We start from the raw sequence: 72,089 nt of genomic DNA on the forward strand, positions 1-72,089 counted from the left end.
TTTATTTATTTTTGCAATGAGGTCTCACACCATCACCCAGGCTGGAGTGCAGTGGCGTGACCATGGCTTACTGCAGCCTAGAACTCCCAGCTCAAGTGACTCTCCCATCTCAGCTTCCCAAGTAGCTGGGACTACCATGGTATGCGCCACTACACCCATCTAATATTTGTTTTAAGAGATGGGGTCTTGCTATGTTGTGCAGGGTGATCTCGAACTAATTCCTCCCTGGATCTGACGCAATGTTGTCTGGGTAGTTGGTCTCTGGGTATCTGGTAGTTGGTCTCTGGGTATCTGAGCCAACCTACAGTGTGGTTGGCTCTGCTGCTGCCTCTGACTTGAAGGCCTCTGAATTCTTCCCCTACTGCTAGGACCTGACCCAAGCATTTCCCATGCATCAGACCACTCAGTGTTTCTCAATGAATGAATGAATGAATGAATGAATGAATGAATCTCAGGGTTAAACCTTCCCTCTGCTCCACCATCTCTTCCCACTCCTTCCAAACCCATCTTTTCCAAGTTGTTCCTGTTCCATCATTAATTAGCTAAACAGAACAGAAGAGGAGGTTAGTGATGCAGAGTGTGAGGGTGAGCATGTCACCATCATGGTGAGAGGCCACCATAATTCTAATGAAGTAATATAACCTGGTAGAATATTAAGTGTCACTTTGTTATTTATTCCCTCTATTAGAGAAAGAATGTATCATAAACAAGTTAGAATAGAAAAAATAAAAGACAATAATTCCACTATCCTAACCCAATTTCTATTAACATATTGGTATACCTTTCTTCTGTTGTTTTTCACATTCATAATAATTTAAGTTGTAAAACACACTTTTTAAAAAGGTTTACTGTTTCTTCTATTGGAGAATAATACTTGAAAGCAAATGCACTCAATTACTCACTCAACTAATATTTCCTGAGTTCCAAATATATGTAAATCACATGCTAGGCACCATGGAGATATGAAAGATAAACCAGATACACTTCTTATCCTCCAGAAACTTTCGACCTAGAGAAGAAAAAGACTTTTACATAAATATGTAAAAGGTAGCAAGTGATAAAGGCCATAACAGAGATAGAGAAAAACGCCTCTAGGGAATCACACATTTGTAGGGTCACCTTAAAACAACTGGGAATCACATGCCAGCATTTAAAATCATTAATAATGTAAGTACTAAATGCCAAGTCATTAATAGCAATATTTTTTATTTTTCCCATTCAACATCAATTTTCTAAGTATTACAAGTTTTATTTCTTTATTATACCAAGTCATTTGAAACCTTCAAAATGTGAAAAATTTCCTAATTCACACTATAATGCTCTATTGCTTTTAGATGCCATTTTCTAAGCTTATAATATATTCAGACACTTCTACTCAGATGACTTAAAGTAGTACGGTTGATGTAAAAAATATTAAGAAATCCTGTGTTGTGGCATTTAGTAAAACTACAAGAATAGTTCTGTGTATCTCATATAAACCCAAATCATCTTCTGTCAGAAACTACTCTGTCAGAATAAAATATTTCTATTCTTCCCATACTTTAAAAAGACATTCAGTGGCTCTAAAATCTTTTTCAAAGCATGACCTTTTCATTCTTTCATGGGAGTGTGTGAGGGTACCTATAGTTTTCGAACTAAATAGCATTTGTAATCACTTCATGTGGTTCTAAATTATACCAAATATGTTTGATCTTGGGACTAAAGAAATGTTTCATCATGTTTACCAATTTTTTATGCAAAATGATAAAACTGTTGGATGTGGCTCATAAATATTTTATTAGGTTTTATATATGCATTAAATTAGAGAGGTGTCTTATTTTCATGAATTTATTACAACAATTTAAGTAGTAGTAATAATAAAAATTTGCATTTAAATAATTCTTTTCTCCTGGGAACTGAGTGCTTTTGCACATCAATTAACGCCGGATGGCAGCGTCATTATTGCCAACTTTATTATTCCATCTTTATAATGCGCTGCTTTGGGTTTTTGTTTCTAGCCTCTGTCAAATTACTTGGCTGGCTATTATCAGGCCTCACATTTGCCTCCAAAACCAGCCTTTTTGGAGGATTAATTGTATAACAGAATAATATACAACTCTGTGTCACACAGTAGAAACTCTATGATAATTGAAAGTTCTGCTTTCACCAGATATAGATTAAAAGTCCTTACATGGCTTCACTCTCTCTTTTTTTGAAACGAAGTCTTGCTTTGTCACCTGGGCTGGAGTGCAGTAGTATGATCTCAGCTCACTGCAACCTCCACCTCCTGGGTTAAAGCAATTCTTCTGCCTCAGCCTCCTGAGTAACTGGGATTACAGGCAGCTGCCATCGCACCCAGCTAATTTTTGTATTCTTAGTAGAGACTAGGTTTCACCATTTTGGCCAGGCTGCCATCGAACTTCTGACGTCAGATAACTCGCCCGCCTTGGCCTCCCAAAAGTGCTGGGATTACAGCTGTGAGCCACTACGCCCAGCCTGTAGCTTCACTTTCAATCAAAATCTATACCACTAAATTACATACTATTAAAAATTACCAAAAGTTATTTTTCTACCATTAACAAGTTTTCCTTTCTAACCACTAAATACCTCATATAAAGAAGTTGCTTACACACTAAATAAAATAGTATCTTCACAAGTGTTGTCCTCAGAGACTAAACGGTTGTTGGCATTTCTCTTCTCTGAAAGTGGACATGTTTAACTTGACATTTATAGATGGGCTTCAGTCTGCAAATTCCTAGAAGTTCCCAACAGGGAAAGAACAAAAGACAAGAGGGTTTGTCACTATAGCTGGCGCCAGACATTTGAATCTGCTGTTCTTGGGGTATCTGCCTAGGTCCCTGATCCAGTTTTGTTTTGAGGATTCAACCTGGCCCAGAGAGTGAATATTTCTGGTTACAGACTGAAGCTTCTTTGGGAATTGAGTGGAATTTGGAGTCACTTCTCTGATCTTCTTCTCATACTTTTTTAAAAAATTTAAAACACAATTCTGTTATGCCTGGTTATTTACAATAATTTCCTTCTCTTTGAAACAATGTCCAAAAGTATTAGGAAATCCTATGAAATGTTTCACCTGTGGGCTTTGTTTCTTATTATTAATATTTAAAACAAATATTCACAAATGTAATTCTTCTGTTTTAGAAGAAAAGCTATGTGAGAAAGAATAGACAGAGGGAAGAACAGGCCTCTGGTTTTTGACAATATAGTTACTGTATGCACATTTCTGCCAAACCCAAGATGGTGAATTACTGTAACTTAGCTCTGCCAACTGCCCAGTTTCTAGAATCTAGACTGTTGCATATTTCATGAGTTTGCCTTTGAAGTCAATATCTTATCTCTGGCTATTCCAGAGAAATCCCAAACTACTGGAAATTTTAGCATGCATCAAAGGCTTACAATTTATAAGCAAGTTTCATTTAAAATACCTTGTGTATGCTATATTTCATCTATTTAAAACAGGCAAATACAGAGAAAACGAAACTACATTTTAGCTATTTCATGTGTTTATAGGATAGTTCAACTATTTCCTCAGACTAGGGAATTTTGATGATTCAAATTCATTTGCATTAAACAATGAAACTAGAATTCAAATAATTTTTATTAATTGTGTACCATGTACAGGGCACTATGAGGGAGATTAAAGAGCTACGCAATCATGCTACCAAGAACCGGATGCCAGGCATTTTAAAAAACATAGTCTCTAAAAGTCAAAATCATCCTGGTAATATGTGTATTATCCCAATTTTACAGACAAGTAAATTGAGGCTCAGAAAAGTTTGATAATTATTTGAATTCACACACAGCTTATTAAATGTAAAACCATTGTTCAAATCCAGCTGCTGATTCCAAAGCTACCACTCTTTGAACTGCCTTCATAATTCACTATCTTATTAAAGTTTGGGGTCGCTTTTTAAAATTTTAGTTGTGTGTGTGTGTGGTTTTTTAAATTTTGTTTTGTTTGCTTGTTTTTTTGAGACGTGGTCTTGTTCTGTCGCCCTTGCTGGAGTGCAGTGATGTGATCATGACTCACAACAGCCTCAACCTCCCAGGCTCAAGGGATCCTCCCACCTCAGCTTCCGGAGCAGCTGAGACTACAGGTACAAGTCACCATGCTGGCCTATTTGTAGAGATGGGGTTTTGCTATGTTACTCAAGCTGGTCTCAAACTCTTGGGCTCAAGCAATCGGCCTGCTTCAGCCTCCTAAAGTGCTGGGATCACAGGCATGAGCTGCCATGCCCAGGCTGTGTGTCATTCCTCTTAGGAACTGTGAAGTCTTTCGGTGAAAGTTTATTGTCCAATGATTAAATTGTAACCTAACATCTTTAGGGAGCTTCTCCCTGAAAGTAACATTAACAATATTTGGACACTGCTTTAAGCATTTTTTAGACGGTGGGACTTGCAAAACAATAATATGAAAGTTTAAGCCCCTCTGCTTTGACATGTTGTTTGCAGTTTTCTATCCAACCAAAATATAGAACACCTGTTGAACGCATAACCTGTTTGGTTATTTTGAACAAGTTAATTGAATCAATTTAAAAAGCAAAAAACACACCATTAGGATGGCTAGAACTCCCCACCCCACCCCACAAAAAATGATAGTATTAAATGTTAGTATAAACGTGAAGCAACAGGAACTGTCATTCATTGCCAGTGAGACTGCAAAATGGTGCAGCCACTTTGGAAGACAATTTGGAAGTTTTCTTACAAATTGAAACCTAGTCTTACCATATGATCCTCGATATTTACCCACATGAGTCAAAAATATGTGTACACAAAAAACTCCACACCAATGTTTATATATGTTTAGACATAATTTGCCAAAACTGGAAGAAATCAAGATGTACTTAAAATGGTAAATGCATAAATATACTTTGGTACATCCAGTGATAATGCACTATTAAGACTCAAAAAGACATGAAGGTTACAACTGATACCACAGAAATAGAAAGATCATAAGACTCTACTACGAATAATTATGCATCCACAAATTGGGTAACCTAGAAAAAATAAATAAGCAACTAGAAACAGGCAACCTACCAAAACAAAATCATGAAGAAACAAAATCTGAAGAGACCAACAATGGTGAAAAGAATGGACAGTAATAAAAAGAATGAGAAAAGTACTGGACCAGATGGCTTCACTGGTGAGTTCTACCAAATATTTAAAGAAGAACTTCAATCTTTCACTTCTAATTTAATGTCAGTCTTTTTCAAACTCTTCCAGAAAGTTGAAGAGGAGAGAGCACTTTCAAACATTTTATGAGCCCAGCATTATCCTCATACCAAAGCCAGATAAGGATACCACAAGAAGAGAAAATTACAGACCAATATCCCCAATGAATATAGATGCAAAAATCCTCAACAAAATACTAGCAAACTGAATTCAACAGCACATTAAAGATATCATACACCATTATCAAGGGGGATTTATCCCTTGGATGGAAGGATAGTTCAACACATACAACTAAATAAATATGATACACCACACTGACAGAATGAAAGACAAACACCATATGGTCATCTCAGTAACTGCAGAAAAACATTTAACAAAATTCAACATCCTTTCATGATAAAAACTCTCAATAAATCAGATACAGAAGGAATGTTCCTCAACACAATAAAGGCCAAGTATCACAAGCCTACAGCTAGCATCATACTCAACGATGAAGGCCGAAAGCTGGCTGAATATGCTGGCTCACACCTGTAATTCCAACACTTTGAGAGGCCGATGTGGGAAGATCACTTGAGGCCAGGAGTTTGAGAGCAGCCTGGCCAACACAGTGTGACCTGTCTCAAAAAAAAAAATGTAATTAGCTATGTGTAGTGGCACACAGCTATAGTCCCAGTTACTCAGGAGGCTGAGAGAAGAGGATCACTTGATCCCAGAGTTCAAGGCTATGGTGAGTTATGATCATGCCACTGCACACTAGACTGGGCAACAGAGCAAGACCTTGTCTCAAAAAAAAAAAAAAAAAAAAGAGGAAAAGCTGAAGTCAGGAACAAGACAAGAGTGCCCGCTTCTATTTAAGACAATACTGAAAGTCCTAGCTGGGGCAGAAAAAGAAATAAAAAGCATTCACATCAGATAGGAAGAAGTAAAATTGTATGTTTGCAGATGACATGATCTTATATATAAAAACCCTGTACACCACGCCACCAAAAAATTTAGAATAAGCACATTCAGTAAAATTAAAGACTATAATATCAACATGCAAAAATCAGCTGCATATTCATATATGAATAACAAGCTATCTGAAATGAAGTCAACCCCATTGACAGCAGCATCAAAACAATAAAACACTTAACAATTAATTTAGCCAAGAACGTGAAAGACCTATACACTAAAACTATAAAACATTGATGAAAGAAATTGAAGAAGACAGAAATAAATAAAAATGCATCCTATGTTCATGGTTTGGAAGAATTAATATTGTTAAAATGTCTGTACTACCCGGAGTAATCTATAAACTCAATACATTTTCTATCAAATTCCACTGGCATTTTTCACAGAAATAGAAAAAAATCCTAAAATTTGCATGGAAATACAAAAGGCCCCCAGATAGGCCAGGCACCATGGCTCATGCCTATAATCTCAGCACTTGGGGAGGCCGAGGTGGATGGATCACCTGAGGTCAGGAGTTCGACCAGCCAGGCCAACATGGTGAAACCCCCCCATCTCTACTAAAAATACAAACCTTAACTAGGCATGGTGGTGGGCATCTATAATCCCAGCTACTTGGGAGGCTAAGGCAGGATAATTGCTTGAACCTAGGAGGCAGAGGATGCAGTAAGCCAAGATTGCACCATTGCACTCCAGCCTGGCAGACAGAGTGAGACTCCATCTCAAAAAAAAAAAAAAAAAAGGTCAGGCGCAGTAGCTCATGCCTGTAATACCAGCATTTTGGGAGGCCAAGGCTGGCGAATCACCTGAGGTCAGGAGTTCGAGACCAGCCTGACTGACATGGAGAAACCCCATCTCTATTAAAAATACAAAATTAGCTGGGCATGGTAGTGCATACCTGTAGTTCGAGCTACTTGGGAGGCTGAGTCAGGAGAATCGCTTGAACCTGGAAAGCAGAGGTTGTGGTGAGCTGAGATCATGCCATTGCACTCCAGCCTGGGCAACAAAAGTGAAACTCCATCTCAAAAAAAAAAGAACCAAAAAACAAAGGACCCAAAGAGCCTAAGCAATCTTTTTTTTTTTTTTTTTTTTTTTTGAGATGGGAGTCTCTCTTTGTCACCAGGCTAGAGTGCAGGGGCACAATCTCAGCTCCCGGGTCCAAGCAATTCTCCTGCTTCAGCCTCCCAAGTAGCTGGGACTACAGGCGTGCACCACCATGTCCAGCTAATTTTTGTATTTTTAGTGGAGACAGGGTTTCACCATGTTGGCCAGGAAGGTCTCAATCCCTTGACCTCGTGATCTGCCAGCCTTGGCCTCCCAAAGTGCTGAAGTTACAGGTATAAGCCACTGCACCTGGCCTAAAGCAATTTTGAGAAAAAAGAACAAAGCTGGGAGTATCACATATTCTGATTTCAAGCTATATTACAAAGCTGCAGTAATCAGAATGGTATGGTACCAGCGTAAAATCACACATATAGACCAATGTAAGAGAATAGGCCAGAAATGAGTCCATGTGTATATGACCAAGTAATTTTTGATGAGAGCACCAAAAATATTCAATGGGGAAAAGATAGTATCTTTAATAAATTGTTTTGGGAAGACTGATTATTGGACCCTTATCTTATACCGCTCACAAAAATTAACTCCAAATGGATTAAACGCTTTTACCTGAAACTATAAAACTACTAGAAGAAAATGTAAAAAAAGTATTCTTGACATTGTTCTTCCTAAAGTCAGGAATAAGACAAGAGTGCTACTTCTATTTAAGACAGTACTGAAAGTCCTAGCTGGCGCAGAAAAATAAATATTTTTGGAAATGGCACTAAAGCCATTTTTAGGAAATGGCATCAAAAGCAAAACCAAACAAGTGGGATTCCATCAAATGTAAAAGCTTCTGCAAAGCAAGGGAAACAATCAACAAAATGAAAAGGCAATTTATGGAATGGGAGAAAATATTTGCAAACCATGTCTCTGATAAGGGGTTAATATCCAAAATATGTAAGAAATTCATATAACTCAACAGCAATAAATAAATAAATAATAGGCAAAGGACCTCAGTAAATAAATAAACAGCAATAAATAAACAAATAATAGGTAAAGGACCTCAATAGACATTTTCCCAAAGAAGACGTACAAATGGCTAATAGGTACATGAAAAGGTGTTCACTGCTATCATCAGGGAAATGCAAATCAAAACCACAATGAGATAATCACCTCACACCTGTTAGAATGGCTATTACCAAAAAGACAAGTGATAACAAGTATTGGCCAGAATATGAAGAAAAGGGAACCCCTGTGCACTGTTAGTGAGTATGTAAATTGGTACAGCCATATGGAAAACAGTAGAGAGGTTCCTCCAAAAATTAAAAATATAATTACCATATGATCCAGCAATCCTACTTCTAGGTATATATTGAAGGAAATAAAATCAGAATCTCAAAGAGATGTCTGCAATCCCATGTTCATTGCAGCAGTATTAATAATGGCTAAGACTTAGAAACAATGTAAGTGTCCACTGACAAAGGAATGGATAAAGAAAACGTGGCATATGTACACAATGAAATATTATCCATCCATAAAAGAAGGAAATTCTGCCATTTGTAACAACATGGATAAAAATGGAAGGCTTACACTAAGTGAAATAAGTTAGAAAGAGACAGGCAAATGTTGTCTCATCTCACTTATGCATGGAATCTAAAAAAGTTGAACTCATATAAACAGAGAATAGTTATTGGGGGCTGAAGGGTGAGGAAATTGGGGAGAAGGTGGTCAAAGGGTACAAGCTTTCAGTTATAAGATGACTAAGCTCTGGGGATCTAATGTACAGAGTGGTGATTCTAGTTAACAATACTGTATTTTATAACTGAATTTGCTAAGACAGTAGATCTTACATGTTCTCAATACACACATAAAAATGGTAACTATCTGAGGTGACAGATATGTCAACTCATTTGATTGTGATAATCATTTCACAATATATAGATATATCACATTTAAAAAAGAAAAGGCATGGAGGAAACTTGAATGCATACTGCTTAGTGAAAGAAGCCAATTTGAAAAGGCGACGTATCATATAATGCCAACAACAGGATACTTTGAAAAGGCAAAACTATGAAGACAGCAAAAAGAGTAGTGGTTGCTAGGAGTGTGAGAGGAGGATAGACAGAGGGATGAAGAACCGGAGCACAGGAGATTGAAACTGCTCTGTATGATACTGTAATGGTGGATATATGACATTATACCTTCGGCAAAACCTGCAGAGTCTACAACAGGAAGTGAACCCTAAACTACAGACCTTTGTTAATAATGATGGATTCATTTGAGTTCTCCATTTGTGACACACATACCACACTAATGCAAGGTGTTAATAATGGGGGAACTATCTGCTCAGTTATCTGTAAACTTAAACTGCTCTTTAAAAAAGCCCATTAATTTTTTAAAAATCAAAAGAAATGTAAAAACAGTCAGTGAGGTTGGTTGTCAAACTGGTCAGTGAAAAAGTTAACGTAACATTTAATGAGAGCAATGTGGGTTCTCAAAAACAATCTAATCCCGTCGTAACTAGAACTGTCTGCCATGAGACCATATCAGAAGCAGTATAGTGTCCATGCACTTAGTAATAACAGTTGAAATAAAGTCTACACCAATGTATATTGTGGGCAGATTTATAGATAAGGAAGATAATGCTACTTATTGTTATGTGAGTACTTGTTTTTTTTGTTTTTTGTTTGAGACAGTCTGTTTGAGACAGCCTTACTCTGTTGCCCATGCTGGAGTACAGTGGTGTGATCTCAGCTCATCACAACCTCTGCCTCCTGGGTTCAAGTGATTCCTGTCTCTCGGCCTCTGGAGTAGCTGGGATTACCGGCATGCGCCACCACACCGGGCTAATTTTTGTACTTTTAGTAGAAATGGGGTTTCACCATGTTGGCCAGGCTGGTCTTGAACTCCTGACCTCAGGTGATCCATCCTCTTAGGCCTCCCAATATATGAATACTTTAAAACCAATGATCTTGTTTTATTTTCACAAAACTTATTCTTCCTGAACTTTAAGTCTCATTAAGAGTTTATCCAACTGGTAAAAGTAGACTAGAATACCTATTTTAAAAAATGAAGATAAAAATAATTATGTCACTCCAACAGTAGCCAGAGTTTTTACAGAGGAGACAGACTGCCCTGCATTTTGTTATTTATGCTTCTTACCCTTTTCATTGTACACATCTGTGCAGGTCAGCTCCTTGCTTCATATTATTCAAATAGTGCTCAGAAGCTTTTGATCTGACCTTTCCGAGGCCAGCAGGAGGAGACCAGGGAGCTAAAGGAATTCCCAAATCCTAGGTTCTGTGTCTAGAATTCTTGCTTTGAATTTTATAAAACTAGTATTCATACATCTGTGATAAGAAATTAAAATACAGCAAGATACTCACTATAAATAATGGTTTTAATCCTAGATAAGTTACAGTGAGGGGATCAGGTTTTTTCAATCTTCACTTTCTATAGAACACAGACTGAAAGAAAACATAGACACTGTCAAAGGCTTAAGTTTTATGATATCTAATTCAGTGTTCTTTTCATAAAAACGTGCAATCTTTATATGATCTAAATGCCTTACAGGTATCCTATCCTGAAGGTAAGGAGTGGGTGTGTCCTGTTATGGGTGACAATATATCCAAATCACTTATAACAGTACCTGACACGAAGTATACTCTAAGTGAGGGGTCAGTAAACGTCTGTAGAGCCAGACAGTAAACATTTTAGGCTTTGTGGGCCGTAAGGTTTCTATTGTAACTAATCAAAGCTGCCTTGGCAGCATGAAAACAGTCATAAAAACGGGCATGACTGGGTTTCAAAATTTTACGGACACTGAATCTGAACTTTATATAATGTTCACATATCATGAAATAGTCTTCTGATTTTTTTCAACCATAAAAAAATGTAAAAATGGGAGTACAAAAACAGGCTGAGGGCTGGGCCTTTGGGGCATAGTTTTGCTTTATGTAACTAGTAGATATTATTGTGATGTCTATAATATCTTTCTAGAAATTATTTTTAATGGCTGCTTCGAACAAGATTGTTTGGATGTTCTATAATTTACTTAGTCCCCCATGGTTAGAATTTAGGCTATTCCCCATATTCATTATTATGAGTCACCCTCCAGTGAACATCCGTGTAGTTAAGTCTTTATGTGCACTTAGTATTATAGCCACACCTTAAAATGCATTTAGAGGTAGCTATCAAAACGGCTGGCAGGGGCGTGGTGGCGCGTGCCTGTAATCTGAGCTACTCAGGAGGCTGAGGCAGGAGAATCGCTTGAACACAGGAGGAGGAGGTTGCAGTGAGCTGAGATTGCGCCATTGCACTCCAGCCTGTACAACAAGAGTGAAACTCCGTCTCAAAAATCAAAACAACAACAACAACAAAAAAGGCTGACAGAGCATCTAGAAAGAAACAGACTCTAAAGTAACCTTGAAAAGTAATTTTTTATGTTTATAGGAAAGTTCAGAGATATTAGAGGAGCTTCATAAATACCATATATATATATATAGGCACACATACACACAAATATAAAACTTAGTCCCAAACACCATTTTAATATCTTTATATATAATTAACACAATGTAGTCCTCAAAACAATACTATGAGGTGCAGGTACCACCATCATCATCATCCCCATGTTCCAAAGAGGAAACTGAGGCACAGAAAGCCTAAGTAACTTCTCCAAGGTCGCACCGTAAACTGGTAGGAGAGGAAGGATTCAAACCCAGCTTGTGTGACATCAAGACCCATGCTCTTTCATGGCAGGCTGCACCCCCTCTTCACCAGAGACTTGCCCAGTGTGCACCTCCAGGTACTCTTTATAACGTACCTTCACACAATTGTTGGTGGTCTTTATTTTTTTGAGACGGCGTTTCGCTCTTGTTACCCAGGCTGGAGTGCAATGGCGCGATCTTGGCTCACCACAACCTCCGCCTCCTGGGTTCAGGCAATTCTTCTGCCTCAGCCTCCTGAGTAGCTGGGATTAGAAGCACGCGCCACCATGCCCAGCTAATTTTTTGTATTTTTAGTAGAGACGGGGTTTCACCATGTTGACCAGGACGGTCTCGATCTCTTGACCTCGTGATCCACCCGCCTCGGCCTCCCAAAGTGCTGGGATTACAGGCTTGAGCCACCGCGCCCGGCCTGTTGGTGGTCTTTTTAATACTGGGATCACATTTCACATCCATGAATGACCTCATACTCTAATAATTGTAATAATAATACTCTAAATACTCTAATAATGGACCTCATACTCCAATTTTATCCCATAATGAGACATTTTTTGTTGGAAACTGGATACCTATCTAATCTTCCTCTTTTGTCCTACAAGACACATCCCCCCACCACCAACGCCAATTCTTCATTAACCTTCCCCGTTTTCTTACTCAAAATAGTTGTCCAGTAATCAGTAAAAGTTGATTGGAACATACTCTCATATCTTGTATCCAAACGTATGGTTCCCACATCTACATTCAAGTGATGCTTTGCCTACAGTGGAGGGCCCTGCACCACCTGGGATTGCTAGTTTCGGGTTTAAGTACCCTTCTTTGGAAACAAAAACAGTGACACGTGTCAGAAGCCCCTCCCGCGCGGTCTCTTCTCCCTCCTCCTCCTCCGCAGCAGGAGGCCTGGCCCCAGCGACCTGCACCCGGGCGAACCAAACGTTCCACTTCGCCCGCCAGACTCGGCCGTGAACTCGCGCGCTCTCGGGGCCATTCCCCGCTAGTGCCGAGTTATGGGCGAACCTCCCAAAAAGGAGAAATGCGAGTGGGTCGTCCAACTCTGAGGAGAAACGAGAATTCCCGTTCTCATTTCCTCTGATTTCTCCCCCTACCCAGGACCCCACTTCTCGAATACTCCCGTGGGGAGGAACGACGAATGCCGCCGTTCCCACGAAGCCGCCCGCTTCCCACTCATGCCCAAACAAGGATAGTCTCCTGTAGAGAGGGAACAAGAAAATTAAATAAGCGGGCGTTTCAAACCAAGTCCTCGAGTGCGCAGACTGGCCGTGGAGCCGCGGGAGCGGGGCGGGCAGTCCGGGACCAGCGCGGGGCTCCGCCCGCCGGGGGGCGCGGGGCGGCGGGCGCGTGCGCGTGCGCGGTGCAACCCCAGCCCTGGCCGCCGCCGCCCGCCGCCGCCGTCTCGATGCCTATTTTAGTCAAAGCGGCTGCGGGCGTGGGGACCCGGCCCGGGCTGCGGAGCTTCCGGACCCGCGGACCCGCTGAGGAGCGCGCGTCCGACACCCGTCGAACCGCTGAGCCCGTGTCCCCCGCGTCCCGCGCTCCGAAGCTGCCGCTCCGAACTTTGGTCGGTGCAGCCCAGGTTCCTCGCCGAGGACCAGCCAGGTAAGGATGGGACGCGCCGCTGCCGCCTGCTGTCCCCCCGCGCCGGGCTGTGTGCGGCCTCGCGGTCCCGTGGCTAAATCGAGAAGCGAAAGTTGGATCTCGGCCCCTCCGGGAGCAACTTTGCCGTCCCGGGCGGCGACTGCCTGTTCTCCGCGGCCGGGGGCGCCGCCCTCTGCCCCTCCTCGCTGGCCGCGCCCTCGCGGGACTCTAGACCTTTGGGGGCCGCCCTTCTCCCCGGGTCTGAGCGCCGCGGCCATCGAGACCCTCAAGGATAGGCGGCCGCCACTTGGTCAGGCAGCCCCAGCCCCCCCGGGCCCTCGGCCCCACCGAGTGCTGGCTCCCGCGCTCTGCGGCGGCAAGCCCCTTGGTGAGCTCGGCCTCTGCTCTCTCCGCCCGGTCCCGGGGTTCCTCCTCGCCCCCTGTAGGGCCGCTGCGTCCCGCGCGGAGGCTGCGTGCAGCCGGGCGCACGGTGTCGCCCACCCCGTCCCCTGTCCGAGTGTGGGGTGGGTCACGGGGCTCACTCCTCACCCCCGCGGCCCGAGAGCTCCCGGCCTAGGAGGACTGTCGCCGCGGACCCTCCTCGTAAGGAGCGAGGTCAGAGGGTCTCCGGAGACCACACATGGCTGGAGACCCGAGTACGCGCCACCCACTCGCAGCCTCCTTCCCCGACCCTTTGGGAACCGGTTGTTGGCCAGGCAAGTCCCAGAAACTGCCTGCTTTGAAGCATGAATAAGTGCTAAAAGACTAAGCAATGTAATGCCATTTGCCATTCGGAAGATGTGCGAAAATTCAGTTAGAATTAGAGAATGAATTAAGCCGATTAGCAAGACTTTTGCTCATTGCAGTTATCTTTTTCCTTTTTTTAGTTTGGTAAAGGTTTAATGTAAGTTTCAACATTTAGCTATTTAGCCCTGCAATCACCTTTTTGAAAACCAATAAACAGAACTTTATTAGTATAGGTAATTTAAAGACATAAACTTTCATGACCTGATGAGGGATACATAATTTCTCTTGATTTAGTCAAAATTAATCTGAAGGTTGACCAATTTACCAGTCTAACCTTTCCCTTTCCACCTATTCTCTGTATAAGGATGGTTCAGTGTAAGCTGCTAAACGATTAAGTGGAAATCAAAATAAACTGATCTGATCAATATTTTCGACAATAGGTTAACTGGCATTTCACAGTAGACAATTATATAGATATATAGATACATCTGTATGCCTTTACGTCTATCTGTACAGATATATATATCTCTAATAAGGTGTGATGCTTCAAAACATCTTTAGGATGATCCTACCTTCTAAAAATTGCTAATAATATTTCTGGTTCTTGGGTCAGTAATTGTAGTTTTCCTGTCATTTTTCTTGGACCAGAAATTGGTAGTTTTCATGTCATTTTAAGAACTTCTAAAAACCTGATACTGAATTATAGTGGATTAGTAGGCAGTACAGGTGAAATTGGGTGGATTCGAGGGGGAATATGGATTGATTGATTATGTAAATATGTATTAAACCATAGGCTATTAAAACTTTAAAGAGTTTTAAAGACGATCTAGTTTAGCTGCCCCATTCCAAGGAAGAAACAGACCCGAGGAGCAGAAGCGACTTTCCCTGGCTTATGTGGCTCCCTGGTGGCTTGTGGTATAGAACCTGACTCAACCTCAGGAAGGCTAGGCACTCTCCTATCTTTATTACTGAGATGTAGGGGGACTGCACAATCTAAAAGTGTTTGTCATGTTGAGATTCCTTCAGAGTGGCTTTCCTCTCTGCTTCAGTGGCCTTCTCTACAGAGGCTAAGCCTTGGAAGTACACGAATAAACATTGTTCCTCCCTCATAGAGGACAAAGGGTAGTTAGGACAAACAGGACAATGGGAGTGTAGATACATTCTACAGTGCTGTCGAAATGGTAGTTATTATTAACCTATGCAATGCTAGGGTAGGTGATGTTAGGTTATGAGTGATAGAGGACACTTCATATTGTTCTCTCTCCTGCAGAAGTTATGAGATTCATTCTCATTTGGTCCTGAAAAGCAAATTTTGTATAAATGGAGTTATTAAAATAATAATCTTCCCTCCATCCTGATAGGCTTATGTATTTAATGATTTCAGACATTTGGAAAACAGGTGAATTTTTGTTTCTTTTTGTAGGAAATCAATATCTAAGTCAACTATTACTGTTCTATTTATGAGCTATTTCAGAATTGTGTAAAAAGATCTTCAGTTGACTTGATCATTTCATTCACAATTTGTAAATTGGTGTGGTTTTTTTTTTTAAATCATCTTTAAGGTATGAAATTCTTTCAGATTTGTCTGTTAACGTCCTTTCAAAGTACCCATTTTGTACCAATTAATTATTCTACTACCTAAAACCTTTACTTTAGTATATTGAGAATAAGCAGTAGAAAAGTAAGATTAATTGCTTGACCTTATTTTGAAAGAAATACATATTTCTAAATTTAAATGTATTTAGGGTTCCCATTTGGAATTTTCCTGAAACAGAATAATTCATATATCTGGTAAACCTTCATAGTGTTTGGCAAGGACCAAATTTGTGTAAATAATAATAGAGTTCTTTGTAAGGACCAGAGACTGAAGACAGGTAACACGGGAAATGGTTTGATATAAGCATGTGTAAAATGTGTATTCTTTAAATGTACTTGCTATGGATTTTTATATGTATAAGTAAACCAGAAGTTTACTACTTTTTAATTTGTGATATGCTACCAACTAGAATTATTATGGGAAATAAAGTAGAGATTTAAATTAGGCAATAAAAGAAAGTTTCATGTTGTATCTCCCGTGTGTATATAAATGTTTAATGTATATGGCTATATATTATTTGCATATATGATAATGTATTATGTATGTATGATACAGTGATTTAATGGTGATATAAAATAGAGACTTCTAAATATCCTAAGCTTTCAAATAGATGTGAGAGTATTAATATTTTTTAAGTATTCAAATAATTAGTTTTCTAGTTATTTTTCCTGTGTTTGGATTCAGTCACCAGTGGGAATATGATGGAAGACTAGACTAAATAACTTTGTAATTACTGTGGTTTATGAACATTGGTGATTGTTTTAAAGACTAATTAATTCCCTCACTCCTCCCTTCCCTACAAGTCGGTATATGTATATTTGTGCTTATGAGGGAATAGTTGTACCCTATGCTAAGTATTTTATGTATTTTATTTCATTTAATCATAAGGCAAATGAGATATTATTATTATCCTTTAACAGGTAAGGAACTGAATACATTTAATATGTGACAGAGTTGGGATTTGAATCTGGATCTGTTTAATTCATAAGTACTAGAGAAGTCTATTTAATTCACAGAAATAATTTTGGTATAATACCTATGGAAGTAATAAGATATAGTTGCCATTTTTATGATTTTACTTTTGTTTACTTGTTTTTACAGGAATTTTCAAAATGAATTATACAGAGTCCAGCTCATTGACGGAATCAACTGCCATAGGTTTTACACCTGAGTTAGAAAGTATCATACCCGTGCCTTCCAATGAGACCACTTGTGAAAACTGGAGAGAGATACATCATCTGGTTTTTCATGTAGCAAATATTTGTTTTGCAGTTGGGTTGGTTATTCCAACTACTCTTCACCTTCATATGATATTTCTTAGGGGAATGTTAACTCTAGGTAAGACACCTAACTGATATTTTATGTAACTTTTCTGTAACTGACATCAGATGGGCTTTGCACTGAGGGCTTCAGGGTATTCTTTGTCAGGTCCATAGCAAGCTAAAAAACCTGTCTTCGTTACTGAATTGGCAGTATATCAGTTAGCTTAGAGCATACACCTTCATATGCCATATCTCTCCCTTACTTACTTTGTTTATGTGTGCTTTCACATGTTGTTTAGGTTTTCCAGATATCAAAAAATTCATTCATGTGTAAGAGTATGAACTTTAGAGCTAAATTATGTGATTCAAAAACTGGTTCTACTACTTGCTAACTATGTAACTTGGGCAAATGATTTAATCTTTCTATTGCCTCAGTTTCCTTATTTATCAGATAAGGGTAAAAATAATACCACCTCCCAAAGTTGTTGTGAATTAAATGTGTGTCATATATATTTTTAACTTGGAATATTGCCTGCTCATAGTAAGTACTGTGTAGTTTTAACTGCTATTACTTGAAAAGATATTTGCTATGGGCAGTAAAGAAACATTGGGAACAAAAACAATTACCTAGACATAGTAGTTCAAACAAAACTATTTTTTTTTTTTGGTCCCTGTAACCCTGATGAAGCAAATTAAATTGATTCACATCAGAATATTAAAACAATTGAATCTGTTACTTTAGCCAGTGATTCTTGACACATTACTAATATGATTATTTCCTTGATGACTCATTTATTCAGATCATTTTTGAGTACCTGTGATGTGTCAGACAAAGACTGAGGAAGGCTGACTTCATCCTTGAGAAAGACACTCTAATGGGGGCTGGCAGAGAAACAGATGGGCAATCCCAGTATGGTGTATCGGATGCTGGGATGCAGGCGTGCACCCATTATCCAGGGGGACATGGAAAAGGTGATAGGCTCAGTAGGAAGGCAGAGCAAGGTCCCCCTGAGGAGGTGACATGGGACCTGGATTTTGGAAGGTGAGCAAGATTTCTCTGAGTGAGCATGTGCGATATCCAAGCAAAGAGCACAGAAGAGGAGGAAATTGAGCTTATTGGGGTGAACGTAGAATATCACATTGTGCCTAAAAATTTATGATAAATGGGCTGGGCACAGTGGCTCATGCCTGTAATTCCAGCACTGTGGGAGGTTGAGGCAGGCAGATCACCTGAGGTCAGGAGTTCGAGACCAGCCTGGCCAAAATGGTGAAACCCTGTCTCTACTAAAAATACAGAGATTGGCCAGGCGTGGTGGCAGGCATCTGTAATCCCAGCTACTCGGGAGGCTGAGGCAGGAGAATCACTTTAACCCAGGAGGCAGAGGTTTCAGTGAGCCGAGATCGTGCCACTGCACTCCAGCCTGGCAACACAGCGAGACGCCGCCTCAAAAAAAAAAAAAAAGTGATAAATGACAAGGAAGAAGAGGCTAAAAGGTTAGGAGAAGCTTGCGGACCTCTGTGGTGTGTGACCTATGGGTAAGGTGAGGATTGCAATAGGAGGAGCAGGGAATTGAATAGAAAAAAAAGAAAAAAAACACTGTATCCTATAAAAAAAACAAAAATCAATTATGAATTTTAAGACAGAGCTGTGGAGGTAGAGTTAACCAAAGATATTATCAAATCTAACACTTTATTATGTAAATGTAGAAAGAGAAACCTAGGCCAGGCATGGAGGCTAACACTTATAGTCCCAGCACTTTGGGAGGCTGAAGTGGGAGGATCTCTTGAAGCCAGTAGTTCAAAACCAGCCTGGGCAATGTAGTGAGACCCTATGTCTGCAAAAATTTTAAAGATTAGCTGGGCATGGTGGCATGTACCTGTGGTCCCAGCTATTTGGGAGGCTAAGGTGGGAGGACAGCTTGAGCCTGGGATGTGAGTCTGCATTACATCATGATGCTACTGCTGCACTCCAGCCTGTGTAACAGAGCAAGACCCTGTCTCAAAAAGAAAAAAAAAAGAAATCTAGACAAGTAAAATGACCCATCCAAAATTAAGATGGAGAAAAAATGGCCAAACCAGAACTATAATTCAGGTCCTCCGGTTTTTCTCCATCCTCTCATTATGTACCCTGTCTCCTTTAAATTATTTTAAATTGCTTCACTACTTGCTATGAAATATTACTTAAAGAATCTTGAAATTTTTACATTTTGGGCTTTATTGAGGTACCTTAAATCATTCTTATGAAATAAAAAATTGCAAGTGAGTAACTTTTAAAGTGGGAGGTTAGCTTTTGTGTGCATGTGTCAGTGATCTATATCTTAATGATGTTTTATTTTAAATATATGTACTGTATTAACTCTCCTACCATAAAATTGATCAAAAGAAACTGGGGATATTTTATATAAGGTAAGAGAATTGATAAGAAAACACAGGAAGATTCTCAGAGATGAATGGATAATCACCAAGGGAAAATTCAAATGGCTAAAACATTTTGGTAAAATATGCAGCCTCTCTGCTGGTAGTGACTTACTGTATTAGTTAAAAAATAAATAAAATAAAATAAAATAAAATATGCAGGCTCACCAGTAATCATGGAAATGCAAAATAAAATATAATACATAATTTCTCACTATCAAATTAGGATTTTTCACATCTTATGATGCAGCCATGTGTTATATAATGAAAGTGTTCCCGTAAGATTATAGTACCATGTTTACCTTTCCCATATTTAAATATACAAATACTTACTATTGTGTTACAGTTGCCTGCAGTATTCAATATTCAATACAGTAACAAACTGTATTGTATTAGTTTATGCCCTATAGTGTAGTAGACTGTGCCATCTGAATTTATGTAAGTATACTCTATGATGTTCGCACAGCAACAAAATCATTTAACAAAACATTTCTCAGAACATAACCCTGTCATTAAGCAACACGTGCCTATGCTGACAACTTGATACTTGCATTTCTAACTAGTAGGATTGCAAATTTGTACAAAGCTTTTGGGAAACAATTCTTCAATATTGTAAAATTACTATAAAGTTCATTCCCTAGATTCACCTTCGGGGTAATCCAGACTAAGTAAATCACGAGTACAGAAAAATTTGTATGTATAAAATTTTCTGCTTGTCAGAAATTATACCCACAAAATCTTGTCTTTCCAGCAATTGGGGGATGGTTAAATAAATTATAGTTTAATCAGTTGCGGTCATTTAAAATTGTACTTTCAAAGAGTTTAATGAAACGGGAAAATCACTGCAATTAGTTAAAAAGGAGATTTTAAAATATTATATGTGTTAGGTTTGCCATCAGGTAAAACTGCATGAAAACTATAAGGCAGAATTAAATTATTTGGTATTTAATGGCTTTCTTTAAGTAGTAGAATTATGAAATTTTCCCCTTTAAAAATATTTTTTGTACTTTGTATTTCTAGTATATTTTTTATATAGATTTTATGCAACAAAGGGTATATTTGGGTTTTTTTGTTACTGGACAAAAACCAAAATGAAACAATGTGATAATTGGCTTAGGTAGTTCTAAAATGTGTTTGATTTTCAGTAATCCCCACATCCATGGATTCACTTTCTGTGGTCAACTATAGTCTAATAATATTAAATGGAAAATACCAAGAATAAACAATTTATAAGTTTTAAATTGCAAGACACCCTGAATAGTGTGATTAAATCTTGTACTGTCCTGCTGTATCCTGACTGGAATGTGAATCATCCCTTTGTCCAGCTTATCCCCACTATCTGTGTTATCTACCCAGTAATCGCTGAGTAGCTGTCTTGGTATCAGATCAATGAAACACAGTGTTTATAGAGTTGTGTACTATCCATGGTTTCAGGTTTCCACTGGGGGTATTGTAAAGTATCACCTTCAAAAAAGGGATGACTACTGTATAGAGAGAGGATATCAAATTTATTAAGCTCCCTGCTTAAGCTCTTCTGGACATCTAACATGTTAACCGTGTTCTTCAACAGGATGTACGCTTTATATTGTCTGGGCCACTCTCTACCGATGTGCCTTGGATATAATGATCTGGAATTCTGTGTTCTTGGGTGTCAACATTTTGCATCTGTCATATCTTTTATACAAGAAGAGACCGGTAATTACTAAAATTAATTAATAAGGAAGTGATTTTAAAGCTAAAACTTTGAAAGATACTTTGTTCAGATTTAAGAGTAAGAATCTACCATATTTAGCCCCTTTAATATCATTTCTCTGAAGATTAGACTTTCTGTTTACATGTGCTTAAAAGTGAAACATTTTAGTACCATGAAATTTGTTCTACAAATGAGTTTTTAAAACTTTAAAAATTATTAGCATATGAGAGAATGTGAATAATGTTCTCCTTTTTAAGTCATATTGCTTGATTTTTTTAATATTGATATTCAGATGTCACTTGGAAATATTTCCCATTTATAAAATTACTAGCAGGCAACTTGTGTAAACATTCTATGATTTACAAATAGTTCATGTTGTTTTTTAGTGTAATAACTATTATTTTTTCTAATACCCAAAATATTCATTTAAGGAAGTCACCATATTTGGTAGGTTGCTACCAAAACACTCGTCTTTAACTTTTGCTTTTCAACTCTGATTTATCTTGTTGTATTCCTTGATCATATCAAGAACAAAAATAGAGTAGGAAAACAACAGGGCTCCTAGAAATCACTCGGTATGTATTACTGATTTTCCTAAGCACAAGCAAGCATTCAGTAAAGTAAAAGATCCAGCGCTTGCCTTAATCTTATGTTATGATTTGCATGTAGAAAACTATTGGGAAACAAACTATTGGAAAACAATTCATAGAAAATTATAATTTGAATAATAGATGATATATAATAGGCATTCAACTATACTGTAACCTTGTCAAACATAGTGACTCAGTCTGTGTTGTTTTACCGTATTAGTCAGTTTTCTCTAGGTTATGCTATGTAATAAGTCTCAGTGATATGTGACAGCAAATGGGCTTTTTTTCTCACTCACCTTGTATCTTGACTCTGGCAGCTGTGTGTCAGCTGTGATTCTGTTCTATGCATCTCATTCATTGCAGGGTTTATGCTGAAGCAGCAGTTTCTGTTTGGACCATGCATTCTCATAGCAGAGGGAAAAGCACTAGAGAGCAAAAGAGAAACACCCAATGTCTTAAAACTTTTGCTCAAAAGGGACACATTGTTTCTGCTTACATTTCATTGGCTAAAACAAATGACATGGCCAAGTTTGATACTTTGGGGCATGGGGTGGAATAAGGGCATGTACAGTCCTCTTACAGAGGTTGGGAACAGTGAATAATTGGGAACAATAATCTAACACAGTTGCTGCTGTATCTCCTTTTCCTATCAACCTTGATTGGCACACAGCAGGTGCTCAGAAAAACCTTTGATGAGTAGATGCTTTCAAAGAAGGTAAGAATTAGGCCAGGTGCAGTGGCTCATGCCTGTAATCCCAACACTTTGGGAAGCCAAGGTGGATGGATCACCTGAGGTCAGGAGTTTGACACCAGCCTGACCACATGGCAAAATCCTGTGTCTACTAAAAAATACAAAAATTAGCTGGTGCACGGCTGTAGACCCAGCTACACGGGAGGCTGAGGCATGAGAATCGCTTGAACCCAGGTGGCAGAGGTTGCAGTGAGCCAAGATCGTGCCACCGCACTCCAGCCTGAGTGACAGAGCGACACTCTTGTCTCAAAAAAAAAAGAAAAAAAATTAAGAGGGCTTCATGAGGCTGGGCACCGTGGCTCATGCCTGTAATCCCAGCACTTTGGGAGGCCCAGGCTGGAAGATCACTTGAGATTAGGCGTTCGAGACCAGCCTGTGCAACATAACAAGACTCCATCTCTACAAAAAATTTAAAAATCAGCTGGGTACGGTAGCACACACCTGTAGTCCAAGCTTCTTGGGAGGATCACTGGAACCCAGGAGTTTGAGACTGCAGTGAGCTATGGTCACATCACTTTGCTCCAGCACAGGCAACAGAGTGAGACTCTGTCTCCAAAAAATAAATACATAAAGAGGACTTGATCTGAAAGTTATAGGATGAGCAGATTATGAATAAATCATTCTAAATGGTCATTACTGGAGCTTTGGAGTGGAAGAGGTAGATAATAATAATGATTACAGTTTCTGAATGTCAGAACTTGCTGGAACTCTAAAATATAAGGATCAGAAGTTGCTGATGTGATCATAGCACCAAATAGGTAAATCACTTAGTATCTGTGCTTTTGTTTCTTCTCATACTATAAATTTACTTTTTTGAAAAATATAAATGCTGGATTTTCCTCAAAATGAAACAGCAGGACAAGGTGGAGTATTGCAAATGCTAGAGTGACATCAGGTTGAAGCAGCTGTCATGACCTGGGCCTATAGGCTTCATGTCGTGCCTGCCAGAGATACAGTGCAGTATGGTTTTCCATCTACCCAATTAGTGTGACTTTGAGAGACTAATGCTGGGCCCAAAGATGGGGCATGACCTGTGCTTTGGAGAATCTGACAACAAAAATGATTAAGCCATTTTGCTTTTCTCTTCCTCCAGTAGCCAGCCTTATTTGCCAGTGGATTCTTCATTTTACAGAGTTAATTTTAGCTTAGGATGAAACTTCTACACTGAAAGTCTTTTATACCCTTTTATTTTCCTTCACTTTGCTTGAGAGTACGTAAATATAAAGCAGTGATTGCAGCTGTGCATGTGTGTTTTTCTGTATTGGTGCATTAAGTAATTACATGGAGATAAAATGCTTAAAGTATATGTCACTTGTATAAATTTATTTCCTCATCACTTCCTGTTTTGTGTATTTATTTTCTTGCTGCCATATTTAAAAGTTAGTCTAATTTTTTTCTGTGTGAAGTAGGTTTTACAGAAAATGTTTTCTGTTATTTATAGAAGGGACTAAGATTTGGAAGGTGAATGTGGTGACAACATTCAAAACCTAAACAGTTGGATTATAGCTCATAGGAAGAGATTATGAGCCATAGAGTTATGATCTACTGTGTAAGATCCTTCCCTTACACAGTGAGTTCAGTTTAACTGCAGAAGTTTTTTAAATTTTTTTATTTTTGTTTTTTGACACAGAGTCTTACTCTGTTGCCCAGGCTGGAGTGTGATGGTGCAATCCTAGTTGACTACAGTCTCAAACTCCTGGGCTCAAGTAACCCTCCCACCTCAGCATCTCAAGTAGCCAGGACTATAGGTATACTCCACCATGAGTGGCTAATTTTTTTTCTTTCTTTCTTTCTTTTCTTTTTCTTTCTTTTTTTTTTTTTTTTTTTTTTTTTTTTTGAGACAGAGTTCACTCTTGTTGCCCAGGCTGGAATGCAATGGTGTGATTTCAGGTCACTGTAACATGTGCCTCTCAGGTTCAAGCAGCTCTCCTGCCTCAGCCTCCCAAGTAGCTGGAGTTACAGGTGTATGCCACTACACATGGCTAATTTTTTGTATTTTTAGTAGAGACGGAGTTTCACCATGTTGGTCAGGCTGGTCTCAAACCTCTTACCTCAGAAGATCCACCTGCCTCGACCTCCCAAAGTGGTGGGATAACAGGTGTGACCACTGAAAGTGCTGGGATTACAGGCATGACCACCACGCCTGGCTTTTTTTCTAAGTAGAGTTAGAACCTCACTGTGTTCCCCAGGCTGGTCTCAAACTCTTGGCCTCACATGATCCTACCACCTCAGCCTCCCAAAGTCCTGAAATTACAGGCATGAACCACCTCGCACAACCTAAATGTACACTTTTAGCATCTAAAGCACAAACTTTTATCACCATTTACTTGCTGTGTAAGGTTCTGTTGGCCTAAATACAGAAGGTTGATGGTATATATCAAAGATTTGTTTGTTCTCAAAACCATGTTTAGACCTCAGAAGTCAGTATGTTGGGGTTGCTGCTGCATTGGTACAGCATCTAGTCCTTGGTGCATTTCAGGTAAAGATTGAAAAGGAACTCAGTGGCATCTACCGGCGATTGTTTGAACCACTCTGTGTGCCTCCAGATTTGTTCAGAAGATTAACTGGACAGTTTTGCATGATCCAAACCTTGAAAAAGGGCCAGACTTACGCTGCAGAAGATAAAACCTCAGTTGATGACCGTCTGAGTATTCTCTTGAAGGGGAAGTAAGTGTTCTATGGAAATCAAAATTCCTAGTTTACCTTTCATCTTTTCATGGCCTCTGGGAAGGAAATGAATGGAAGAAAATGTTGCTAGTGAATTGAGGAAGCAGTCACAGGGTTTGTTGTTGGTGAAATTTATGCTATAACTACACTTTCCAGTGCTGTAGAGCAACATATTAAAGCCAGGTTGAATGTACTGCTCTGAATCTTGATGTCAGGATTTTCAGTTGCAAGATTTTAACCATTTTTGACCTTTTATTAAAAATTAATGAGTCAAAATTGAAGTGGATTTAAATTAGACATTGAAATTCAAAAAGATTATACATGCATCAGAGTTTATTTGTCTTGAATATCACAGAAATATAACTTCTAGGAATATCAGCCTTCTGGGGAGAGAGCCAGTTTCTGTGTTGTGCTGGCATTGTTATTAATGGTACCTCTTTCTCTCTCAGGAGTATCCCAGCTTGAGTAACAAATTATATAGTCACTTCCTTTATAAGAGCAATAATAACCACTAGACGACATATGTCTGGCTCAATACTGGACAATGCTTTTTTCTAACGTTAGTTTTTGAAATACTTGTGCCTAAAGAGGTGCTTTTAGTTATGTCCATCATCTGTGGAATTTAAAAAACTTTACTACAAATCAAAATCGCATAAGATGATAGCAGTTTTAAGGATTATCATGTTATTTGTGAAATAGTGCCTTTATTAACATTAATTTCTGTTATCAGAATGAAGGTCTCCTATCGAGGACATTTTCTGCATAACATTTACCCCTGTGCCTTTATAGATTCTCCTGAATTTAGATCAACTCAGATGCACAAAGGTGAAAAATTCCAGGTATGTTTTCACATGATTTTTAAGGAGATTGAAACTAGCTTGTATCTCACTCAAAGTCCAAAGGATATTAACAGAAACACAGTTATGAGCTACTGGGGAAAAAAACAAGTTGCCATAAGGCATGTATAATATTACCCCATTTAAAAAAAAAACACTTTATTTATTTATTTTTTTTTGTGACGGGGTTTCACTCATGTTACCCAGGCTGGAGTGCAATGGCGCGATCTCGGCTCACCGCAACCTCCGCCTCCTGGGTTCAGGCAATTCTCCTGCCTCAGCCTCCTGAGTAGCTGGGATTACAGGCACGTGCCACCATGCCCAGCTAATTTTTTGTATTTTTAGTAGAGACGGGGTTTCACCATGTTGACCAGGATGGTCTCGATCTCTTGACCTCGTGATCCACCCGTCTCGGCCTCCCAAAGTGCTGGGATTACAGGCTTGAGCCACCGTGCCCGGCCAAAAAAAACTATAAAAATAGTGTGTATATGTACAGAAAATATTCAAGAAAGATATATTTGAATTTTGTTATAATGTTATTTCTAGACTGTATTTGATTGCTTTTTTAACCTTTTTTTTTTTTTCTAAAATATCTAATATTTTTGTTAGCAAAAAGGAAAATGTAAGTTGTAGATAATTAGTGTTCCTAAGTCATGTAATTGATATTTATTGGGGAAAAACAGAAAACTGGCCTTACCTTAGGGAATTTAGTCAATTCTTATAAAAAAAAAATCGAATCACAACTCTTTTAGACTTAATGAATATGTTTAAGGACAAAGAAGGAAATTCTTCGTAATGACAGTAATTTGAACTTGGACTACTTAGTGCGATTCCTTTTGTGTTAAAACAGATTATTCCATTACATGGCACTTTGTTCTGATTCTTTCTGTAAGTGTCCAGCCCTCCAATTTTATTCATTCACCTTGTTATTGGAAGGAAATTAACCAAGAAAATAAATAGGTGAGAGGTTTTTTTAGTCATAGCCTCTGGATTAACAGCAGTAAGGAAATATCCTGAGAACAGGATTGCTTATGGGCAAGAAGGTAAATCTATTTAGGGAGGAAATTGAAATGAAGAGGCTGTTACTACCTGATAGAGAAAACAATGTTAGTGTTTCTTGATGACAGAATCTTAGAGTCTCATTTTGAGATGCTGTATCATTTGGGATGCCACAAAAGTGAAGATAAAAGAACATTTACAGACATACAGTTTAGTTTATATTATTTACCATGGTTTCAGCACTGCCCTGCACCCACCCTTCCTGAATAACTGGCCTGAGTAATCATGCAACTTGTTAGTTTTGTGCATTTACTAAAAGATTGCATATAGATTCACTCTTATGCGACATTCTTCCCAAGCTGGCTGGGTTTACGATACAGAAGGAGACAGCAAATGCTGTGTCCTGGCTCCTCTATTTACACTCTCACTTTGTTGTGAGGGTTAGCTTTGCTGTGAGATTTATGTTCTTATTTTATCTTTAATCACCACCAACTACACACTGGTGCAGGGCCATATCTTTTTTCTCTCTTTCTTTCCTGTGACCTTTTTACAGTTTCTGGTTCCAAAGCCCGACGTTTATCTTTTGCCTGTATTTCTCTGTGTATAGTAGCAGGTGGTTTTGTGTGATAACTATCTTATATAATCCTGAAGGGGATGGGGTGGGAATTGAGCCTCCTTTGTTTCCAGAATCAAGTGGTTCACAAGAGGCCAGAAATAGTAACATACTATCGTTTCCACTGAATATATTTATAATTAAGCAAAAAAAAAAAAAAAAAAAAAAAGGAATTCCTCTCAGTAGCTACAGTTCTTTTTCTTCTTGGGGTCTAGGGATTGGATTTTGGTAGTTGAGAATTATTCCCAATCATTACTGTAAAGATTCCAAAATCGTGACCCAAAATTTGTAGTACTGTAGCTGGATGAAGAAAATGTATTCAGCTTTTCTTAATACCAATCAGCTTTTTTCTGCATAGAGTCTTGTGTGGGATTTCCTGATTGGTCAGTAGATTAAAACTAGCATCATCAAACCTGTGTCCTATACAACTGGAGCCATCAAAGTAAGCCCTTGGGAGAGATTGTACTTTGATTGTTTACAAAATGTTCCTGTTGGCGGATCCGCGAAAGTAATAAATAGCTGTTACACATCTGTGTAGGAGTATGTATATTGCTACTTACCTATGCAAGTTCCCAAATGAAAAATGTCACACGCTTCCAGAGCCAACTTCTCGCTGCTTGTGCCAATGGCAGAGGATGCTTGAAATCAGCTGTCAGTGTTTTCCACCCTCACAATTTTTACCTACTAAGCTTGTCTTTACCTAACTCTAGCCAGTTATAAGTGTTTGATGAGGAGCTACTTCCCTTGATTTTTTCTTTCTTTAAATTCGTTTTGTGGTCAGGTTGCTCATGAATTGTACAATAGGATGAAAAGGAGGAAAGAGAAGGCAAGTGGACTCTGTTCCTTGAGATTGCACAGCAGGTGTTGCTCAGGTAAATATGTAGTAATTCGTATAGTGATAGAGCTGAGAAAACAGACTCTGAACTTATAGTTTGTTATCCCTAGGTACTTATAGTCATTCTGGTACTTACAGGCCAGAGCTCCTATTTATAAGTATTGATAGAATCTTGAGTATTACTATTACAAAAGACAAAAGTAGCCTGGACATGGTAGCTTATGCCTGTAATCCCAGCAGTTTGGGAGGCTGAGGCTGGTGGATCACCTGAGGTCAGGCAGGTGAGATCAGGCCAACATGGTGAAACTTAGTCTCTACTAAAAATACAAAAATTAGCTGGGTGTGGTGGCAGGTGTCTGTAATCCCAGCTACTCAGGAGGCTGGGGCAGGAGAAACGCTTGAACCCATGAGGCGGAGGTCGCAGTGAGCTGAGATCACACCACTGTACTCCAGCCTGCGTGACAGAGTGAGACTCTGTCTCAGAAAAAAATAAATAAATAAAAGTGGTGTTTTGTTTGGTTTCTTCTTCTTCTTTATGTAGATGTTTTATGTTGAGTAAGCTTTACGGCTTACAAGCTTTGCTTTTGTATTCTATCTCACGCGGCTGCCTTCCCATAGCCAATAGCATGTCCTGGTGTTGCAGAGCCCGAAAATCAAAGTTGTATTGACTTAAAGGGAGAGGGATGTCTTGCTGGCATATATTCATGCTGTTGTAAAAGAAATGAGCACTAAGTTTTAATGGTATTTACAGAGAACATCATCTCAATATTAAGTAAATATTTTGGTGGAGCTGTGAAGCACTTGCCCCTGCCACTTTTGAATCTGTGTTATTTTAGTGCTAGGAGAACTCTATAAGCATCAGTTGAATGACCACTTCAAGGACATTTTAGTGTTCTTGTGTATGAAATGTAATGTGATACTTGCAAAAAGTATTAAATTACTTCCTCATGACAGTCAGCCAGCCCTCTTGCCAGACTGTGGTTTCTGATTCTAGCACATGAGGCAGATCCCTCAGACACCTTTGTTTCCAGCAGTGGAGCCAGTGTCTTCTCTTGGTGACAGGCTGTAGAACTGGTTTGGAATCTAAAGGGAGGAACTGATTCAGTGCCTTGTGGCCATGATGGCAAACCTGCTTGCAAATGCTTAGTCTAATTCTCAACCCGAAAGATGTCCTTTTATGTCTTCTGTTGCCATATTTACTTTTATTTCTTCAGTAAAATTCTTGACAAGGACTTGCATAGCACTACTGAAGTACCTAATAAGTAAATTTATTTTATGGAAACTTCTAAAATTCTTATATTGCTTTATCTCATAAAAAATACACTTTGCTTCACTGTCATGACAGGAAATCATTAAATAAAACTGTTTGGTAGAAATGAAGCATTAGGTATCAAGTAAAATGAACTCAGTCAGCACTCTAACTGGTGGCTTTTGACTGAATCTGTGTTTTTATGGGCCCATAAATTACTCATATGTACTAAGTACAGCTTATTATTTGAATACTGTTTCTAAATTTATATTTAATAATAATCAGGTTAGAAGTAATTTTTTTCTTTTTCTCCTTTTTCTTTTTTTTTATTCACCTGGGTGCAGGTGGGCTAAGGCTGAAAAGGGCATTAGCCAAAGTAATTTTTTAACCATCAATAAAAAATGAATTTGCTAAGGAAATTACAGTGCCATCATAAAAGTTTCATTGCCTCAGTGGAAACTTGAGGTAATTCAGATGGTTGAAGAAAAGTTAACGGCCTTATGGATCATCTAAATATAATTTCTGCCTCTCCTAGATGATTTCCATCTCCTCTTTTAATTCCTTCTCCCACTGTTTTCCAGAGTCCCGAGTGACGTCTCTGCACATAGAAGGGACGTCAGTCCTCTCTTTTGCACTTGGGTCTGTGGCTGGGCCGTCATCGTCATGAGTACCCCATGCTCACTTTTCTGTTACTACTGCTGTGGAATATTTTTCAGTTGCCTTCCATTTACACACCTACCTCCTACTGTTTGTGGGAATTCCCCAGGGGTGGTTTGCTTATACTCCTCTTCTTGTAAATCTCCCCCCCTTTTTTTTTTTGCATCCTGTTTCTTCATTAGCAGCCTCCTCCACTAGAGTGTAGGCCTCATGACATGTATTAAGCCGTCCTTTGTATGAGATGCTCTTGATGGACTGCACAGCCAACCTTGTGGTCTCTAGGCAGAAATACTTTCTATGTAATGGTCTTGATGAGTGTTAGACGTATTGGGTAGATTTTGACCTGGTGGAAAAATACATTTGGGCTGAAAGTTAAAAGTGCTCACTCTACCACTAATTTTTTTGTTTGTTTGTTTTTTGAGATGGAGTCTCACTGTGTCACCCAGGCTAGAGTGCAGTGGTGCAGTCTTGGCTCACTGCAGCCCCCACCTCCCAGGTTCAAGCAATTGCCCTGCCTTAGCCTCCTCAATAGCTGGGATTACAGGTGCCCACCAAGACACCTGGCTAATTTTTTGTATTTTTAGTAGAGATGGGTTTTTACCATGTTGGCCCAGGCTGGTCTTGAGCTCCTAGCCTCAAGTGATCACCCACCTCAGCTTCCCAAGTAGCTGGGACTATAGGCACATGCCACCATGCCTGGCTGATTTTGGTATGTTTTGTAGAGCCACTCTACTACTAATTAATGTGTGTTTGGGAGTAAGTTTTTTGGTCGTTCTCATCTGGCATCTGAAAAATGGGGAAGAATATTACTTGTCTTATTTTGAAGGGACTTTCGAGGATCCACTTACATGATAGATATGGAAGCACCTTAAAGTTTAAAAGTTCATATACAAAGTGAGTGGCGTTATGTGCAGCTGTCACCCACTAGTCATTCTCGGCCACTTCTCCCTGCTCTACAGTTGTCAAAACACTTACTGCCACCTGAAATTGTCGTATTTCTTTATTAATTATCAGCCTTCTCCACTAGAATGTAAGCTTCATGGGGCAAGCATCTTGTCCTTCTTGTTCACCATTGTAATCTCATACCTTGAAGAGTATCTAGCTATGTGTATCGAAAGAATGAATGAGATTTAGTGTTTTGTCAAGTCTTAGATGCTGATGCATTTCTTAAAAACAAATACGTTTGGTTTGGGGGATTCCTACTTTTGATATAATGAGTAAACACAAGCTTTTTTTCCTAGAGACATTGACCCAGACGTTCTTAATTTGCTAATGATCAGATTTAAGCTTGTTGAGCTTGGATTTAATGATAGGATTTAAGCCACAATGAAGCCTGCAGGAGTGTTAACCGATGGGAGAGGACTACATGGGAGGATGGGCTTCCTGGCACTGAGCTGTGAGGTCATAGCACCTCACTCTGGTGAAGGAATTTATTTGAGGGATACTTGAGCTCTGTGTCATATAGTTATAGTACCTTTCTGCTTTCCTATGTATAATACTGAAGGAAAGGGGACATGATTGCTAGTTCTGAGCAAATTTGGGGGTATCTGTGAATATTTCTAATGGGCTACCCTAGATTTAACCTTGAAATGTGACACTTGAGAAACACCTATGACAGAAGCACCCTCACCAGCCATATTCATCAGCAACAGCTGGGGTCCTTGAAGCGTTCTCAATCTTCAGTGTATGTTTTCAGATTTGGATGGGCAGAAGGTCTTTCTTCTACAACTTGCTTCATGAATCTTACCTCAGTTCATCTGCTTGAAGCTGTATTTTTGAACCTCATTGTAATGTACAGGGTATAAAGAAATAGTTCATGTGAGTGATATGTCCAGTGGCATTCCCAGTTAAATACATGCTTCAGCAGTGGTATCAAAACAGAGGCCATTCTTCTGTCACCGGATCTCACAAAACAAAACAACAATGAAACCTAGAGAATTTGCTTTTATTTAGTCTGGAGATTGCTTTTTTAAAAACATAATTTTGGGGCTAAAAAAACCCATAATTTTGTACATATAGAAGCTTATGTGCATTGTATCTTATTTTAATTTAATTTGACAAATCATTGCTATGATAATGTCCAGTAAATCATTCCTACTTGTGTCTGGTAAATCACTATAGTCATAATTCATATACATAGATGTACTTTATTCTTTGCATGCTTGTTTCTTCGGCAGGTCACCATTATTGCAGATGATAACTGCAGATTTTTATGCTGGTCAAGAGAAAGATTAACATACTTTCTGGAATCAGAACCTTTCTTGTATGAAATCTTTAGGTATCTTATTGGAAAAGACATTACAAATAAGCTCTACTCATTGAATGATCCCACCTTAAATGATAAAGTAAGTGTTTTCTGAGTTTATTTTGTTAAATAAATATGTATATGAGGTATATTTCACTTTATGAAATATGTTTTCCTGAGATTTTAGTAACTAGCCATATGTTAAATACACTGAGGACACTGGTAATCTTGAAAGGAGAAAGTATTTTGTAATGATAACGTTTGCTGTTACTTAGGAAGGAGTCTATAACTCTGAGGGACTAGTGTTTGTGGTGATAAGGCACCCTCTTCTTCAAGAGCCTTTTAAGGAAGATGGTAAAGGAATGAGAGGGAGTTGGGGATGGAGAAGGTTTGGGAGGACAGGGCAGCTGGAGGTTTGCAGACAGAGAAAGGCTGACAGACCCCACTGATCAGGAAGCTGGCCTTCAAAATCTGGTGTCTTCCAGTCTTGCTTATCTTCCTGGTCATTCCAGAAGGTGAAAGGAGAGATGTGGAATTTCAGAGCTGCATAGATCTTCAACAATTTTCAATTTGATCTTAATTTCCCCATATCTTTTTAGAAAGAAATTAAAGTGATTTCAAGAGAGAATTTTTAAAAACATCATTTCTGTGATAAGTACTGTTGTTACCCAGTGACAATGCATATGTGTGTCCTTTCAAAATCGTTTTGTCTGGGCTGTTTACCAAATTAAGCTGGTGCTTATTTCAGTTAATTGTTTAGCTTATTATAAATAGATGAGTATATTTGATTTTTTATAATACATTTATAGTAATAGGTAATATAAAAATCATAGCTTATGTGTATTGGCCACCTAATATGTATCAGGTACTTTTTTTTTTATGCACTAACGTTTTTCTAGGAAAACTACATGTTGCTTAAATGGAATATATGATTCAACTCCCATAAATCTCAGAAAGCTTAAAACTTTGCTTTGTAGAAAGCCAAAAAGCTGGAACATCAGCTCAGCCTCTGCACACAGATCTCCATGCTGGAAATGAGGAACAGTATAGCCAGCTCCAGTGACAGTGACGACGGCTTGCACCAGTTTCTTCGGGGTACCTCCAGCATGTCCTCTCTTCGTAAGTTACCCTAAAACTGATGCTACTCCAGAGTTCCGATGGATATGTCTGGACATAGACAAATGACAACTTTGATTAGAAAAATAACTTTTCAGGCAGCTATTTGGCAACCCAAAAGGTAACAATAAAAACAAATTTTGTTTAGCATTTCTCCCATATTGCATGTGAGCTAAAAGCCAACTTTAGGACTCTTATTTCTGTTTCAGAAATTGTTCACTGGTTTTGCCATGTACTTAAATAGAGGTTCACAATGTCTAAAAGAGTCGACATGGTTTGGTGGATATTGGGCTTTGTTGCTTTCACAACTTCAGTTGGAGTGAAAGCCTAGACCCAGAAATGTGCTTAAAAATGGCTGACAAATAAATGTGGGATGTTCTACTGCCTGGTTATCTCAGTATGAGTGCCATGAGTTAAAAAGTGATTGGGAAATGGAATAGTCCCAAAGTTGAAGTAGATCACTCAACACCCCTGTGAGTTACCTCATTCACACACCTGCCAAGAGGCACATTTTCCAGGATTCTTCCATAGTTTAGATTGTTTCAAAACATTTTAAGTAATACAAATAACACAGATGTTGAAAATTAGTAAGTAAAATGAGAAAAACTAAATTAAGAATTAAATACTTAAGAATTATTCTAAGAATGATGATATAAAACTGAAGAAATTCATATGAAATAGCAAAAAGGTAGACATTCTTCCATTGCGTGAACTAAAAACTATTCGTATTTACATTTGTATTTTAAGCCAAATTAACTTTTAAAAAATGCAGACTCATTCAGCAATCCTTGATGTTTGTGTAAATGATCTTGTAACTTTGTATGCCTTAGGTAAGTTAGATTAGGGATTTTAAGTTTTGCATAGTCAGGAGAGGCTAGAATTTACAAGGCCATATAATTGGGGTGTAAGAAAGAAAAAACTTTACCTCTTCCGATTTAGGGTTGTTTTCCGGCTGGACCTGAGAACTAGATTGACATAAGACAGATTAACAAGAGAAAAGCATGCAAATTTAATACAAGTTGTATGAGTTTGTGTTAAAAGCTCATTCAGGTTTTACATAGCACAGAAGCCTTCATAAGGAAATGAGACCCAAAGAAGCAATTAAGCAGTTTATAGCAAATTGGACAAAGAAATTACAAAGAATAGTAAGTTGTGAAAAAGCAACTAAATCATGTTGGAAGACTTAAAGACAAGAGTTATTTTAATAAGGCTTGTATAGAATTCTGTCTGCCTCAACATCTTGCCCTTGATGATAAGAACATTGTTTTTCTTCTAACATTTGGGCAGGCACCTTTCATACAAGAATTTTATCTCCTGGTTTTTGTTTGTTTGTTTGTTTGTTTTTAAATTTGCCAGCGGGGGTAGGGGTTGGTTTTGTTTTTGTTGTTGTTGTTTTTTGAGACAGGGTTTCACTTTGTCACCCAGGCTGAAATGCATTGGCACAATTATAGATCACTGCAGCCTTGAACTCCTGGGCTCAAGTGATCCTACTGCCTCAGCCTATTGATTAGCTGGGACTACAAGCCTGCGCCACAATGCCTGGCAATTTTTTTATTTTTATAGAGACAAGGTTCTCCCTATATTGCCCAAGTTGGTGTCAAACTGTTGGCCTCAAGTGATCATCCTGCTTTGGCCTCCCAAAGTGCTGGGATTACAGGCAGAAGCCACTGCGCCTGGCCTCATCACTTGTTTTTAAGAAATAAAATGAAGGTCAGAGTTGTTGCACTTGCTGTTTTTTTCGTTGTGTTTAATTCAAAATAGACAACATGCCAGAATGACCTATTTTTAATTCTTTCAGGTATAGGCTTCCAAAGCAATGTTTGACACAGAAATGTGTTATGGACCTAAAGGGGATTTTAAGGGCAACACAGATGATAAACTGGAGATGGTTATATTTTGTTACATAGTAGCTTCTTTTTTTTTTTTGAGACAGGGTCTTACTCTGTCACCCAGGCTGGAGTACAGTGATATGATCTCAGCTCACTGCAACCTCCACCTCCCAGGCTCAGCTGATCCTCCCTCCTCAGACTCCCAAGTAGCTGGGACTAGAGGCACATACCACACACCTGGCTAGTTTTTTTTTTTTTTTTTTTTTTTTTAAACTCCTGGACTCAAGTGATCCACCCGCCTCAGCCTCCCAATGCACTGGGATTTCAGGCATGAGGCACTGCACCTGGCCTGCATAGTACCTTTTTGAAGGTATTAACTGAAGCTCACATGAAGGTAGATGCTGCACTTCCCCACTCGTGGGACTCAGCCAAAGGAGCAGCTGCCATCTGGGTCATTCCCATTGTCACTGCCGAGGGAAGACAGTGGTGGCAGATTCACAAGATAGCTGTTAAGGCTCGTGCTCCAGAGGAACAAGTACCACTTCCATGCATGTTCCCTGTGCCACAGAAGTCACTTGCCAGAACCGGCATCAATGGATAGATGATTTAACCCTCCTGCAGGGGCTGCGCAGGCAGGGGCTAGTGAGAAAGAAAGCGAGTGGACGGCTGGACGATAACACAGCCTACTACGGTGGGTGTTACGTCATTTTACAGACGAGAAACTGGGAATATGAGATGCTTGTTCGCTTGCTCCTTTTCCATGTGGGCTGGTTCTGTGATACAAGGATCCTGTCTGATTCCAGAGCTCATGCTTGACCAGGCACAGTGCCTCACACCGGTTATTTCAGCACTTTGAGAGGTTGAGGCTGGAGGATCACTTGAGCCCAGGAGTTCAAGACCAGCCTGGGCAACATAATGAGACCCCATCTCTACAAAAAATTAAAAACTTATCCAGGCATGGTGATACATGCCTGTGGTCCCATCTACTTGGGAGGCTGAGGTGAGAGGATTGCTTGAGCTGAGGAAGTCAAGGTTGCAGTGAGCCATGATTGAGCCACTGCACTGAAGCCTGGGTGACAGAGTGAGAACTGTATCAAAAAAAAAAGAAAAAGAAAAACAAAAGCTCATACTTGTAGACCAGATGACCTCTGTGGTTTTTTTTTAATGCAAGTAACAGTTGACTAGAGTTTTTCAATATACGGGTCACCGTCACATCTGTTCTTGCGCTAGGCCCAGGAGCTGTTATTTGTCTCTTTGCAGATGAGTCTACCTAGAATTGGCGACTTGCCCCAAGCCACTTTTTTTCAACTCTCACCTACTTTTCTGGGGAAATTTGCCATCTCCTGATTTCTTCCTTGTGATCAAGTAGTGCTGCAGATAGGTTTTCATAAATTGGTTAATGTAATCCATTTCAACAAGAATGTTTGCCTTATTCTTAGCACTGGAGTACTAGGGTTCTACTTAGGAACATGTAAAATTATCCAATGATAATCTCCAGTGTCATTTAGCCTTTGGTTAGCGTACTTACAGAATTACATATACCTTATGTATTTTCTTAAATCTTTTTATGTTATTCCACCTATTCATTTCCCCAAATACCTATTTAAACATTAACATGCATATGAATATTTATCATAATTATTTTTCGAATCACAATCTGAACAGCATGTACACATTGCATTCAGTCAATATAACTCTGGGCTCCCTTTCCATCTCTCTCTGTCTCTGTGTGTGTGTTTCTGTATATGTTTTTGTTTTGGTTTATTGGTTTGTCCTGTAGAACAACAGATTCTTAAATGTGGATGGGATCCTGATGTAGCAGGCCTCGGGTGGGGTCTGGGAGTACACAAGTTTAACCAGTCCCAGGTGATAACAATGTGGCTGGTCTGTGAACTACACTTTGAGTTGAGTAGGGAGGCTGTATAATTTCCCATCTTCTGGAATTTTGCTGTGTTCATCCCCATGGTGGTGATTATGGTGTTCTTGTCTTTCTCATCTGCTGGTAGTTGGGTCTAGAAGCGTGTTTAAATTCTGATAAAGGCACTACTTTTAAAGATCTCAATCAGTAATACCACAAATATACTTCATAACTTTACACAGCAAATGTTCAGTGAAACAGGAATCCAGATCAGAAAAAGGTGGAGGGAACTAAGTGACCTGTTTCAGTGAAATTGCTGCTGCTCACATTTCTCATGTTGTGCTCTGCTTTTATACATGCCACACAATGCTAAATCCATAGCAAGGTCTCTACTGCTTTCCACGCAGATTCCGTATTCCCATTCCAAACTGTCGTTTAAAGGGAAGAAAGTGACGTCATGATATAGCCCAAGAAAAAGTCATTATCTCTGTTTATTCAGTAGTTCATAATTCAGTTCATTTAACTCTTTCACTTTCCCATTGCTTCATTTACTGCGTTTCATGTTCACAAACATGCAACATGGTGAGATAGGAAGAGAGGAAGGGACAAGATGTGTGAGCTGTGTCAGAACACTTTAGTGCCACTGTATGTAGGAAAGCTTTGTTCTCCCTGCCCCTGGACCAAGGTGTTGCTCGTCAGGGTACCTTGTTGTCATCTTCTGGTCATCTTCTCTCCTTCTTAGCTCCCTGCATGTATAAAACACACACGTTCACATGGATGGATTGTATTGGCAGTTCCATCACTAGAAAGTGGTGCCCAGCTCAGCCATTGCTATGGTAACAGGAAGACATATGCTTCCTTGAATGTTACAGAACTCTATTTTAGTTAATTGGGGTTAAATAACTTATTTGGATTTTTTTTAATCACAAAATAATATTGGCAATCCAATCAGTTGGAATTCATCGTTGAAAAAGCTTGTTAGTTTAAACCATGTCTTTTTTTTTATGAAATAATATTTATGTTGTTTTTAAAGATGCTGTGAGATCTTTAGAGAGATGTTTCTTACAGTGAAGATCTTTGTAAGTATTTTGTTTGTTATTAGTGTCAAGACAGGGCCAGGCACACTGGCTTATGCCTATAGTCCCAGCACTTTGGGAGGCCAAGGCAGGAGGATCTCTTGACCCCAGGAGTTCAAGATGAGCCTGGGCAACATAGCGAGACTCCATCTCTACGAAAAAGGTTTTTTAATTATCTGGAGGCAGTGGCATGTGCCTGTGGTTCCAGCTACTTGGGAGGCTGAGGTAAGAGGACCACTTTAACCTGGGAGATCTAGGCTGTAGTGAGCCATGGTCTTGCCACTGTACTCCAGCCTGGGTGAAAGAGTGAGACCTTGTCTCAAAGAAATTAAAAAAAAAAAAAAAAAAGATCCTGCTGTGGACAATCTACTAATATCATATGACCTAGTTATACAAATAGTTGGCTTGCAGTCTGCAATGACTAGCAATATGTCTGATTATGAGTTTCTCTCTGTTCTCTTCTGTATTTATTTACCTGGAAAGATGTAAAAAACCATTACAGCATTCTTAGTTTTGAGGCTGGTTTCATGAAATAATCTGTTCAGCTCAATTTGTGTTTCATTCCCGTCATGAGCAACCGTAGACTTATAAACAATAAACTTTACATGAATTGTACAGAGAGGTAGAAAGATGTGATTAGGCAGCAGGTTTCTGGGAGATGAGCCTGAACAATTCTCAGACCTACCAAGATGGCTAGAGAAAAGCAATACCCTCATTTTGTAAATGAGTAAAATGTAGTTTATGGAGATCAGTGTGAGCATAAACTTGTTTGGGGATATTCAGCTACTGCTGTAGCAGGTGACACATCCTAACCACTTTGACCCATGTTCTCATTTAATCCTCACAACCACCCTATGAGGTGGGCATTTCATTTTCCATTTTTAGGCTTAGGAATGTGACCGTGCCTTCCCCAGCCAGCAGGGGCTATGATCTCTGATGCCAGTGCCCACCTCGCTCCATTAGAGGGCCTCTATCCTCACACAGTATGTTCTTACCTATAAAATGTTGTCTGAAGGTATTTTGTATAGTTATCCATTTTTAATCTGTTAATCAAATTTTTTAAATTATCAAGTTAAATACGTAGATACTACATAGTTAAAAAACCTTACAATGGGCCGGGCGTGGTGGCTCAAGCCTGTAATCCCAGCACTTTGGGAGGCCGAGGCGGGTGGATCACGAGGTCAAGAGATCGAGACCATCCTGGTCAACACGGTGAAACCCCGTCTCTACTAAAAAACTACAAAAAATTAGCTGGGCATGGTGGCGCGTGCCTGTAATCCCAGCTACTCAGGAGGCTGAGGCAGGAGAATTGCCTGAACCCAGGATGCGGAGGTTGCGGTGAGCCGAGATCGCGCCATTGCGCTCCAGTCTGGGTAACAAGAGCGAAACTCCGTCTCAAAAAAACAACAACAACAAAAACAAAACAAAACAAAACAAAAAAAACCTTACAATGAAAAGAACTGATCCCCTTCCAAGGTAATTTTGGCCCTGCTCCCAAGGAACAATCACTTTGAAACAGTTGTTACCCACAGTGCTAAATGATGTGCTGTTATTTATTGCTTTATACACTTAGCCTTTTTTTTTTTTTAATTTTTTTTGAGAGTCTCATGCTGTCATCCAGGCTGGAGTGCAGTGGCACGATCACAGCTCCCTGCATCCTCTACCTACCAGGCTCAAGAGGCCGTCCCACCTCAGCCTTCCAAGTAGCTGGGACTACAGGTGCATGCCACCATGCCTGGCTAATTATTGTATTTTTTTGTAGAGACAGTGTCTTGCCCTGTTGCCCAGGCTGGTCTCAAACTCCTGGGCTCAAGTGATCTGCCCGCCTTGGCCTCCCAAAGTACTGGAATTACAGGCAAGTCACTACCTTCTTACCTACTCTAGGTGGACTTGGTAACCTTTATCTACTAACCTGCTTAGCTCGCTTCTAACTTCCCTTCCGCTTTGTGCTCAGTGTGGTGAAGTCACTAGTTTTTATTCTTTTTTTAACTTTGTAACATTAAACAATACACTAAGTCTCCATTTCATTTTCTCTCTGTACTAATTTTAATGGTGAGGACATTAGGGCTGGGCCCAGTGGCTCACTCCTGTAGTCTCAGCACTTTGGGAGGCCAAGGCAGTCAGATCACTTGAGCTCAGGAGTTCAAGACCAGCCTGGCCAACATGACAAAACCCTGTCTCTACAAAAAATGACTGGGCATGGTGGCCCACCTGTGCCTGTAATCCCAGCTACTCAGGAGACTGAGGACCACCTGTGCCCAAAGAGGTTGAGGTTGCAGTGAGCCAAGATCGTACCATTGCACTCTAGCCTGGGCACAGAGTGAGACCCTGCTCATAAAAAATAAAGTTTTTAATAAAATTTTTAAAAAGATGAGGACATTAGAATCCCTACCATTTCTTATTCTTCCCCCTTCTACCTTCAAACTGTTTCTGGGTCTCTTCTTTTACTTTGAAACGATCAAGGTTGTTATATGTTCTCTTTTCAAACGTCAGTTAGTCTTTGTCTATGAATTGTTTCACAAAGTCTAAAATAAATAAGCAATGTTGACATTATTGTGCTTTATGTAGAACCAAGTGGTGGGCAGTGCTTACATTTATTTCTGTTTCCAATGTCATGATTCTTGTTCTGTTCAAAGGAGACTTCCTAAAAGTCAAGTTCAAGTGGATTCTTCTTTCATACACAACATGAAAATCATGCCATGGTTTATTTTATCACTTGGCTGCCTTTTTTCCCCCTGAAGTTGTTTCCTTGCCTTGCTGTCGTGGGACACATTTTATCCACCATATCCCTGGGGTCATCAGGCTGCTTTCTCATGCTGTCTTTTATGTGAAGCCCATTTCATTTCTTCAAGTCTCTGAGTGGTTGTCCTCTATTTGAACTCTGCCTTTCCATACCGCTTATTGTTTCTATGGGCATTTCTAGTTGTTCTTTTTCTGATCCTTCCCTCTTCTGTCCTAATATCCTTTCTCCCAGTTCTGTGTCCCGTTTTTCCCAGAGGCCCTCCTTACAGAGCCTGCTGTCCTCCGACTGCATCCTGGATGGATTGTTCTCTGGGCTGTGGCATGGCTGCCAGCCTGGATCCTGCCCTCACTCTTCTCCTGGGTTCATTCATTCCTTCCCCTCTACCCTGTATCTTCTTCCTTGTGAGCAGGAAGGAGCTGCAGGACTTTGGCTCCTCCTTGGCTGCTCACACCACACTTGTGCTCTGCAGCTCAAGGCCCTGATTGTCCATCCAAGTGGTTAGGTACTGATCTGAGAATATGTTCTTGGGGCAGAGTAGACCTCATCATGGGAACCACTAAGCTACTCTAACCTCCTCATTTGCCCTCATTTTGTATGCTTTGCTTGAGTTCCTCAGTGCTGTTGCTGAGCATTAAAGGAAACATTTGGTGCACAGGCCGAAGCTGCCCTTCAGTATTATTGTTCAGAAAGCTTCAATTCAAACTCAGTTTCCTCAATTAAAAAAAATCTTAGGATATGATAAGACAGAAAAAGAAATGATTCTTTCCAGCCAAAAAAACAAAAAAAACAAAAACATTAAATCCTTCCCCTTTCCCATTCTTCAAAAATTGTACAATCTAATTAAAATTCTAAACTCCTGTAGGTTTTTAATTACTTGCTAAAGCAGTTGGCCAGATGGTTAAGCATAATAAAAATAATAACATTTTGAAAGAAATGAAGTAAACGTCATTAAATTTAACGGGAGAAAAGAGAATCTTAACACATTATATTAGTTTACAGAAATGTTGCTCCTTTTTAAAAAGTGTGTTTCTTAAGCAAGGATAAAAATCACTTGAAAAATTTCACATCATGGTACTCTACTTACTTGAAGCTCAGATTTGAGGTAGTTTGTTCATCCCCTGGAACAGGCATGATCTTCACTCTGGATTTAAGAACAACAAATATGTCTGTTTACTTTTCCTTCCTAGGAGAGGCCCTCAGGCCCTCCTGTAATTAGAAGCACACTGAAATAGAAATAAGCTTAATAGGGACAGAATCTTACCTCATTTTTTCTTATTCTGTATGCAGGAGTTTTGACTGTCATGTAAGATCTCCCTGGTTCATGTATAAAAAAGGCCTCCTCTCATTATGTTAAGTGAAATAAACCAGGCACTGAAAGACAAACTTCACATATTCTCAGTTATTTGTAGAAGCTAAAAACTAAAAGAACTGAACTCAAGGACATGGAGAGCAGAAGGATGGTTATCAGAGGCTGGGAAGGGCAGTGGAGGCGGGGGAGGTAGAGGGGAAGTGGAGATGGTTAATGCATACAAAAAATAGAAAGAATGGATAAGACCTGGTATTTGCTAACACAACAAGATGACTATAGTCAAAAATCATTACACATTTTAAAATAATTAAAAGACTAAGTTGAATTGTTTGTAACACAAAGGATAAATGGTTAAGGTGATGGATAGCCTGTTTACCCTGATGTGATTATTTCACATTGCATTCCTGTATCAAAATATCTCATGTAACTCATAAATATATACACCTAATATGTACCCACAAGCATTTTAAACTAAAAAAAAGTTTTTTAAGGCCTCTGGTGGTTCTTTAACTCACGACTCTGGAAGACAGAGAAGAATCTGCAGGGTAGTCCCTCCACGGAGGCCTATGTTTAGTTTGGCGTTGTAGCCAGTGCCCTCGGCGACATGCAGTGGGTCTTAGTGATGGACTCTCCTCCTCCCTAACCAGCCCCCAGCCCTAGCTGCTGCCTGAACAGTTCTGCCCAGGAGAGACTCTCCTGGCTGTATCTGAATCCCTTTGTCGGAGCCCATGGTGTGGTCACACCCTGTCATCTGGCAGGAGCAGAAGTGTCCATTGTTTAGTTCAGCGCTCTCAATGCTGTCTCAGTCTTCTGCGTGTGCTCAGTGCCCTTGACTTTGAGTTTGAGTTTTTTTTCTTACCCTCAGCATGGCAGCCTGGTGATGCAGTTCTCTTTCTCATGTGAACATACTGTGAGTTTGGCAAACAGCCCAAAGTACAATTCTACCCTACTGGCTGCACCTTCACGGTGCCTTGGTACCCATGGACGTCCTTTGAGCAGAGGACTTTTTTGCTCCTTGGTGTAATGTGAAACATCCATCCAGTAATAGTAACACTTGACATACCTGTATAACAGTTTCACACCTGTTAAATCTGGATTGCAGTTCAGTGAAATACTGTCTATATGCTTTTATAATAAAATGTATTAACTGGCAGGTAGAAGGTGATTATAGGTAACAGAAAAAAATTATTGCAGAAATCTTTTCCTGATCACAATAAATATAACAGGACAGGATAGGGTTAACCACTCTGTCTCCCAACTGTAAAAATAGTTTTAATAGAAAACTAAGAATCCGTTTTCTGGGAAATTTGTGGATATGGAATTATTTGCCCCTCTACAATTTGGAATAAATGAAAAGTAAAGATCACGAACCTTATAGTAACATCCTTGAAGGACAAAAGTAATTTGAAAAAGCACTTAACTAAAGATAAGCTCTGTTTCTTCCTTGCTCCTCTCATGCTGTCATATCTATGGAAGATGTTGGGCCTCTGGGCAAATTTCTGATGATGCATCAGTACATAAAATTAATGAAAAACCAGGCAAACCTGTGGAAGTTATTTATTAGTGTTCAACTTGTGAAATGGAAGACCATTCCCTTGAAATATAGTACTCCCTTATTTTTTTTGTTCATACTACAAATTGGTTTTGAATGTATTAGGGGGTCAAAGAAATGATGTCCAGCTATATAGGGATGGACTCCGAGTCTCTTCATTGAACCAGTAAGTCTCCTGATGAGGCCAGAGAGCTCCATGTCTAGGGGCCAGGTGAGCCCCTCAGTCTGCCCCTCAGTCCTCAAAGCTGGCCTTTCTGATGGCCATGACAGTTGCAGATACTGAGGCAGGGCAAGTGATCCTTTGGTCTTCTTGGATGTGAATGTTATACTTGGCTGTCAGTGGTACAGAAGGCCAGGGTAACTGGGGTTCATACAAAGAGTGGACACTCACAGAATGCGGTGGCTCACGCCTGTAATCCCAACACTTTGGGAGGCTGAGGCGGGCAGATCACGAGCTCAGGAGTTCCAGACCAGCCTGGCCAACATGGTGAATTGCATCTGTACTAAAGATAGAAAAAATTAGCCAGGTGTGATATTGCGCACCTGTAATCCCAGTTACTTAAGAGGCTGAGGCGGGAGAATCACTTGAACCCAGGAGGTGGAGGTTGCAGTGAGCCACGATTGTGCCATTGCACTCCAGCCTGGGTGACAGGGGAGACTCCATCTCAACAACAATAACAACAACAAAAAGAGTGGACACTCTCTGTGATTTAGATTCTAAGCGAGGGGTTGGCAGCCAGCTGGCACTGGGTCGTCCCTGGAAGTGGCAGGTTGGGCTGTACTCCTGTCTGCCAGTGGGTCTACTGCGGTGGAAAAAGAACAACAAGGCAATGTTGTTGTAAGGACAGGGATTTGGGGGGGGGTATTGCAGATTCTCAGCCACAAAGCTTGAAATGAAAGTAAGTCAACAGCTTTTGCAGAAAAAATTCAATCTTTCCAGGCCGTTAGGACTCCCTGGTTTATCCTCCTAGGATGTGTTTTTGTCTAAATGGTTCACGCCCTAGTAAGAAATAAGCTCATTCACGGCAGCCACCCGCTCTGTTTTCCTTCACGGGTGTTCCAAGTTGTCTTTGCTTTAGCTTCAGAATATACGGTAGAAATAATAGTACAGATGTGGTGAGGGCGAATTGCTCTGAAAAGTGCTTTGAGTTTCTGAGAAATAAAATAAGATAGCATGAAAGACCAGGTGTGATTCATTTTTATTTACCCACCATTTAACCCATTGTCTAGCACCTTGTGGTCACCCCCTGATTGATTTTACTGATTGAATGAAAACACTATAGCAGGTGACGGTGCAGTTAAGCCTATTGATATTCCCTTGAGAGAATAGTGTTCTTGTCCATGATCTAAGCAATGTCAAATCAATTATACAAAAGTGGTTTCCATCAGGGGACATGCTACAGAGCACAGGGATGACAGTCGCTTTTCCTAATGAGGTTTACTGGACTCTGAGGCCTGCCTGTGCTTGAAGAATGCTGGTAGTGCCCCACTGGGAGACCCGCCAGAGATTAAACATGATGCCCATATCTTTTTCCCTCATTCTCAGGATCCTTTCTGAGGTTCCCTGTGTGGCCTTTCAGAGGAGGGATTTTTTTTCATCACCGCATGCTTAAGGACTTACCAAGGTCCTGGCTATGTGTGGGGTATTTCTGCAAGGCTGCAGGAAAAGAGAGGCCATGGTTACAGCATTCAAGATGCCTGTTTCCTAATAGGGAAGAGGTGCAAGTACTGCAACCACAATATTATACAGGATGTGTAAGGGCTGAAGTTATTGCGATGAAGAGGGTAGAATCTTCCCCCAGGAGTCAGGGAGGGTTACACATGAAGGAGGTGGAGTTTGAACCCTGCTTGGGGAAAGGATGGGAATTTGGTGATTAGGGATGGGAGTGGAGAAACCATTCCAAGTGGAGAAAAAAAGTAAGAGGAAAAGAGGAGGATGGGCTGAATTTGAAGAGCAGTGAGTTTGCAAGAGCTTGGACTAGAAGGGGGAGGGAGGCCCAACTTGGAGAACCCCAGGTGTCACCCCAAGGATTGTGAATGACTCTCATTATCCTTTTAATGTTATATGGTAAGAGAGGCCACAGCTCTTCTTCTGCCCCAGCAAATATGGTAGGAGCAGAATAAATTCTTTCACAGAAAAGCTGAAGGCTCTTGGGAATTTCTCACTTAACCATTTCCATTTGTGTTGAGTCCTCCCTTCATTTTCTTTCTGAGAAAAATGCAAGAATAGATGAGATAGTTGGGAGGGTCAGATAGCATTGTGGCTCCAGTATAGATATCTGCCTCAATCTTAGGGTAGGATGTTCCTCCTGGTTTGATAGATGAGCTTAAAAACTAGGAACCAATTAGTCCTACTTCCTCAGACAAAATAAACTGGGTATGTTTCATTTAAGCATATTATACAATTATGTCTAAATACTATATATTATTGATTTGGTTTAATGCTCTTAGGCATGTCATCTTATTGTTTGTTCTGAAAGTTTTATCTGATTGTAGATACTCAGCCTAAGTTAATATTTTATGAGACCCAATGAGAACTTAAGGCTAAAAATATGATGGAAGGCAGGGCTATTTTTTTGTTTTTTGTTTTTGTTTTTGTTTTTGAGACAGAGTCTTGCTCTGTTGGCAGGCTGGAGTGCAGTGGCACGATCTCAGCTCACTGCAACCTCCGTCCCCTCGGTTCAAGTGATTCTCCTGTCTCAGCCTCCCAAGTAGCTGGGACTACAGATATATGCCACCATGCCCAGCTAATTTTTGTATTTTTAGTAGAGATGGGATTTCACCATGTTGGCCAGATGGTCTCGATCTCCTAACCTCGTGATCCGCCTGCCTCAGCCTCTGAAAGTGCTGGGATTATAGGCGCGAGCCACTGTGCCTGGCCATTTTTTTTTTAAATTTTAAAGACAATTTGGCTACACTCAAGAGAGCTAAGATTGAGAAACACAAACCCCCATTTGAGTCAAGGCCCATTTCCTTTATTGGCCATTCCTATGAGCAATGATGAATTTTAACAAATTTTCTCATTATTAAGTCCATAGCCTTCCAAAGACCATAGTACTTGATTTTTATATTCTTACAAATATTTACAAAGTGATTATTACATCCCAGGCACTGATCTAAAAACTTTACAAATATCAAGTCATTTTATCCTTATAACAACCATATGAAATAGGTGCTGTTCTTATTATTCCTGTTTTACAGATAAGGAAATTAAGGCACAAAGAGGTAAAGTAACTTGTCCAAGGTCACACAGATAGGAGTCATCGCCATTGAGTAGACATGTGTAGTAAATGTTGTGTTTGTGTCACCTGCATGGAAAAGGATAAGAACTTGCCTGAAAACTTCCCATGCTGTGCTCTGAATTGGGTTCTTGGACCATTTTATTAGAGGCTTATTTTCTACAGTTTATGTCAGTAGTTGTCTTTTAAGAAACTCCATATTTTTCCTGTAGATGTTTGCAAGTGAGCAATTTCCATATATGTACAGCAAGTATACATGAGCTGTACCACAGTCCAGCACTGCATTCTTTTTTATGTTAGAAGATATGACTGGTAGCAGCATTTCCCCAGATGCACAGCAGTGACTGTACAGTTAATAAGAAACAACATTTAGTCACATGTTCTATAGGCCCAACACCCTGCTAAGCACATCATATGCATTATTCTGTTTAATCCTCCCAACAATCCCATGGAGCAGATTCTACGAATATCCCCTTTTTATTGATATGGAAACGGAGGCTTAGAAAGATGTGGTAATTGAGCGCAAATTGCGGAGCAGGAATTTGAACCCTGGAACTGCTTTTTGAGCGTCTGGTCTTGACTCCCCTGCATGCTGCCTCCCTCCGTGCCATACCAGGGGCCAGGAATGACCACTCATTCGTGGCTGAGTGCCAGGGCAAAGCCTTTGCCGCCGTCTCAGCCTCCCGCCAGGAGTGGCTGTGTGACATGCTCACAGCCTGTGGCTCCGCTTGCTGGCTGTGGACTTCTCCCCGTGCTGGCCGACTCGGCCATCTGCTCCTGTCTCCTGCCAGTGAATGACAGCTGATCTTGACAAACTTCTGTGGTCATCTTGTAGCAGATCCGCTTCATGTCTTAATAGATCCTCCACTTGCTTTTGCTGTTAGCAAGTATTTAAAGAGTCTTGCTTCATCCTGTGTCCCTCCGCCATCAGCCTTTTCCCCAGCTGCGTTCAGCATTTGTGGGCTGCCTGAATACCAGTCCACCCTGCGATTGGACAGCAAGGAGATGGGTGTGGGTAGGGCATGCAGAAACCCAGGCAGCATGGATCCTGACAGTGATGGTGGTGACTGTATGCAGGGGGGTTATGCAGTCACGTTAGCTGCTCATTAGGCACCTTGCGAAGTCTATTGATGATGACGTCTACTCTTACTTTTAGATAGTATTTTCTTCTACACCAAGCTTGGTACCCATTATGTGGTGGATGCTCTATAAGCAATTGGTGAATGCATAAACCAATGAGTGACTGAATGAATGAATTGTTGCCTGCTTCCTTTGATTAAATGGCATCCTAAAAGGCCCTGGGGATGCCTTTTCTCCTGCTGCTACTTGGGATTGTGTTTCCTCCACTCAGCTCTTCCCTCCTGAATGCCTGGCCTTTCTTCCTCGTCTTTTCGTATCAGCCCAGGGAGTCACTGGACTCCACGGTGGAGGCAAGAAATGTGTTTTAGGTGATATTACAGATGGTGTTAGATTCCATAATTTTAGAATAGAAATACTATTTAGGGAAATTAGGAGTTAAATTAACTTTGAAGGGTCAATATGAGACTCAAGCTCCCATGTATGATATGAATGTAGGAGCATGCGTTCTGAGTCATAAACAGACTGTGGGGCAAGCCCCTGGGAACTGAATATATTTGAGAAACTCATATCATCCAAGCACCTACAGTAGAGTCTGTCCCTCATCTGTTCTCTTGGCTGAGAGTCTCTTCTTGACTTGGTTGTTTTCTTGAAATGCTGGATTGATGTAGAATAGTTTATAGAACTTGTGTTCTTGGTACTAGTGAGAGATTCCGACTGAGTTTTGTTTTCCAGTTGAAATTTATAATTGATACATCACACCAGTATTGGGGTAGATTGTGCATTCAGTTGTTTTACTTCCTGTATCTTTCCACAGATGTGTCATCCCCACACCAGCGAGCCTCTGCCAAGATGAAACCGATAGAAGAAGGGGTAGAAGATGACGATGAGGTCTTTGAACCGGTATCTCCAAATACATTTAAAGTCCGTCAGCTGCCTTGATCAGAGAGAGAATTCAGGTTACCAAGACAAAAGGTGTCTTGAGGCCCTGGAAAATACCAGCACTTTCTCATGGCTTTTAGGTTATTGTATGTTAGTGCATCCATACTGGTAGAGTCTGAGGGAGGAAGTGAGGAAAGATCAAGGATGGAAGGGTTCTTTCACTTATCCTTTTTGTTAGTCAGTCTTGAAGTAATTGTTTTACTGAGCCTTCTGACTATGCCTTGTTCTATTTTGAGATATATAATTTTCACAGTCTTTTCTAGATACATTATTGTTTTAACTTAACAAATCTTAGCAATCTCTCAACGCAAATGCCTTTTCACTTATTTTTTCCGAGTTGTGATTCTGTTTCCTCACAGTTTTTTCTCTTCCATGGCAATGGGATTGTTCATCTGATAATTTTAACAAACAATATAAGTTTAAAATTGAGGTGAAGGTAACATGAAAAAGTAGGAAATCTCAAACTTTATTCCGTAATTTTTTAATGGAACATTTTAGACAAAGGTGTGATTTGACTGGTTTTATTTTTCCCCCAGGCCAGAGGTGTTACTCCGCTAGATCACCTTACTTAGTTGGGCCCTGTGTTGATAACTTGATAATGAACAAAACTCTCAGACTTTACTCACATTACCCTTGTATTATGCCATTTATAAACTGCTGTGAAACCTGAAGCTGGAGAGATAACAGATGGAAGGGTTTCTGAGCACGGGGTTAACCTCCAGCTAAACCCTGCTTCCTTGGGATTTGGAGTCGCCTTGTCCCGCACACTCTGGTGTGGGAAACACTTTATGTAGGGTGAGAGGAGAGGGGCTGTGCAAGTGCTATAGGATGAAGCGACTGAAAGATCCGCTTCATTCTTTGATCTGTATTCTACAGTTCCAGATTGTTCATCTAGAGGCCGAGACGTCTCTTTAAAAAAACTGCCAGATGTCCCCGTGCCAGAGCCGCAAACATGAACACAGTGAAGGGCAGAGTCTTTACCACAGGCCAGACCAGGGACATCCAACCCAGATACTGCAGTGCGGGCCTTGATTCCAGAGCTTTCTTTTCTACTAAAATCACGGTTGAGGGAACAGTGGCATTGGCTGGGGGGAAATGCATAACTGGTCATTGTGTCTGACCAGTGTGGCTATGACACTTGGTCAGGACACCCTGTTGAGTAAGGCTCATTGATTGACCATGCTGGTCATATCTCTTTTGCTTCATCCAAAAGAACCAACTTTGAGTCAGTCCCCTAAATAGCTAAGAAAAGTTCCAAATGAAATTGTTTTCAGGTGAACTGAGCCAAAAGAAGCATCTCTTCATGAGGTGATTTCTGTGAGAGGAGGCATAGAAATAAGCTCATCTAGGGTCACCTCATTTTCCTAAGCACTTGTGTGTGTGTGTGTGTGTGTGTGTGTGTGTGTGTGTGCGCGCGCGCGTGCACACACGCACGCGGTTTGGTTTTGTCTTGTTTTTTTTTGGGATGGAGTCTTGTTCTGTCGCCCAGGCTGGAGTACAATGGTGTGATCTCGGCTCACTGCAATCTCCACCTCCCGAGTTCAAGCAGTTATCCTGCCTCAGCCTCCTGAGTAGCTGGGATTACAGGCATGCACCACCACACCCAGCTAATTTTTTTATTTTTTTAGTAGAGATGGAGTTTCACCATGTTGGTCAGGCCGGTCTCAAACTTCTGACCTTGTGATCTGCCTGCGTCAGCCTCCCAAAGTGCTAAATATGCTTTTTAAGCAATTATTTTAGTAATTTCATTTGAATTAAATTTACATGTTCAGTCACTCATTGAGAAAATACACAGACTCTGAATCCAGTTCTAGACATCTTCATCAGATGTTGGTTTATTGACATCACAGTAAAAAGGCTACTGTCGACTGGACACAGTGGCTCATGCCTGTAATCACAGCGCTTTGGGAGGCCAAGGCAGGTGGATTGCTTAAGCCCACGAGTTCAAGACCAGCCTGGGCAACATGGCTAAACCCCATCTCTACAGAAAAAAAACAATCAGCTGGGCATGGTGGTATACACCTGTAGTCCCAGCTACTAAGAAGGCTGAGGTGGGAGGTTTGCTTGAACCTGGGAGTTTGAGGCTGCAGTGAGCCCAGATCATGCCACTGCACTCCAGCCTGGGCAAAAGAGTGAGACCCCATTTTTGAAAAAAAAGGCTGCTTTTACCATACTGCTGCAACAGTCTCTTCAGGTAGCTGAATTAGGAACTTGTTTTGGAGAAATGAAGCAAAGGTGAATGACAGCCTAGGCTTTGAAATTATGAAGCTCTCAGGTTGAACACTCTCTCTCTCTCTCTCTCTCTCTCTCTCTCTCTCTGTCTCTCTCTCTTGCTCTCACTCTCGCCCTGTACCTGAGAGCACAGGTGTGATGTGATGTCATAGTGTCGATGCTACTTTCCTTTAACCATTGGGATAAAATTGGGCAGCCTGTTTAGTTTACACACGCATAAGACTATTTTACAAAATCACTCTATAGAGTCAGATGTAACATCTTTCCTGAGTAGAAAGTAATGGATGTGTTTGGAGATTATTTTCTGTAGTGCTGGGAACAAACCTGTTTTAAAAGCATACTGCTAAAAGTAGGTGATATAAGCCATTTACTGTTTTTATTAAAATGTGTGTACGTATCGGTGTCATTGATAGTGAAGATTGTAATCTCAAGGTTAGGAACCTTAAAAGAACCACTTAGCCTGAATGGGAAACATGAAACTGTTTTTAAATACACGCCTCTAAGGAAGACAATGAGACTCCAAAAAAAAAGAGGTATAAGGCATTGAGTAGCCCTCCCATATAGACTTGACCGCAAAGAAGCAGATAAGAAGACAGAAAAGTGTTTTAAGTGTAAGATCTCCTATGGAGTACTTTAAATTCATTTATACAAATGAATAAGTGTATCTTTGTATAATGTATAAATACATAGACAAAAACATGTTTGCTGCCAAAGTTCCCAGTAAGATACTTCCCATCTTTTTTAGCCTTTACTTAGCCGAATGATCAAAGTTCAGAAAACAGCCTGTTAAAATAATTGCATATACAAGCCCAAATCTACTATGTTTAAATGTAACATCAACTAAGTTGTATGAATCTGGAGTGTAATATTTATATTAGAATGTATATGTCATTTAAAATATTTTGAAAGCCCTCATATTTATTAAACTAACAGCATAGACACTATGTAAATCTGCAGTGATGCTTATATATCTTAGATTAGTAATAATGGGTGCTATATAATTATTTTTAGTTACCATCCCTGGCTCTCTGGAATCTTCCCTGTTTCTCCCTATCACTCAGTTTAATTTTAATCATTGGACACCTTTGCATTTTGCTGCTAACAGTGTGTGTACATCACCCTCTTTATATCTGGTTTTCCTGCTTGTCTGACACGCTCCTGATCTTATAACCTGGAGCTGCAGATTCCTCCGTGTCAAACTCCCATCAGGTCCCTAAAGACAGAGTCACTGGTTGCTGGAAAGATGGTGTAACGTGCACACTGACCTGTCCCCAGTGTTTCCAGGTAATGACATGGCAATCCAGAGAGGGTTTCATGCTGTTGCGTGTGGTGGCTCCAAGCCAGGCACCCAGCATGCAGGTCAGCCCCTCCCAGCAGGGCTTGGTACTGTCCCCTTTGCAGATGCCACGTTGCAGCCCCAAGGACTCACCATTTTGTGTTGTTTAAAAACTCATTTTCTTGGTCATTTATAAAGCTGCTTTATAAATATCTTTGATCCTGCTATACCTTGGCTTCCTCTCCCTTCCCTCTTTCCAATCCTGGTTTCCCGACCTCCTCTTGTAGTAATTCCCAACTCGATTCAAAGTCCCAAGAATTTGGAATGATACAGTGCTTTGCAGGGAGCTCAAGGCTGAGGCTTAATCATGGCTTCGGTTCTGCTCATCAGGGGACACGTCCCTTACTGATGGTAGCCATGTTTTGATTATCACAGAACCCCCCGAATACTCTGTCTATAGTGACACACTGTAGGTGCCATAAATTTTAAGAAACCTGCTTTTAAGTACTATTTATAGGTTTTTCTGTTACACTTGCTACCTAGTTTGAAAATACATGAGGATTTTATGAAAGCTTTTTACAGACATATTATTTATACGAAACTTATTCTTTGTTTTTAGGTGCCATTTAAATTGATAACACTTACTTTATAATAAAGATACTTTTTGTCTGGATAGAGCCTTATAGTTTAAAATATCTTCATATATTACCATTTGGTCAAATAAATTTCTTACTTAGATAATGTATGTATTTTTTCTTTCATTCCTCTTACATGTATCTAGTTTGTTTGAATGCCATGCCCAAAGCTGAGGTTGTGGGGATTGGCCTGGTGCAGGTATTCTGAGCAGGCCAGCGGGGCGGTGCTCGTGGGTCCGTCTTGCCTAACTTCAAAGGTCCTGCCATCTTGGCTGCTTTGGCCATGAAAAAAAATGGCCAGAAGGCAGCGTAGATAGTGTTGACTAGATGCAGCAATGGAGAAGCCTTCAGAGTTTTACTGTCGGGACTTCGTGGAGTTAAGCTTTTTAGTCACTGCATCTGAACTTTCACTCCCTTCTAGTTTCATAGGATTCAACAATACAAGGAGTCACATGAAGGAGGCAGAAAACCTCCCTGGATCTGTTCTATGGTGGAGGAGGGGGACAGTCTTTCTATTCTTTGAGAAACCCACATTTTCTCCAATCAGCTGTCGTAGGTATTGGAATGGAAACTTGACAGCCCATCTTTGGCCTCGAGTAGCAAGTCCTTAGCATCTAACACACTTGCCCTTGTGAGCCTCAAGGTTAGACCCAAATGGAAGGAGCATCTTATACTACAATGAGAGGAATTAATTCTGTCACTCAACAAGCCATGTCATAGATGACATGGTGAATTTTATGATGTCCTAGGCCTGATGTCCCAGCTTCCACCCCTGAACTTTGTGCTGAGCCAGCTTTTGACCAGCGTCCCCTTACCTAAGGCTATTCTGTAAGAGCTGGGAGTTTCCACTGATGTCCACTTGGGGGTTTTCTGTGGACAGACATGGTTACAGCCCACCAGAAGATAAAGCTGACAGGACCTGGTTATTTGTGGGAACAGAAGTGGTGGTGAGTGAGAGGGGCATGCCAGAGATTTCTGGCTCCTGGTGCTGCTGGTTTGGTCTCTGTCCAGGAACATGGCAGGGCACCAGGTTTCAGTGAAAAGCCTGAGTGTGTTTTCTTCACGCCAAGCTCGAGGGGCCTTGAGAATAATGAAGAGATGTCAAGCAGGCAGTTGGATAAGTCAGTCTGGAACTCAGTGAAGGGATCTGGGCTGAAGAGACAGGTTTCCAAGTTGAAGACGTCACTGTGAGTTTACCAGCTTCCCAATACATAAAGATTTTTCTAGTTAAGGTTTTTTCTTCTCGTTCCCTGCCCCCCATGAATGAATGAATGAACGAATAATAACAAATGAGTGAATTTTTAATCTTTTATTTGGAAACGTGATAACATTTGAAAGATCCGCATAAGTGAGCCAGTATTTTTTAAATGATCAAGGCAAGATGTTGTAAAGTCACACATGGATATAAGATCTCTTCTAAGCGCAAGCTAGACCAATGCAGCATCACACAACTGCCATTCACAGGGTTTCAGACTCCACATTGCAAACAGCCTGTAAGGAAGATTGTTCCTTTTTCACTCCCACTGCTTCACTTGAGTAACCTTAAACAAAAAAGAAACTATCAAGTATAGAGTTTTTTTTTTTGTAGTATCGAGATTAGCCATAGTCAGCTGGGTGTGGTACCTCACGCCTATAATTCCAACACTTTGGGAGGCCAAGGTGGGTGGATCACTTAAGGGCAGAAATTCAAGACCAGCCTGGGAAACATGACAAAACCCTATCTCTACTAAAAGTACAAAAATTATCCAGGCATGGTGGCATGCACCTGTAATCCCAGCCACTCAGGAGGATCACTGTACCCAGGAGGCCGAAGTTGCAGCAAGCCAAGATCACACCACTGCACTCCAGCCTGGGCGACAGAGCAAGACTCTATCTCAAAAAAAAAAAAAAAAGAATATCCACAATTACCTCCAGATTATTAAAGTACTTGCTCTGTACTCCTCCCTTTTCCAAAATCTCTGTGAGGCTAGATTTTCTTCATACACGTCAACCAAAACTATGTTACAGTCTACTGAATGCAGAGCAGATGTGAAGATCCAGTTCTTCTATTCAGCCCTACTTCTAGAAGAATTGCAAAAGCATCAAACAATGCCACTCTACACTTTTTTTTTGTTTATAAAATAGTAATTTTTCAAGAAAAATGTTCTTCCTGTTAACATGTAATGAGTTTATCATTTTCAAGTGGAATGCTACATGTCCTCATTCTCCGAGCGCCTCTCTTCTAGCCTCTGTGGCTGTCCCCTGGCTTCTGCAGCAGAACCTCACCTTGTTTCTCCACCTCTAGCCTCATATTTTCTAGTCGATCTTTGTGCTGCTATCAGAATAATCTGAAAATTTGCCCACAGACTTGAAAACCTTCTGATGGAGCTTCCTTTCCTGCAGAGAAAAGGCCTCTTTGCACAGCCACCAAGGCCCTTTCCACACCCAGGCACCTGCACCCAGCCGAGGCAGTGACTTCTCCATCACCTGAACTTATCACACAGGAGCCCGCCTCTGCCTGAAATGCCTGCACTTCTCCGTCCAGTGGTGCTGCCAGGATAAACTCCCACACCCCTATGGATCTGCTCTTACCTCCTTTGCCGCCCTCTGTGGCCAAGAGTTTATGCCTACAATATGGCTGGTTGGATGGCAGCAGCCACGGCAGGGATGTTGGTTTAGGTCTCAATGTCCCTTCAGATTGTTGTTGAATCCAACGATGCTCTTTCACTTAACTCACTTGAACCCTCAACAGTACTGTCAGTGTGGGAGGGCAGGCACTATGTCCCCTTTTTAGAAAGAGAGAAGGAGGGTACAGAGAAGGTATGTGACTAACCCAAGGTCACACTGTCAGCACATCCCAAGCATATGTGGTGTGGTCTGGGCACTTTCCTAGTTCTGCTTTACAACTCTGGTTCTTTTTTTTTTTTTTTTTTTTTTTTCCCGAGACAGGTTCTTGCTCTTTTGCCCAGGCTAGAGTGCAGCGGCGTGATCACAGCTCACTGCAGCTTTGAACTCCCAGATTGAAGTGATCCTCCCAGATCAGCTTCTCTAACAGCTGAGACCATGGGCGTGCATCACCATGCCTGGCTAATTTTTTTGTTTGTTTGTTTTTTTGGTAAAGATGGGATCTCACTATGCTTCTCACGCTGTGTCTTGGACTCTGAGAAACTGCCTTATTTTCTCTGTGTTCTACTCCTACTCTATGCTTAGGCCTTGTTCTCATCCCAGTTTGGGGCCATGTTCACAGTTCCAGCCTCATCTATGGCAGCATCCTCTTGGTTGATCTACCACTGGTTCTTGGATTTTGTGTTTTTTGTATCTTGTTTGTTTGTTTTTGAGACAAGTTCTTGCTCTATGGCCCAGGCTAGAGTGCAGTGGCGCGATCTCAGCTCACTGCAGCCTCTACCTGCCAGGCTCCAGTGATCCTTCCACCTCAGCCTCCTGAGTAGCTGGGACTGTAGGCGTGTGCCACTATGCCTGGCTAATTTTTGTATTTTTTGTTGAGATGGGGTCTCACCATGTTGCCCAGGTTGTTCTTAAACTCCTGAACTCAAGCAATCCATCTGCCTTGGCCTCCCAAAGTGCAAGGATTACAGGTGTGAGCCACCATACCCAGCTGGATCCTGGATGTTAAACACTATGTTAATATTTTCTTGCTGTTCACCATAGACAGATATATCCCAGTGACTTCCAAGTTCACCCAGCTTTCTTCTTCATCCTGTCATGAGAAAATTCACCTCTTTCCCACTTTTAGTTTCGTCTCTCTAATTTTCTTCGTCTATTCGCTTGTCCCAGCTGCCTTTAAGTTAAATGCCACAGTGCTTATCATTGCTGGGCCAGTGCACAGTGCCTGCTCCCAGGAGGACACAGCACCTTGACTTGGGATTTTACCCTTTGACTTCTTGAATGACAGGCCAACAGAACCAAAAGTGCTTTGAACTGAGCTAAACTATCTCACATCCGAGTCAATGGAAGTCCCACCACTTTAAAACAGCTCTTATAAGAAGGGACGTTGGAGGGGGAAGTAACAACAGCCGTTTAATTCTTGATATTTCTCTGCAAATGATGAAAACGTACTGAGCTGTTCACAGCTGTTGATGACTACATTATAATTACACCATTTGTGTAGATATTAGCTGAGGCAAGACCTCAGAAGGAGCTCAGATGGGACAAACCCCAGGTTCAACCTCCCAACGGGCCAGCTACATGGTGACAAAAACAGAACTACAATGTATTCATCTGCAATGACATTACTTCTCTTAAAATTGCTTCTGTAGCCTGGGCGTGGTAACTCATGCCTGTAATCCCAGCACTTTGGGAGATTGGGGCAGGGAGATTCCTTGAGCCCTGGAGTTCAAGACCAGCCTGGCCAACATAGCAAAACCCTGTCTCTACAAAAAAATATAAAAACAAGCTGGGCATGGTAATACATGCCTTAATCCCAGCTCCTTGGGAGGCTGGGGTGGGAGGATTACTTGAGCCTGGGAGGCAGAGGTTGTCACTGAGTTGAGATCATGCCACTGCACCTGGGCAGCAGAGTGAGACTCTATCTCAAAAAAAAATAATAATAACAACAACAAAAAAAAAACTGCTCCTGTTGTCTTGAAGACCTGATTTTTTTCAGTGTGCTTCCCACTGCTTTTGTTATTCTCATCTGATCTCTTTTAACTTTTCTTATGAGCATTGATATTTTGTTAGTAAGAACGATTAGGTGTAATGGGAGATAGTGAGAACAGCCATGTATTGAGTGCCTATTATTTACCAGAGGCTGCATTTAAAATGTACGATTCAGTATTTTCACAACGATTCTGCAAGTTAGTTATTATGATCATTACTTTGCAGAGGAGGGAACTGAAGCTCAAATAGACTGAGCTTACCAAGACAATTCAGCAAGTCACAAAGTCGGGCTTCCTCCTGGAGCCCCCAGACTGAGGCCGGCCTGTCTGCGCCCCTCTTTCTCTCCAGTGCCCATGGAGGTTGAGTGTGAGGCCACCAGTGTGTCTGGTTCCCAGCTCCTCTTCTGAGGTTATCAAGGAGTTTTCATGCTGAAATAGAAAAATGTAAGGCTATTTTTTGTAAATGTATTTATATACAGGGGCATTTTCTTTTTCTTTTTCTTTTTTTTGATACGGAGTCTTGCTCCTTGGTCGCCAGGCTGGAGTGCAGTGGTGCAATCTCGGCTCACTGCAACCTCTGCCTCCTGGGTTCAAGTGATTCTTCTGCCTCAGCCAACAGAGTAGCGGGGACTACAGGTGTGTGCCACATGCCCAGCTGATTTTTGTATGTTTAGTAGAGATGGTGTTTCACCAAGTTGGTCAGAATGGTGTAGATGTCTTGACCTCATGATCCGCCCCCCTTGGCCTCCCAAAGTGCTAGGATTATAGGCGTGAGCCACCATGTCCAGCCAGAGGGGCGTTTTCTTAGAAAAAAAAAGAAAAATTAAAATCTGACATTGGCCTTTAAAATTATCTATCAATTCCTGTGGAAAAAAATGGGGTCGTAGTTATAGTTTTTCCCAAACTGATTTTTTATCTACATTGTTTACCTCTACTTTGCTCATAGATCAAAGCAGCTGAAAAGCATAGGCCTGAAGGAGGCAGAGTCCTTCCACCCTGGATGTGGCTTGAAGGTTGGACAGATGTGGTTCCAAGCGCCAGCTCCAGGAGCGTGATCTTAGGCAAATTGTGAAGCTTGCAGAGCCACTGTGTCCTCATGTGTACACACGAACCTTTCCTGACACGTAGCTGGCACCCAGTACATGTTAGTCCTCCTCCTTCCCTTTTTCCTTTATCAAATCGAATGCTTAAGCCTTCTGGAGTCTTGGCAGCCACAGTCCTTGTAAAGAGCCAGAGGATCAGAGCCAGGACCCACAAGACGGACAGGGCAGGGAATTATTACCAAGGCCCCTTCTCCTTACAGCAGGAATGGCTGGAGGCAGGGGCATCCCACACTCACAGCTGCAGTCCCTCTGGATCTGTTTGCCTGGGGCAGAGAGAAGAGCCAATTCCAACTTAGACAAGTGGCTCTAGAAAGCACTAGGCAGAAAAAGGAGGCTGTAGAGACATCCCTAAAGCAGCCAGGGGATGGAAAGCACTGGTGTAACAGTGAAACAGCAAAAGAACAAACACAACAAACTTCCATTTGTTTAGAGGGCCTTTACCCATTCCTGCATATAGGATAGGATAATTTTAGAGAACTGAGATAAAACACAAACACAGCAATCATAGCTTTTGAAACTAGCTCTGGGATTAAAGGAGAAATGCATGTATGTGTATATATATATACACACACACCCTATATATATATATATATATATATATATACATTTTTTTTTCTTTTGAGACAGAGTTTTATTATTGTTGCCCAGGCTGGAGTGCAGTGGCGCAATCTCAGCTCACTGCAACCTCCACCTCCTGGGTTCAAGCGATTCTCTTGCCTCACCTTCTCAAGTAGCTGAAACTATAAGTGGGTGCCACCACACCCAGCTAATTTTTTTATTTTTAGTGGAGATGGGGTTTCACCATGTTGGCCAGGATGGTCTTGATCCCTTGACCTCGTGATCCTTCTGCCTTGGCCTCCCAAAGAAGCGGAAGTGTGTATATATATATATTTTTTAAAAAAACAAACAGGCTAGGCGCAATGGCTCACACCTGTAATCCCAGCACTTTGAGAGGCCGAGGCAGGTGGCTCATGAGGTCAGGAGTTTGAAACCAGCCTGGCCAAGATGGTGAAACCCTGTCTTTATTAAAAATACCAAAATTAGCTGGACTTGGTGTCGTGTGCCTGTAATCTTAGCTACTCAGGAGGCCGAGGCAGGAGAATTGCTTGAACCCAGGAGGCAGAGGTTGCAGTGAGCCAAGATCGTGCCACTATACTCTAGCCTGGGCAACAGAGCAAGACTCTATCTCAAAATAACAAAACAAAAAACAACTATTGTGTTAAAGGTTTACAGGAGCACTGTGACATGAGCAAGAACAATGAACCCTTGCTGGCACTCAGATGTCTGTGATTATTGGTCACCACTTGATCCAAAAAAGTTATGTTAAGGATAACTCTTTCTTTCTTTCTTTTTTTTTTTTTTTTTGGAGACGCAGCCTCCCTCTGTTGCCTAGGTTAGAGTGCAGGGGTGCTATCACAGCTCACTGCAGGCTTGATCCGGCTTCAAGTGAGCCTACCACCTCAGCCTCCCAAGAAGCTGGGACTGTAGGCACCACTCCTGGTTCATTTTTGTATGTTTTGTAGAGATGAGTTTTTGTCATGGTGCCGAGGCAGGATGCCGCTGCTGCTGCTGTTGGGGGACCACATTTTGAGGTCGTCTTGATCACTTTGAGGTCTTGATGGTTTGAGTCCACCTCCTGCCCGCATTGGGCAGATGAGAAACGCAGCAAGGGAATTTGAACCCAATAAAAACTAGAACCAAGTATTCTTGTTCACAGCCCAATTAAAAGCAACTTGTATTTGTTGGCTCCTGGCCAGTAGTTTTCAAACTTTTTATAAAAGACGCTCAGGGAGCCAGTTAAAAGTCTAGCTCCAAGAACCTAGCCTCACTGACACAATTCACCCCAGAGAATGGTTTTTAACCAGGCTGCACATTGGGATGAAAGAATCTGGTGCCATTCACCCAGGTGTCGGGAGTCTTAAAAGCTCCCAGATGATTCCTATGGATAGAAACTTTGAAAAACTCTGTGGTCTGGGGTGAGGTCCAGGAACTTGGTGATTGGGTGGAACTCCTGGCAGGTCCAGGCTTTGCAGGCTCGTGCATTCATAGTCTTGCTTCCCATTGTAAGAAACACAGCCAGGTGCAGTGGCTCATGGCTGTAATCCCAGCACTTTGGGAGGCCAAGATGGGCAGATCACCTGAGGTTAGGAGTTTTAAGACCAGCCTGGCCAACATGGTAAAACCCCATCTGTACTAAAAATAATTATCCGGGCATGGTGGCTATGCCTGTAATCCCAGCTACTCAGGAGGCTGAGGCAGGAGAATTGCTTGAACCTGGGAGGCGGAGGTTGCGGTGAGCCGAGATCGCGCCATTACACTCCAGCCTGGGCAAAAGAGACTCCATCTTAAAAAAAAAACAACACCACAGTGGAGCAGGATGAGTGTGAGTGGGTTTGAACAATGACTGGTAGAACTGGGTGGCATGGATGGAAATATTCAGACGGAAGCAAATGTGGGCAATCTCACTGGTGTGTGATTTTCATCCTTTCAGCTCCCTACTCACTTCCTTGTCTTCCTGGCACTTCCTAAGACTCGAAAGAAAGCTTACTGCCTGGTTCTGGTGTCTGGAAGAAGAGAGATTCAAATCAGAATTCCGAGGTGTCTTTTCTAGCTATCTCTAAGCCTGCTTGTGGCCCAAGTGGTTAATGTAATCTCCCTGAACCCAGCTGTCATATAGGAATATTGACATCTGCCATCTTAACCTTAAGAGGGTTTTGTGAGAATTAAATTTTAAAGCACCATGTCAACTATAAAGCACTATAAAAGAAAAAGCTATTATTACATTAATCAGTGACACCTAAATGGAAGCTTAAAAGACATAATTCTTCATTAAATTATACCTGAAAACTCTTTTCAGAACTTGTATCTAATGTGTCCATGTTTCTAGATGCAACATGTAAATCCAATAATCAGAACACCTGGATGTGATATCAGCATTTTAATAACATATTGTTTCTTCTCAAATAATGGAAGTATGGGCAGAACTGCTAAGATGTCTGAGTGAGAATAACATCCAAGTTTTAAGTAATAAAATCCCAATCAAGAATTTTAGAAGTCTTGCATTTTTTTCTTTCCTTTCCTTTTCGTCGCCCAGGCTGGAGTGCACTGGCGTGATCTTGGCTCACTGCAACCTCCACCTCCCGGGTTCAAGTGACTCTCTACCCTCAGGTTCCAAGTAACTGGGATTGCAGGCATGTGCCTGCCACCAAGCCCGGCTAATTTTGTATTTTTAGGAGAGACAAGGTTTCTCCATGTTGGTCAGGCTGGCTTCAAATTCCCAACCTCAGGTGGTCCACCCGCCTCAGCCTCCCAAAATGATGAGATTACAGGCGTGAGCCACCACACCTGGTCAATAACTTTATTTTTTGAGATGGAGTCTCGCCCTGTTGCCTAGGCTGGAGTGCATTGGTGTGATCTCGGCTCACTGCAACCTCCGCCTCCCAGTTCCAAGCCATTCTCCTGCCTCAGCCTCTTGAGTAGCTGGGATTACAAGCGCCCGCCACCACGCCTGGCTAATTTTTTGTATCTTTAGTAGAGATGGGGTTTCACCATGTTGGCTAGGCTGGTCTTGAACTCCTGATCTTGTGATCCACCTGCCTCAGCCTCCCAAAGTGTTGGGATTACAGGTGTGAGCCACAGTGCCCGACTTTTTTTTTCTTAAGAGATGGTCTCACTGTGTCTTCACAGCTGGAATGCAGCGGTCTGATCATAGGCACTTCTGCATCGAACTCCTGGGCTCAAGCAATCCTCCTGCTTCGGCCTTCTAGGCAGCTAGAATTACAGATACAAGTCACCGTTCCAAGCTAAGTTTTTGTAGACATAGCGTGTATTAGTCCATTTTCATGCTGCTGATAAAGACATACCTGAGACTGGACAATTTTACAAAAGAAAGAGATTTAATGGACTCACAGTTCCACATGGCTGGGGAGGCCTCACAATTGTGAGGTGAAAGGCACATCTCACATGGTGGCAGACAAGAGAAGAGAGCTTGTGCTGGGAAACTTCCCTTTACAAAATCATCAGATTTTATGAGACTTATTCACTATCACAAAAACAGCATGAGGAAGACCCAAACCCATAATTCAATTATTTCCCATGGGGTCCCTCCCACAACACACGGGAATTACGAGAGCTACAATTCAAGATGAGATTTGGGTAGGGAAACAGCCGAACCGTATCACAGGGTTTCACTATGTTAATCAGGCTGTTCTTGAACTCCTGGCCTCAAGTGATCCCTCTGGGTTGGCCTCCCAAAGCACTGGGGTTACAGGTGTGAGCCACCATGCTTGGGAGAAGTTTTATATTTCTCATAGCTTGAAATGTGGGTGAGAAATGTGGAGGGGCAATAGTGCAGCATGAGTATTTAATGTGATATGAATGTTTATAGTCCTGTGATTTATTACAAGAAGACTTAGAAATACTCTTTCCTAGGAAAGTTACCAGTATCTGGTATCTCTTCAGTATTGTGAGCTGTGTGTTGACAGCCCATCTTCTTCTTAAGAGCTCAAAAGCCATTACTTATAATTGCACATTTTTTCAGTCAGAAATTTTCCTAGGTAACTTTACCAATCGTGGATATTCAGCTGCTCAAAATAGCTATGAGGGGATGCAAAAGAAAATGTGTTTCATAGAGCAAGTGAAGAGTGCCCCCTGGTGGTGATAACTGACAACTGAAGTGCATCATGTTCAATCTTTATTCAGAATTATTAAATTCCAATTCTACAGTTTCTTAAAAGTCAGACTTTCACCTTAACCATAAGGAATTTTTACACTTCTAAAGGCCCACTGCACAGTGGAGTACATTATGACATGCTATTTAGATTGTGCTATTTAGGACATCTTTTACATAAGCCTTGAAGAAAATTTTAGTGGGGACAGTGTTCCATTAAGAAATCATGTTTCACTAAAAAGAAACACTGCAGGGTGCCAATATGGTCCCTTTAAATAGGATCTTTTTTAAAATTATTTTTTATTTTTGGTTTTTGTGGGTACATACTAGGTGTATATATTTACGGGATACATGAGATATTTTGGTACAGGCATGAGATGCGTAATAATCACATCATGGAAAATTGAGTATGCATCTAAATGGGACTCTTATGTAATCTGACATTGGCCCACAGACTTTTATTACTTATTTTTTTGGTTTGTTTACTGATTCAGTTGTAAAGGAACTCGTGGAATCTTCTCCAGCAGATTTTAGAAATTAACCATCTAGGATGGTCAGATTATGATCCTAGATGGAGGCAGACTGTTGAACCAGATGCCAGTCCAGAGTTCCTTCCCACTGTTTGGTTTTACATTACATTTTCCCTGGCAGTAAGTTTCCTATTAATGCTGTGCAGTCTCAACAAACAAAAGGCCACCTAAGGACATAGACCATGGACCGGGCACATCGTCAGAACACCACAGCAGGAGCTTCTCACGTGGCAGCCCCTCCTCTGTATTTTCCAAGATTTTTACTGTGAGGAAATTGATATGATTGTAATTAGATGTTTATTAATATTGTTTTAAATGGATTTTTTTGGTGAGTTTGAATTGCTTTGGGGAAGAAGCAAGTTTAACATGGGATAGTGAAATTAATATCTGAACTAGTTAATGAAAGTTGTGGAGAATTAACTTCATGAAGATGAGAGAATTTGAAGGGCCAATGTGGAGAATGATAACTGTAAGGGCCTAATATGATGATCTCAATGAAAGAAAGTGATAAATGACAGAGCACAGTGGCTGACGCCTGTAATACCAACACTTTGGGAGGCTGAGCTGGGTGGATTGCCTGAGCCCAGGAGTTTGAGACCAGCCTGGGCAACATGGCAAAACCCCATCTTTACTAAAAATGCAAAACATTAGCATGCACCTGTAATCCCAGTTACTTGAGAGGCTGAGGTACAAGAATCACCTGAACCCAGGAGGCGGAGGTTGCAGTAAGCTGAGATCGCACCACTGCACTGCAGCCTGGGTGACAGAGTGAGAATCTATCTATAAAAAAAAAAAAAGAAAGAAAGTGATAACACTTGAACTATCCGACATACTGGCAGTGAGGGAGAGGCCACACTTCTAGAAGGAAATGTGGAAAGCAGTAGGAAAGGACAGGTCAACAGTACCTCTGTTTGCACCAAGTTAAACAGAAATCTGGTTTGATTCTTAAGTGTGAAACAGTCTTTCCCTGGACTTTGACTTTGGGCATTACCCTTACTTTAATAGGTGTGGGTCCAGCCTCTTCCTTCTTCTTGACAAAAGAAAACAAATCATGTGATTTGGGATGTAAGCAAAACCTCCAAGATTGACATTTGTACTTTGAAGAATTTTTACAAACTGGAGCAGGCAGATATACCTACAGATGCTGAGCACCTCAGAAATTAAGTAGAAATGGAGGCCTTTGACCTTCAGAAACAGCCCACATCTTCAAGAAATTTTGAGTAATTTTAGGAACAAAACACACTATAACTATAATACAATAAACTATCCTATATTGTGTTAAGAAACATGCCTGCTATGCAGCCACAGAAACATTTACCATTTTCCACGCAGTCCAAACTAATTCAGAGTGTGCGTGCGTGCGTGTGTGCGTGTGTGCGTGTGTGTGTATGTGTGTGTGTGAGAGAGAGAGAGAGGGAGGATTAGAAAGGGCAACATACCGATTTCTAAATTGAGGACGACAGAAATTACATTTGAGCAACTGTGAAAGTTTTAAGAATTTTCTATTATTTCTAGAAAGCAAAGCAAACAGGAAACCCTGCAGAGTTTTTGAGGAATATTTTACAAAAATAAGAAATCAGGTGCAGAATCTGTCACAAAATGGTGGCTATCACACAGCAGTGCTTAGCCTAGCAGGCAAAAGCTTCATACAAACACCCTTCCAAAAAGCTTATACAGGAGACACAGACAGACAGGGGTAGGAGACGTAGTACTATGTGGAGAAGGCAGCCTAGGATTCTGGCTGGATCTTCCTGTTATTCTGAATGTGCCTTGCAGCTGTTCTTTATGTGAAAAAAAGAAAAAACTAATTACATAAGCATATTGGACTATTTATGTTTTAATGATCAAATTCTTCTATGTATAATTTAAACACTGGCTGAGCGCAGTGGTTCACACTGTAATCCCAGCACTTTGGGAGGCCAAGACAGATGGACCACCTGAGTCAGGAGTTCGAGACCAGCCTGGCTAACATGGTGAAATCCTGTTTCTACTAAAAATACAAATCTTAGCCAGATGCAGTGGCGCGCACCTGTAGTCCTAGCTACTCAGGAGGTTGAGGCTGGAGAATCGCTTGAACCTGGGAGGCAGAGGTGTTAGTGAACCAAGATCGCGCCACTGCACTCCAGCCTGGGCGGCAGAGCGAGATTCCATCTCAAAATAAAGAAATTTGAACACTATAACTTCTTAGTTTTTCCTCGTCTAGCTCTCCGGAGAGAACAAACATGATGAACTATGCGTCTCCAAATCAGCATGCAGAGTATAACTGTATACTATGGTTGTGTATTTCTAAACATTTATAAAAATTCACACCACCCAAAGCCCCAGCTTTTTTTTTTTTATTAAAAGAAAAAAATTTTAAGCCCCAGCTTTTCAGTGCTAGTCTAGGAAGTTTCATCAAAATAATAAAATTCTTGCTTTCTTGAACTCACACCCACACAAACTGTCTGATACTTCACTTTGCCACTTAGCAACCAAAAGAAGTGATGAGAAGCCTTTTCCTCTTATGCTCTTTCATGAAACTCATTCCCTACTTAGTCCACTTCTAAAACCTTCAGACTCTCGCCATTTCCCCATTGAGTCCATTTCTCTCTGCCTTCAAACATGTGCTGTGTCCTAGAGTATCCCTAAAGACTAAAGGGCAAGGTCATGAGAAGATGCTATTTAGGTATAGAAGCAAAGGGTTGTTTGTTCCTGGAATTTTAGGATCTTATCTGTCCGTCTGTTTTTGTTTGTTTTTTCTTGTTGCCCAGGCTGGAGTGCAGTGGCACAATCTCAGCTCACTGCAACCTCCGCCTCCTGGGTTCAAGCGATTCTCCTGTCTCAGTCTCCCAAGTAGCTGGGATTACAGGCGTGTGCAACCACACCTGGCTAATTTTTGAGTTTTTAGTAGAGACGGGGTTTCGCCATGTTGGCCAGGCTGGTCTCGAACTCCTGACCTCAGGTGATCCACCCACCTCGGCCTCCCAAAATGTTGGGATTACAGGTGTGAGCCACCACATCCAGCCAATTTTTAGGTATAATAATTTTTGATTCTAGAATTTGTTTCCCTTCTATATCATATATTCTTTACCATAGTTTTAAAGTCTTTGTACAATAATTGCAATATGTTAATCACTTGTGCCTTTTTGTCTGTTTTTGCTTCCAGCCAATTAGTTGTTTATTAGCATGCTTCATGCTTTTTGATTGGATGCAAGCAATTGTAGAGGAAAATTTGTAGAGGTTCTTGATGTTATCTTCTTCCCAGGAGGGTTATGGGGGGTGTGTGTGTGTGTGTGTGTGTGTGTGTGTATTGCAGGGTCTCACTCTGTCACCCAGGCTGGAATGCGGTGGCACAATATCAGCTCACTGCAACCTCCATCTTCTGGGCTGAAGAGATTCTCTTGCCTCAGCTTCCTGAGTAGCTGGGATTACAGGCACACACCACCATGCCTGGCTAAGTTTTGTATTTTGGTAGAGATGGGGTTTCACCATGTTGTCCAGGCTAGTCTTGAACTTCTGACCTCAAGTGATCCACCTGCCTTGGCCTCCCAAACTGCTGGGATTACAGATGTGAGCCACCGCGTCCAGTCGGGTTATGCTTTCTTTTAGCAGGCAGGTAATGTGCCAGATGGCTACTTTGATTCCATTAAGGGTTAATTTTAGGTCTTGTTAGGGCTGATCTGTTTCAATTGTGCTTTTTCCTAGTGTATGGCTCGTACTCCTAGGGCATGATCTCTAGGATGAGGCTCACCTGGGATCTATATATACTTTAGCAGGATAAGACAAAAACCCCAGGGTGTTTACCAAGAACTGCCTGATTCAATGAGGCTTTAAATTCAATCTCTACCTCCCCTGCACTGGATGGCTGAGGACATCTCTAACTCCTTTACCCTCCCAGCCTAGGGTGAGACAGGGGAGGTTCCTGGGGCAAGTTAACACCCTGAAAATGAGCACCTTCTTACATTTTACTCCCAAGGCACCTCTCTGGCCTCACCTAGTCACAGCCCAGCTCTCACCTGCTGTTTTCTGCTGAGTCTTCAATGTCTCAAAAAGAATCTGTATGAAGATCTGGAGGGGCGGGAGGGGGGATGCTTCTCTGTCAGCCCTCCTCTGAATTTGCTGTTGTTCTGGCATCCCTGAATTTGCTCCTTGGTCCACTAAAACTGCCACTTCTATTTGGGTTCTATCATGCTGTGGCACTCAGGGTGCTTGAAAGTGCTCATAGGAGAAAAGCTGGGGTAAATATGCTCACCTTAGGTGCTTCCCCTCTTTCAAAGTTTATAGCCCCTCATGTTCCTGGCTGTGCCGCTTGCCCTCCAGTACATTGAAACTATTGTTTTATGCATTGCCCAGCAAAATTTGTCACTTTACTGATTGCTTGAACATGCAATGCTTATTTTTGACTCTTTTGTTTATGCTGTTTCTTCTATATTCTTCCAATTCCCTTCTTTCATCCAAACCAGGCCCATCCTTTGTGCTCAACCTATAGCTCACTTCCTGAAACTATGCAGGTATTTACCAAGTGTTGTTTTTGAACAACTTTTGATATTACAAAACATCACGTGATGTTAAAAGCATAGAGCTTCGAATAATTTATGATGCAACCTAATTTTTAAAATCACCCCCATTTGGGAGATAGAGGAGGGCAGATCACGAGGTCAAGAGATAGAGACGATCCTGACCAACGTGGTGAAACCCTGTCTCTACTAAAAATACAAAAATTAGCTGGCTGTGGTGTGCGCACCTGTAGTCCCAGCTACTCGGGAGGCTGAGGCAGGAGAATCCCTTGAACCAGGAAGCAGACCTTGCAGTGAGCCGAGATTGTGCCACTGCACTCCAGCCTGGCGACTGAGACTCCATCTCAAAAAAAAAAAAAAAAAATCACCCTCATGTGTATGTATGTGTGTGTGTGTAACCACAAAAAAAAAGAAATGCTAATGGTTATTTCTGCATGATGGGATTATGTATACTTTTTATTTTTTAAAAGATTTTCAGCCAGGTGTGGTGGCTCACGCCTGTAATCCCAACAGTTTGGGAGGCTGAGGTGGGATACTTGAAGCCAGGAATTAAAGACCAGTCTGGCTAGCTAACATAGTGAAATGCTGTCTCTACAGAAAATTTAAAATTGGCCAGATGGGGTGGTTCATACCTGTAATTCCAGTACTTTGGTAGGCCAAAGCAGAAAGATCAATTGAACCCAGGAGTTTAAGACCAGCCTGGGCCACAAGATAGTAAATTTTGTCTTATGATTTTACCATCTGTACAAAAAATGCAAAAAAATTGCCAGGCATGGTGGTGTAGGCCTATAGACCCAGCTATTTGGGAGCCTGAGCTAGGAGAATCACTTGAGCCTGGGGAGGCTGAAGCTACAGTGAGCCATGGTTGTGCCACTGCACCCCAGCTTGGGTGGTAAAGCAAGATCCTGTCTCAAAAAAAAAAAAAAAAAGATTTTTCATAGATTAAACTAATAAAAACTGTTATTGGTTACTTTCAGATGATGGGATTATGCATATTTTTCTTGTAAGGTTTAAAGGTTTTCAATATTCTCTAAAGTACACCCTTCGCATTCTAAGAAAAGTGAATCATACATGGTTGTCCAAGCGTGTGAATATACTTAACAATTAAAAATGGTTAAGGCTAGGTGTGGTGGCTCACCTCTGTAATCCCAGCCCTCTGAGAGGCTGAGGAGGGAGGCTTGCTTGAAGCCAGGAGTTCAAGACCAGCCTGGGCAGCAAAGCAAGACTACATCTCTATAAAAAAACAAAATTAGCTAGGCATGGCACACATCTGTAGTCTAGCTCCTCAAAAGGCTGAGGGGTAGGATCACTCAAGCTCAGGAATTTGAGCCCCCAGAAAGCTGCAATTCCACCACTGCACTCCAACCTAGGCAACAGAATGAGACCTCATCTTAAAAAGAAAATGGTTAAGACAGTAAATTTCGTTGATTTTACAAGAATTTAAAAAATAAAGGAGTTGTAACAGATCATCAAAAAAAAAAAATCCAGCTGTAGAGAGGAAAATAAGTTAGATTGTGGAATTGGCCAATATAGAACTCTTTTACCAAATGGTTTGTATAGTACATCAGTACTGCATTCATGGTTTGATAAATCTACATTCATATTTCAGATATTTGATACTGATATAATTTGGCTTTTTCTTTTCAAATTCTTTATTAGAAAAAAGTTGTAGAAAAATTCTAAAATGATTTAATAGGCTTTGAATATTTTGCTTCAGACCACTCTTCCGGACCACATGGAAGTATGTCTTTATTCACAAGCTTGCACAGTCCCTACTGGATAATACCTTAACAATTCTGAGTGACGGCAGCACCCACCTTTCCTTCTTCCTTCACTTAGACTACATTTATTCATCATCTGTAATGTTGGAGTAAGTTCCATATTAATAATCACCACTGAGGATATGTTAATACCACTTAACTTATGCCCCAATTGGTGTAAATACTGCCTAAATAGCCTCTTACCCTTTCACTTAACTTAGTAATAACACACATCATAAAAAAAATCTCCAAAACCCATCATAAATGCCATCGTTATATGTTTTATTTTTAATCAAGTAATTTTTTTAAGCCACAACATATTCGTAATTGACAGAATAAGACATTAGGCATGAAATGAGAATATAAAACCAGGGTCTACAGAAAGGCAAACAGTGCTTCAGTCCATCCCGATGACTGCACGCAAGTGAAATGCATTCCAAACATCTACCCCTTTTTTAAAAACATACAGTTCACGTGTTTTTATTTTCACTTGTAAACAACATGAGTCAAGATGGACAATGAGGTAATCTAAATACTACACAGGATAATTTAAAAGCACTAGATAAAACACCATTATTAAAGACATATAAAAGTCAGGGTTCACTTTGGTCTCTAGTATAGTTAGAGTTGTTAATACCAAAAAAGCAACACACACTAATTAAAGCCAGCTTGGTGGTAGATAAATGTAAGTAAGTGATTCACGAGGTAGTCAACACCATCATTTTCAAGCTGGTAACTCTCACAAGTGTTAAGCCATAGATGTATTAAATATCATAATACTTTCTCATAGTACAGTACTTTACCATAACTTGTAGCTTTGTTCCAAATATAAAATTTAAAAATGAATCATAGGTCAACTTCTCACTCTAACTGAACAACTATGACACAGATCACACAACCACCACATCTTAAAGAGGCTGTTGACAGCTATGTAAGACAGAGTTTGATGCTTTTAACAAGATGTTCTTTTCTAAAACAAATAAATCTCATTAAGACATCTAGAAAATTAAAGTCAGTGCAGCTGCACTTGTACATACTTTCCCAAATTTTATAACCAAAGGGGAAATACACATATATATTTTATGATAAACATTTCTTAGGGAAAACAGATAAATTAATTTAAATTAAGACTTAATGAGATTTCCCATGTCCTGTATAATTCATCTTATAGTGAATGTTACAAAGTCTATTAACACTTATGGGCTCCTATTCACAAACTAAATACAACCAGCAGTTAACTTGGGGCTGCAATGGTGCAAAATAAAACTTAGCCAGAATAAAATTAAAAAATTGGCAATATTGGAGGTGGACTGATGCTAATAATATGATATTTCTTGATCTTTTTTCTTACATTGCACGCTAAACTTCCAAGTTATAAGCAGGTAAAAATCTTTCTAAATCTTTCAAATGCAAAAATA

General features: G+C 40.7%; 2 protein-coding genes across 5 annotated transcripts in view; one reads left to right on the top strand and one right to left on the bottom strand.

The window, feature by feature from the left end:
* The first annotated feature begins 13,303 nt into the window (after window positions 1-13,303).
* BVES (blood vessel epicardial substance) lies at window positions 13,304-49,709 on the top strand. 3 transcript variants are annotated; one of them, XR_004267927.1, is made up of 9 exons: window positions 13,335-13,499; window positions 15,587-15,624; window positions 16,924-17,160; window positions 21,070-21,194; window positions 25,013-25,200; window positions 25,931-26,039; window positions 32,567-32,738; window positions 33,612-33,753; window positions 49,251-49,709. XR_004267927.1 is itself a non-coding variant. In XM_032275157.1 (9 exons), the coding sequence occupies exons 2-9, from the start codon at window positions 15,591-15,593 to the stop codon at window positions 49,373-49,375; spliced, it is 1,128 nt and encodes a 375-aa protein (XP_032131048.1). In that variant the 5' UTR covers window positions 13,337-13,499; window positions 15,587-15,590; the 3' UTR covers window positions 49,376-49,709. The 3 variants fall into 3 exon arrangements, 2 of the variants coding, with proteins under 2 accessions (XP_032131049.1, XP_032131048.1); XM_032275157.1 differs by having other exon boundaries at window positions 13,337-13,499; window positions 32,567-32,734; XM_032275158.1 differs by lacking the exon at window positions 15,587-15,624 and having other exon boundaries at window positions 13,304-13,499; window positions 32,567-32,734.
* A 21,223-nt stretch (window positions 49,710-70,932) lies between these two features.
* Window positions 70,933-72,089, bottom strand: part of LIN28B (lin-28 homolog B) — a 113,207-nt gene continuing 112,050 nt past the window's right edge. For both annotated transcript variants that reach the window (XM_032275160.1, XM_032275159.1), the window contains one exon: window positions 70,933-72,089. This exon is cut by the window's right edge and continues 3,742 nt beyond it. The gene's annotated coding sequence lies outside the window, so the exon portion shown is untranslated.

The sequence above is a fragment of the Sapajus apella genome, unplaced genomic scaffold (assembly GCF_009761245.1).
Source record: "Sapajus apella isolate SASKATOON/1434 unplaced genomic scaffold, GSC_monkey_1.0 scaffold6, whole genome shotgun sequence".
Classification (NCBI taxonomy): Eukaryota; Metazoa; Chordata; class Mammalia; order Primates; family Cebidae; genus Sapajus; species Sapajus apella.

What these genes read in the sequence shown, in the direction of transcription:
- BVES (XM_032275157.1), top strand. Translation starts at nt 15,591, where the DNA reads ATGTATTTAATGATTTCAGACATTTGGAAAACAG. An exon ending in TAGGGGAATGTTAACTCTAG is followed by an intron (nt 17,161 to 21,069) that starts GTAAGACACCTA and finishes GTTCTTCAACAG; the next exon opens with GATGTACGCTTTATATTGTC. An exon ending in ACAAAGGTGAAAAATTCCAG is followed by an intron (nt 26,040 to 32,566) that starts GTATGTTTTCAC and finishes TTTCTTCGGCAG; the next exon opens with GTCACCATTATTGCAGATGA.